This window comes from Solea solea, chromosome 12, assembly GCF_958295425.1.
Source record: "Solea solea chromosome 12, fSolSol10.1, whole genome shotgun sequence".
Lineage (NCBI taxonomy): Eukaryota > Metazoa > Chordata > Actinopteri > Pleuronectiformes > Soleidae > Solea > Solea solea.
Window position 1 is genome coordinate 28,941,229 of NC_081145.1, and position 67,340 is coordinate 29,008,568.

At 43.1% G+C, this 67,340-nt stretch overlaps 3 protein-coding genes across 5 annotated transcripts in view; 2 read left to right on the forward strand and 1 right to left on the reverse strand.

Annotated features, from left to right (window-relative positions):
* Positions 1-2,526, forward strand: part of lamb4 (laminin, beta 4) — a 30,614-nt gene extending 28,088 nt beyond the window's left edge. For all 3 annotated transcript variants that reach the window (XM_058646485.1, XM_058646484.1, XM_058646486.1), the window contains one exon: positions 1-2,526. This exon is cut by the window's left edge and continues 656 nt beyond it. The gene's annotated coding sequence lies outside the window, so the exon portion shown is untranslated.
* A 445-nt stretch (positions 2,527-2,971) lies between these two features.
* Positions 2,972-26,064, forward strand: lamb1a (laminin, beta 1a). The gene is made up of 33 exons (XM_058645389.1): positions 2,972-3,213; positions 4,058-4,272; positions 13,748-13,886; positions 14,134-14,207; positions 14,419-14,607; positions 14,841-14,904; positions 14,987-15,189; positions 15,278-15,398; positions 15,506-15,694; positions 15,780-15,956; positions 16,042-16,154; positions 16,677-16,756; positions 16,831-16,966; positions 17,191-17,349; positions 17,520-17,647; positions 17,866-17,986; positions 18,103-18,304; positions 18,439-18,582; positions 19,015-19,246; positions 19,340-19,503; positions 20,006-20,230; positions 20,309-20,526; positions 20,936-21,032; positions 21,745-22,114; positions 22,204-22,388; positions 22,557-22,798; positions 23,593-23,802; positions 23,889-24,033; positions 24,115-24,322; positions 24,463-24,604; positions 24,793-24,969; positions 25,060-25,219; positions 25,863-26,064. Exons 1-33 carry the CDS (start codon positions 3,186-3,188, stop codon positions 26,000-26,002), a joined length of 5,397 nt encoding a protein of 1,798 aa, XP_058501372.1. The 5' UTR covers positions 2,972-3,185; the 3' UTR covers positions 26,003-26,064.
* Positions 26,065-52,724: 26,660 nt separating this feature from the next.
* LOC131470029 (uncharacterized) lies at positions 52,725-57,707 on the reverse strand. Its single transcript, XM_058645518.1, has 5 exons — positions 57,328-57,707; positions 57,033-57,233; positions 56,127-56,458; positions 55,127-56,077; positions 52,725-55,022 (listed from the first exon to the last, which is right to left on the reverse strand). The coding sequence occupies exons 1-5, from the start codon at positions 57,705-57,707 to the stop codon at positions 52,819-52,821; spliced, it is 4,068 nt and encodes a 1,355-aa protein (XP_058501501.1). The 3' UTR covers positions 52,725-52,818.
* Positions 57,708-67,340: the final 9,633 nt, after the last annotated feature.

Genomic DNA, 67,340 nt, shown 5'->3' on the forward strand with positions numbered 1-67,340 from the left:
AGACTGTACTTCATAAATACTACAGACTACTTCATAAATACTACAGATTGTATTTCATAAATACTACAGTCTGTACTTCATAAATACTACAGACTGTACTTCATAAATACGACAGACTATACTTCATAAATACTACAGACTGTACTTCATGAATACTACAGGGTACTGCATAATGTAATACTGTACGTTATAAATAATACTGACTGTACTTCATAAATACTACAGACTGTACTTCATAAATACGACAGACTGTACTTCATGAATACTACAGGGTACTGCATAATGTAATACTGTACTTCATAAATACTACAGACTGTACTTCATAAATACTACAGACTGTACTTCATAAATACTACAGACTGTACTTCATGAATACTACAGACTGTACTTCATAAATACTACACACTGTACTTCATGAATACTACAGGGTACTGCATAATGTAATACTGTACGTTATAAATAATACAGACTGTACTTCATAAATACGACAGACTGTACTTCATAAATACTACACACTGTACTTCATGAATACTACAGGGTACTGCATAATGTAATACTGTACGTTATAAATAATACAGACTGTACTTCATAAATACTACAGACTGTACTTCATAAATACGACAGACTGTACTTCATGAATACTAAAGGGTACTGCATAATGTAATACTGTACGTTATAAATAATACAGACTGTACTTCATAAATACTACAGACTGTACTTCATAAATACGACAGACTATACTTCATAAATACTACAGACTGTACTTCATGAATACTACAGGGTACTGCATAATGTAATACTGTACGTTATAAATAATACAGACTGTACTTCATAAATACAACAGACTGTACTTCATGAATACTACAGGGTACTGCATAATGTAATACTGTACTTTATAAATAATACAGACTGTACTTCATAAATACTACAGACTGTACTTCATAAATACGACAGACTATACTTCATAAATACTACAGACTGTACTTCATGAATACTACAGGGTACTGCATAATGTAATACTGTACTTTATAAATAATACAGACTGTACTTTATAAATAATACAGACTGTACTTTATAAATAATACAGACTGTACTTCATAAATACTACAGACTACTTCATAAATACTACAGATTGTATTTCATAAATACTACAGTCTGTACTTCATAAATACTACAGACTGTACTTCATAAATACGACAGACTATACTTCATAAATACTACAGACTGTACTTCATGAATACTACAGGGTACTGCATAATGTAATACTGTACGTTATAAATAATACTGACTGTACTTCATAAATACTACAGACTGTACTTCATAAATATGACAGACTGTACTTCATGAATACTACAGGGTACTGCATAATGTAATACTGTACTTTATAAACAATACAGACTGTACTTCATAAATACTACAGACTGTACTTCATAAATACTACAGATTGTATTTCATAAATACTAGTCTGTACTTCATAAATACTACAGTGTACTGCATAATGTTATACTGTACTTTATAAATATTACAGTCTGTACTTCATAGATACTACATTGTACTAGAAAATGTAATGCTGTACTTTATAAATACTACAGACGGTACTTCATAAATACTACAGACTATACTTCATAAATACTACAGGGTACTGCATAATGTAATACTGTACTTTATAAATAATACAGACTGTACTTCATAAATACTACAGGCTGTACTTTATAAATACTACATTGTACTGGAAAATGTAATGCTGTACTTCATAAATACTACAGTCTGTACTTTATAAATACTACATTGTACTGGAAAATGTAATGCTGTACTTTATAAATACTACAGACTGTACTTTATGAATACTACATTGTACTGCAAAATGTAATACTGTACTTTATAAATACTACAGACTGTACTTCATAAATACGACAGGCTGTACTTCATAAATACTACAGACTATACTTCATAAATACTACAGACTGTACTTCATGAATACTACAGGGTACTGCATAATGTAATGCTGTACTTTATAAATAATACAGACTGTACTTCATAAATACGACAGACTGTACTTCATAAATACGACAGACTATACTTCATAAATACTACAGACTGTACTTCATGAATACTACAGGGTACTGCATAATGTAATACTGTACTTCATAAATACTACAGACTTTTTCATAAATACTACAGACTGTACTTCATAGATACTACAGGCTGTACTTTATAAATACTACAGACTGAACTTTATAAATACTACGTTGTACTGCAAAATGTAATGCTGTACTTTATAAATACTACGGACTGTACTTTATAAATACTACATTGTACTGCAAAATGTAATACTGTACTTTATAAATACTACAGACTGTACTTCATAAATACTACAGGCTGTACTTTATAAATACTACTACTACGTGTCTGTGAATGTGTGATGACCTGCAGAGACAAGCAGTCAACCAATCAGAGAGCAGATGCTCTGTTTGAGAAGACATAAACAGCGCACACACGCACACACACACACACACTCAGCGCCCCCCCCCCCACACACACACACCTCCCCCACATTTAAACCTCACCTGCAACAACAAAGGACAAGTATTTGTGGGGGGGAGGGGGGCGCGTGAGGAATGTCTATTGTCTGTAGAATCTTGAGGAGAAGAATGTGTGTGTGTGTGTGTGTGTGTGTGTTAAACAAAAAGATGAGTGAATGAATAAAGACAGAACAACAGATAAACACTCGTCTGTATGTGATGGACGTCTTCACCTCAGACAGACAGACAGAGTGAGAGACACAGACAGAGCGAGAGACAGAGATACTGGAATTCTGGTCATTTGTTGTTTTTCAAAATAAAAGCAGAGCTTTTGTTTGAGAACGAGTTCTGTTTGTTATTTTATTTTCTATCATTTCTATCTTTATCTTTATATAATTATAGATTTATATTTCATCAGTGACGCAGTCACACACTTTCTCTAAAACTCTCTTTCATGTATTTTACTGAAATCTCCGCCTTTTATTTTGAAAGTTCTCTGTGGTGGTCGTCCTGTGGTGAATTTACCGGTGATTCTGAAAAGTCCGGGTCTCAGTCTGCGGGTCGACACGACTCAAAGCTTCTCCGTGAACATCTGCACACGGTCTGAGGATTCTGGACTCTTGTGGACTCTTCATGGTTGTTTGCGTCTCCAGGTGAAGAATCATGTTTCAGATCGTTCTACTGCTGCTCGGTGAGTTTTCGTTCGCAATTCTTCAGTGACGTCACAGTTTACCTCATGAATTTAATGTTTGAATTCAGTTCAATCAGATGAAGAGTTAGAGCTCGATGATCGACGATCGATCTGTGAACAAAGACAAACTTTTGTATTTGATTAAAAAAAGCACACGTGTAAAAACTGAAGAACAAAGAAAGAGTCGATCAGAGACATAATCGGAGATCAGATGATTTGAGTGAATTCGAGGATTAAATCACGTTTAAGTTCACTTTTACTTCATGTCGCTAAAAACTTTGAAGTTGATTATTTACCTCACGTGATTAAATTTAAACTTAATGAAATACAAAAGCTTTGAAACCCTCAATCAGGAATATAATCGGATTAAATGTCACCTGATATTTATCAGAAAAAGTAAACTTTTAAAACTCGATCGCTCTATTGTCCACACACGCTATGTGTGTGTGTGTGTGTGTGTGCGCGCGCGCGCCTCCGCGTGCGTTTACACCGGGAATCCACATCAATCACGTCAGCTGTGATTCATCATGAATGTCTCAGAGTTCCTTCTGCAATCAAAGTAAGGGGCGGGGTTAGGGGCCGCTGTGGGTGGAGCTGCACCTCAGCACTCTAATCCTCAGAGTTAGTTATCTGGATAGATCATTAGATTAGAATTCATCAGATGATGTTGATAGAGATATATAATCAGATTTCATCATCAGACAAAGTGTATGTTAACATTTAATCAGATAACATCATCAGACAAAGTGTATGTTAACATTTAATCAGATAACATCACCAGATAAAGTGGATGTTTAATCAGTATGTTGACATATTGAACAGCTCATGTCATCAATGCTTTCAGTTGCACAGGTGTGTACCTGTGCTCAGGAGGGCGGGGCCTCTGTGGGCTGGGACACGAATGATGTCATTGTCCCAGAGTTCAGTGACGTGTGCACCGAGGGCAGCTGTTACCCGGCAACAGGAGACCTTCTGATTGGCCGAGCTCCCCAACTGTCGTCCACCTCCACCTGTGGTTTGACCCGGCCTGGACCATTCTGCATCGTCAGCCACCTGCAGGTAGAGTCAACACACACACACACACACACACACACACACACACACACACATGGGCGATTCTAGAGTCTGTTGGGACCCCAAGCAAAAATTCCCAGGGGGCCTTTCCCACCAGTATTCATCACCATTCTGTTATAAATAATCTGACACCAACGATGAAAACAAAAGGTTTTTATTCCAAATGAAAAAAAAAAAACACTGAAAAACCTTTTTAATGAAATATTTTTGAAAATAAATAATGTGAAAATATAAATATATAGAAGATTAAAATACTGTAAATAACATTAAAAAAACAACCTTGGGGGGCGCTGTTGAGCTTTAATGGAGTAGGACATGAGTTAGGAGGCTGCTGCCGATTCCGATTAAAATTGTAATTCATCCGTGCTTTTTGGTCACATATGTGTCTTACTCCGCAGTACTTTTTGTTGGGAAGTTTAGCTTTGGACTTGCATAAAATGTCTGGAAGAAAGGCTAAAACTTGCAATACTATTCAGACACAGCTGAGACCTGGTCCGCAATCCACGACCACATCCTCGAGTGAGCCTTCGGCTCCTGTAGAGGCATCGCTGAGGAAAGATATTGCTGATATTTTTAAAAAATAAAAAAGGAGCTCCAGGATGCTCTCGGGGATGTTTTGTCTACTATCCAGCTCGACTTGCAGGCGGTGAAGACACAGCTGGCGAATGATAAAGCTTCTACCGATGCTACCGTGTCCAAGCTAAAAGGTACCGTTGGAGAGATAGAGAACACACTCACCGAGTGCTCCGATGACATTGCCAAGTTGAAGACTGCTATCAAGTCCCTCACAGCTAATGTAGCCAAGATGGAAAATAAATGTGATGACTTGGAGTCCAGATCACGGTGTAACAACATTAGGATAGTGGGAGTACCAGAGGGTCCCGACACCTGTACCACTGCTGCTGTAGCCGCCTTACTGAAGGAAGCTTTCAATCTGGTAAAGGAGCCGCTTTTGGACCGGTCCCACTGGACCCTCCAACCCAAACCCAAGCCCGGTTATCGTCCACGAGCCATTGTGTGCAGATTTCATTATCACGGTGACTGTGTTGACATTTTATGCCACACTAGAGAGCCTCAGCAGATTAAAGTCAGAGACCTGACCATCTTAGTCTTCCCCGACCAAACCGCCAAGATAGCTCGGGCTCGGGCTGCATTCAATGAGGTCAGGTTCCAACTACGTGGCATTGATGGTGCTCGGTATGGTCTGTTTCATCCTGCGCGACTTTGCATCACATACAACAGGGTTGAGTTTGTGGACACACTGGCCTTAATTCTCCACCTGTGCAGTATTCGGTGGTTTTCTGGTTTGTTGTGCTAACTGGGTTCGTATCATATGCCGTGATAGGGCTGTGTCATATTTTGTATTTTTTGTATTATTTTTTTTTTGTCCTTCAGGTCAGATCAGCACTTCCTCGTTTTATGGTCTCTGCATTGGTTTGTACAGGACTTATGGTGCTTACTGTTATTTGTTATTTGTATTTTCACGTGCTTTACTGTATCCGTCTGATCTATGTGGAAACGTGGTTTGTGTTATTAAGGCGGTCATCTTTATTGTTTTCTTTGAGTGTTAACCTTTTAGTTGAAACAATATTTGGTAATGTGAGTTTATTTTCCTCAATATTTTGTGTTTATTAATACGCGCATACTAAAGTGTTGAGTTGGCGGGAGTTTTTTTTCTCTCTCTCTTTTTCTCTCTTACTTTTGTTTGTTCTGCGTCGTCTCTGGGTTGTTCAAACACTATCATGAACAACTTTTGGTTATTGTGGGGAACACTGCTGTCTCCTTTGTTCTGTCGTTATATGGGGACTTTGGGTGTATTTATGTTTTGGGGTATGTTGGGGGGAGGGTGTCCTGCCTCAGCTCTCTAAACATTTGCATTTTTTTTATTTAAATGGTTAATGGCAATATAGGTCCCAGTATTGCTGGATCAGGCACACCTCTCAGATTTATTAGTTGGAATATCAGAGGTATGGGTAATCCTGTTAAGAGATCTAAGGTTTTTACACACTTGAAAGATTTTGAACTCTGATATAGTATTTTTACAGGAGACTTACCTTCGTAATAAAGATCACCATAAGTTACATTGTCCTTGGGTAAGTCAAGTCTCCCACTCAAACTTTAATTTCGAAAGCTAGAGGGGTGTCATTCTAATTAACAAAAAAGTTCACTTCTTATCCACTGATAGGAATGGCAGATACCTTATAGTTGCTGGTACCCTAATGCAAAAAAAAGTTTGGTTGTTAAATGTATATGCCCCAAACTTCGATGATGTTGAATTCGCTAACAGATTGCTGAGTAACATCCCCTTCTTGAATACTCACCTGCTGATCCTCGGAGGGGATCTAAATTGTGTTTTTGACCCAGTATTGGATCGTCTAATCCTCGTAATCTGACTCAATCTGCTATGTCTAATACATTCTCTGATTTTATGAACCAGACTGGTCTTGTTGATCCGTGGAGATTTCGTAACCCCTCTATTAAAATGTTTTTCTTGTTTCTCCCAAGTACACCATTCGTATTCTAGAATTGATTATTTTTTTTATTGACAGTACTCTTAATTCTTGTGTAAATTCTTTTGACTGTTTAGGTATTGTAATATCTGACCATTCACCTTTATTATTAAATATTCAAATTTCTAACTACAAACGTAGCCCACCAATTTGGAGATTCAACTCTCTTCTTTTGGCAGACAAAGAATTTTGCGAACTCATTTCTAATTCAATTGTTGAGTTCTTGTCTTTCAATCAAAATGACTCCTCTTCATATTCATTGCTATGGGAGACACTTAAATGTTACCTGAAAGGTCATATTATTTCTTACTCTTGCTCTTTCTAACAAAAATATTAATGCTAGGCTTAAGGAACTTACTTCTGCGATCAGTACCCTTGATCAAGGATATGCATTGAACCCTTCTCCAGAACTACAAAGCAGTGTCTTGATTTGCAAGCATAATTTGATCTTATTTCAACTAAAGAGGCAGAGCACTTGTTTTACCCAGTCGAGGCTCATATTATGAACATGGCGACAAGGCAGGTCGTTTACTGGCTCAACAGTTATGACGACAGGCCACTTACCGCTTGATGCCTAGTATAAAAAAATAAAGGAATGGCTCAGTGGTCAAGACTGGTACCCTGTGTGCGAAAGACATCATGGTCGCAAGTTCGACTCCACCCCTGGCTGATTGTACTCAATCCCATTGTAAGTTGCTTTGGATAAAAGCATGTCTGCTAAATGATATGTCATGTAATACTACAGACCCCTTGGTAATTAATGCTATTTTAAATAATTTTATTCTTCATTATAAATCTGAATTTCCTACAGACAACACTAAAATGAATGACTTTCTTCAGAACCTTTCGAATCGTGTCATTGATACTAATACTGCCGGACAACTGGACTCCCCACTCCCTTGAAGAAGTTGCAAATGCAATTAAATGAAGAAAAATGATTGTGTATTCTTTTTCCACACTTTGGGGAGTGTTAAGGCCTCCAGAGTCCCAAATATAAGTATTAAAATGATTAAAAAGTTGATTTCGCAATACATAATACATAGGTATGGAAAGCATACTAGGACAAACTAAAACGAAACTCAAAGGTGTAAATGGGCTAGATAAATAATACAACAGAAAAACAGTAAACTTTCCTACAAAGCTGCCCCAAAATTTAAACATTAAATTTGTTCAACAAAAAGGGAAGTCTACTCATTACTTGGGTTAGCATCTTCATCATCTTCCCAAGCTTGCAATCTCACCAATTGTGCAACAGGGCAAAGGTAAGTTTGCCCTTTGATCTTCACCTCCGCTGCTCTGACACGGCCATCCATGCCTTGACAGACTTTGACTAAGTGCATTTAGCATTCCCTCCACTTCAATCAGCACAGTTTGAAGTACTTATTCTGGAACTGTTTGATTAGTCAACAGAACTTGAAGAGCTGTCTTCACTGATCTTACTTCAAACTCCCAGGTGCCTCCGAAATGTGGCAACCCGGAGGGTTACACCGAAACTCAGTTTCTTGTCCTACCAGCTTCTCTTTGATGGAGGTTTCCATAGCTTCAAAGTTTGCCTGGAGTTCAGCTGCTCCTCCATGAAGTTTGTTCCTCTGTCGGATAGTATCTCGAGTGGCTTGCCACGGCGTGCTATGAACCGTTGTAGGGCCATCAGCAAGGCATCAGTATCCATACTCTCCAGCAGGTCGAGATGCACACAACTAGTAGTCATGCATTTGAAGATGATACCCCACCGCTTTTTGATGCGTCTGCCCACCTTGATGTTGTAGGGACCGAAGCAGTCTACTCCAGTCGACCAAAATGGTGGGCTTGAACAGTCGAAGCCGTGAAGGGGGTAGATCTGCCATCTTTGGTATCTCTGGGCCACCTCTGGCACTCCGACCAGCTATACTGGTGTTTCCTGACTGATTCCCTTCCTCGCAGAATCCAATACTTCCTACGTAGCTCACCAATCACTCGTTCGGGACCAGTGTGGAGTTTGGAGTCGTAGTCTTTGATGAGAAGACGAGTCACTTGTGTTTTGGATCTAGGATTATGGGATGACTGGCGTCTGGATCTAGACCCTCGGCTCTCCGGAGTCGTCCTCCAACTCTTATCAGTCCGGTGGCCGTGTCATATTCAGGAGCAAGCATGAACAAGTACCAGCAGCTAGAGTCTGTACCTCTTCCGGGAAGCTATCCTCTTGAGCTTATTTCAGGACATGTAGCGGTAGGGTAGAGTGGGAGTACTTGTTTGCAGTTTTAAAGAAATTCGGATTAGGTGATAAATTTATTTCTTGGATTCACCTTCTTTATTTGTCCCCTAAAGCCAGTGTCCATACTAACGATGTTAATTCTGATTATTTTGCCCTTGAACGTGGAAGTCGCCAAGGTAGTCCCTTGTCACCTTTGCTCTTTGCCATCGCTATAGAGCCTCTGTCTTATTACATTAAGATCTTCCTAAGATTTGTTATTGTGTATAACTGATCCTACACTTTCTATCCCTGCTGTTTTAGCTATTCTGGAGAACTTCAGCACCTTTTCAGGTTATAAATTAAATTTGGGGAAAATGAGTGTTTTCCCATTAATACTGCAGCTTGTCATCTTCACCAGTCAGATTTACCTTTTCAGTTTAGTCCATCAGGGTTTAAATACTCATTAACGTGACTCGTTCTTTATCTAGCCTTGCATCTGCTAATTTCACTCCCCTTATCTCAAAGATTACGTCCGATATTCAAAGATGGAGTAACCTCCCCCTTTCATTAACTGGCAAGATTAATGTTGTTAGAATGAATATTTTACCAAAATTTCTATTTTTATTCCAGTCAATTCCTCTTTTTCTGCCAAAATATTTTTTTGACTCACTGGACACGATAATTTTTTCTTTTCTTTGGGGGTGGGAAATCTAGGGTTCGTAAAACTTTACTGCAGAGATGCAGACTTAGTGGTGGACTTGCATTACCTAATTTTCTAACTTACTATTGGGCTGCTAACATCCATAAACTTTGCTATGAATCCTCTTGGTGTAATTTGGAACTATCATCCTGTAGAGCAGTGGTCCCCAACCACTGGGCCGCGGCCCGGTACCGGTCCGTGGATCAATTGGTACCGGGCCGCACAAGAAATAATAAATAATTTCCGTTTTTTTTTTAAATTTATTATCCAAGTATGAGCAATCTTTTATTTTGAAAAACCTTTTATTTTGAAAATAAAAGGTTTTGTCAAGGTAAAATTGTCAAGCGTTGACCGGTCCTTGGTGATAAAAAGATTGGGGACCACTAGTGTAGAGGATCTTCTATTCCTGCTCTACTTTATTCCTCTTAACCTACAAAACCTTCTCTATATACTGATAATCAGGTGGTTCTTAACACACTCAAGATCTGGAATCAATTTAGACGGCATTTTAAATTTGTAGCTGCATCTTCCTTGGGTCCTTTAAATAACAACCATTTATTTCCTCCATCACTTTCGTACTCGACATGTTCTGTGTGACAAGGGTATTACACAATTCAACCATTTGTATGTAGATGGTGTCTTTGATAGTTTTGCCAATTTGTCATCTCGCTATGCCCTCCCTGTAACTCACCTGTTTCGCTATTTTCAGACGCAATTTTGTCACTGTTTCCCTAATTTCCCCTCTTTACCTCCAGAACAGCGATGGGAAACCATGCTATCATTTGTCCCTCATCAAAGAGGAATAATTTCCAAGTTGTACAATATTATATTGGGTTTTGGCAACCACTCAAATGCTAAACTTAAGTGTACATGGGAAGAGGAACTGGGAATACAAATACGGGAGGGGTCCTGGGAACAGGCCATAGTGAGGATACGATCTACCACCTCTTGTGCTCGTCTTGGACTTATCCAATTTAAGGTCTTATACAGGGTGCATTTCTCTAAGTCTAGACTATCTAAACTGTATCCAGAAGTGGAAGATTAATGTGATAAATGCCACATTTCTCCTTGTCATCTTAGCCACATGGTTTTTCTTTGTCCTGATCTGAAAGGTCTCTGGGTGGATTATTAGGGTTCGAGCAACTCTGTTGCAAGAACCCTATTGTAATCGTAAGGATTCTTCTTCTTCTTCCGATTCTTCAAAGTAAATCGCGTTTTTGAGGCCCTGAACATGCCCCAAAACTCACCAATTTTTGCAACCGCATCAGACCTGGTGTAAAATTTATGTTTATTAGTGTTTCGGGGAATGTGCGTTAAAAAATGAAAGTGGGCGGGGAAAATAACTGCTCCACCCCCTAAAACTTGTGGGCCTGAGGATCACGTTTAATGTACATGCACGAAACTTGGTACATACGTTCCTTAGGTCGGGATGGTCTAAAAAGTCAGAGAAGCCTATGCTCTAAAACGAACAGGAAAGCCGCCATCTTGGATTGATTGTTTGCATTTTTTGCAGATTTTGGCCATTTCACACCAATGGTATTTGAACGAACTTGTCCTAGAGCTTTCATGGGATCACCTTTAAACTTGGTGAGGTCACTGTGGACAAGTTGGTGAAAATTAAAATGTTCCGCCACAGGCAACAAAACTCTTATAACTTTGCGATAGAAGGTCCCATCTCAACCAAATTTACTAGGGCTCATGATGGACCATGGCTGAAGAAGTCTATGCAAAAACTGGCCATTTTGAGAACAGCGCCTCCTGGTGGTAACAGAAAATACAAAAAATACACAATTTTGGTAATAACTTTTACAGAGTTCATCGTATCAAACTCAAAATTGGTGAAAACATTCAAAACATACGGTAGATGATGCGTGCTGAATATGGTAACAAATCGTTCAATGGTGTTGCCATGGCACACTGCAAAGGATTCACTCAACTGAGTGGTTTGTTCATTCATTTTCATGCAGTACCTGTCTTCACCACATGATGGAGGCAGCTGCATACAAATCTAAATGAAAATATTCCATGTCAAAATCAGCGCACCCTGGTGACGGCAGACGAAATTACATTTGCAGTTTTTCATGCTGCTCTAACAGGGATTGTTGTATCCACTTGAAACTTGATATGTGAGACCTCAGACCCGTCTGGAACATGTCTGTAAAGGAAGACCTCCCTACAGGAAGTAGAACTCCCGATAACAGGAAGTAAAGTCTAAAATTGTCCGATCTTCACGAAACTTGATATGTAAGTCAAGGGACCGTCCCTGAACACGTTTACGGATACACCTTTCACCCAACAGAAAGTCGGCCATTTTAAACAGGAAGTGCCCTCTAACTTAGCACAGGGACGCTGAAACTAGTCCGAGCTGAAAATACTATGACTGTAAATAACTAGTACCGCAAGCGTTGAATGAACGGGAGATGAGCTAGAGGACGAAGTCTGCTAAATATCCTGCTATCTCTCGGTGGCTTGAATTTCCTTCGGGATCAATAAACTATCTATCTATCATGTTTTTTTTTTAAACTTGAGAAAATTAAATTTATGATGACAGGATGTACAGTCACATTGGTTTTTATGTTACGGTTTTTACACAATAGCAGTTTATGTTTTGTACTTTTTTTTGGGTTTTCTGATTTTGTAATGATTGTGTGTGGGGTGTGTGGGCGGATCGCTAGAGTGACACACTCTAGTGAGATTCAGCAAAATAATCACCCAAAATTTCTAAACAAACTCTTCTCCTGCCCAAAATTTCCAACCTACACAGACATCAAAACGTTGCCATGGTTGTCCTCTAACACTGTGTGTTTTCATGTTCATATGACTTGTAGTTTTTCTTAAAATCACCTCAAAGCGCAGAGAATTCTGGTCACAGCCTCCATTCACTTACATGTTAAAATGTCTGCTTTGGAGTTTTGGAAAAACCAACCCAAGGGTGATTTCAAAACTGTGATTTCTCTGTCAATTTACACCCGTTTGTCACAAATGAAAAGCCTCCTGATGCTCACAAACCAAAAATTGTATCTCTATCATCAACCGTTCTTGAAATATGACAACTTTAAAACATGCTGTTTTCTCTGCACACCCAAACTTTGGCGTGTAACTCCTCCCACAGTTTTGAGAAAACCCCCACACATGTTATATCAAACGTGCAAAAATCGCAGAAAACTGTGAAGAATTTCCACATACACATGAATAGGAAACGGAGGGGCTTGTGAATCTCTCTCTCTCCCTCTCTCCTTTAAAACTTGGTGTTTTCATCTTGATGTACTTCATCTTTTAAAGGTTCAATCCTTTAATCCTTTACCAGCAAAAGTCCTGCACCCGACGATACATGCCGCAAGAACTGCAGGCACGCTCGAAATTTCGGCACGGAATTGACTATCTAGTTGTTCTCCTTGGGCAAAGCTTTAAATATTGATTGCTTTCATAGCTTAACACTACCTATTAACTCTTACACAACTTTAGTTACAGAAAAAGTTGTTTTTCCATCCAAATCACTCAATACATTTTGTACCTTTACAATAAATACTGCATAAGTTAATTAAAAGTGTCGCATATACAGTAAATAGCTGTTAAGGGGGCTTCAATGCAGATATTACGATAATACTCCATCTCATCCATGCTTCATTATTGATACCAATGAAATGACAGGATGCCACATTCGCGTAAGTTAGCGTTCTGATGCTAATGTTAGCCTGTGCCCCATGTTATGTTATGATGATATCATTATCTGTGTCAGCAGCGCCACTTACCACTGTCTTTTTTCTTCTTTCTCTTCTTACTACCTGACTGATAGTTCCTCTTCATTTGACTTCAGCTTCATTCAAACTTGCAGAACGATAACTTCACACAGGTTAACGTGCGGTGGGATGATGGGATTGACGTGGTGCCCCTTTAGGGAGGTTTCCTACTGAGATGTCATTGCAAATCACCTGTTGTTGTTTAAGGGGGACGGGGATACGTCTCATTATAATATTTTTTGTTGCCTGCCTTGCCTGTTTACAATTTCCCTAGTTTAAATGTTGCTAACAGCTAATGCTCCTCCTGTGACCCCGCCTTCATCTGTGTCTCATTAACCAGGAGGAGAAGAAATGTTTTGTGTGCGACTCAGCGATGCCATACGACGAGCGGACCAATCAGACGAGCAGCCACGGCATCGAGAACGTCGTCACAACGTTCGCTCCAAACAGATTAAAGACGTGGTGGCAGTCTGAGAATGGTGAGCTCAATCTGATCATGTCATCTCAATCCAGATTAGAGTTTTCTTAAATCTTTTTTACATCACCATGGAAACGTATGCTGGTCTGGATCACCTTCTGTTTAGAGGTTCAGTTTTCACTTGAATTCATCCATTCATTCATTCATCATCAACATGAATCAACCAGCTGATCTGATCTGAGCTGATCTGATTCCACTCACATGTTCAGACTGTAAACAGGTGTCATGTGACCTGTGATCATATGCAGGTGTGGAGAATGTCACCATGCAGCTGGACCTGGAGGCGGAGTTTCACTTCACTCACCTCATCATGACCTTTAAGGTAAGTGTTCCATCCTGATGCATGAGGCAGGTTTAATGTTAACCATTCATTGGTTTGAATGAATGAATGAATGTATGAATGACTTGGTATTGATGTCATCATCTAGGTGCTAGCCATTTGTTCACCTGCTCATCTGGGGTTATGGTGAGAGGATGAATGAATGAACAGTAATGAGAACATGAGATTAACAGTCAAAAACGTTTCCTTGCAGACGTTCCGTCCAGCTGCCATGGCGATTGAGCGGTCAGCTGACTTTGGTAAGACGTGGCAGGTTTATCGTTACTTTGCGTACGACTGTGAGACGTCGTTCCCCGACATTTCCCATGGTCCAATGCAGAAGGTCGATGATGTCATCTGTGACTCACGTTACTCTGACATCGAGCCGTCCACTGAAGGCGAGGTAATTCAATCAAATGTAATGTTAATAACTGTTAATAACCGAGTGAGTGAGGGGAAAAATAAAAATAAAAGAGTTGACTCAACTGTCCTGTATCCTAGTCCACGTTCTCATTGAATTCAAAAACCCTTGTGTACGCATTCAAAGTCATCCATAGCTCTGCCCCACCATAGCTGTTCTCAGAACCACGTGTTGTGATCCTGTGAGTCAGAGGTCATATGTTTGGTTTTGTTCAGGTTATTTTCAGAGTACTGGACCCGGCGTTCAGGATCAACGACCCGTACAGTCCCAGGATTCAGAGTACGTTGGATCACTTATTGACCTGTTTGTGACCCTCTATTGAACATTTATCAAATATTTATTGATTGTTTTTTTTTTTCAGACATGTTAAAGATAACCAATCTGCGTGTTAAGTTCACTAAACTTCACACGCTTGGAGACAACCTGCTAGACTCTCGTATGGAGATCAAAGAGAAGTATTACTATGCCGTCTACGACATGGTGGTGCGAGGAAACTGCTTCTGCTATGGCCACGCCTCTGAGTGCGCCCCTGTCCACGGAACAGGTTCAGTCCTGGAAGGCATGGTGAGTCCTGGTGATGCAGACACAGGGTCAGAGGTCAAACTTGTTCACTTGTTGATGATGATGTCACTGTGTGTGTGTGTGTGTGTAGGTTCATGGTCACTGCATGTGTAACCACAACACCAAAGGTCTGAACTGTGAACGCTGTCAGGACTTTTATCATGATCTTCCCTGGAGACCGGCAGAGGGACGCAACACCAATGCCTGCAATAGTCAGTCTCTAGTTTCTGTTGGTTTCTAGTGGTCTTTATTGATTGGTTAAATCCATCACGTCATGGACAAACAGTGGACATGTCTGAGTCCGTCTTCTTCTGTGCAGAATGTAACTGTAACCAGCACTCGGACTCGTGTCACTTTGACGCGGCCGTGTTCATGGCTTCAGGAAACGTCAGCGGTGGCGTCTGTGACAACTGTGGACACAACACAGCGGGACACAACTGTGAGCAGTGTCAACCATTTTACTACCAACACCCAGAGAGAGACGTGAGAGACCCAAACATCTGCCAGCGTGAGTCTGACCTATGACCTAATGCTTAACCCCGCCCTCCAGGAATTCACTGACTATTAAATCTGAAATGTCCTCTACTGTGTAGCATGTAACTGTGACCCTGTTGGATCTCTGAATGGAGGGTCATGTGACCCGATGACTGATGTTGTCAGCGGGCTGATCGCGGGTCAGTGTCGCTGTAAAGTCAACGTAGAGGGAGAACGCTGTGAGCGCTGCAAACACGCCCACTATGGTCTGAGTGACGAGCCGGAAGGTTGTAAAGGTACAACATTAAAAAATCACAAAAACATGTGTTTCAGTGCGAGTTACTCTGCATGTAACAGTGAATTGTGTGTCACATGATGCAGCATGTACCTGTAGTCCACTGGGAACACTTCCTGGAGGAAATCCATGTGACCGGGAATCAGGAAGTTGTTTCTGTAAACGTCTGGTGACGGGACGGGACTGTGACCAGTGTGTGGTAAGAAAATACACAACAACACAACCTGTAACCAGATTACGGAGAGGACTGTAACCAGATTATTGAGAGGACTGTGACCAGTGTGTGTGTGGTGAGAAAATACACAACAACACAACCTTTGACCAGATTACTGAGGTAGACTGTAACCAGATTATTGAGGATTGTGACCAGATTACTGAGGTAGACTGTAACCAGATTATTGAGAGGACTGTGACCAGATTACTGAGGTAGACTGTAACCAGATTATTGAGAGGACTGTGACCAGATTACTGAGGTAGACTTTAACCAGATTGAGAGGACTGTGACCAGATTATTGAGAGGATTGTAACCAGATTACTGAGGTAGACTGTAACCAATGTGTGGTAAGAGGAGAGAGAGCGAGCACCAGTGAATGTGGTCTGTGGTTCAGATGTGAAAAGAAACTGTGGTTGGATCAGGTTTCAGGTCTGAAATCATGATCAGATTACATGAGTCTGTGGGAGGTGATGTGTATTTATGTGTGTGTGTGTGTGTGTGTGTCAGTCTGAACACTGGGGCCTCAGTAATGACATGGACGGCTGCAGATCATGTGACTGTGACCTTGGAGGAGCCGTCAACAACCAGTAAGTTTATGACTAAATCAAACACGCTAACAATTTGCTAATCTGTTCTGACATGCTCCATTTCCTGTGTGCAGGTGTGATCATGTGACGGGTCAGTGTGTGTGCAAAGATCACATGTTTGGCCGACGTTGTGATCAGGTGGAGTCTGGATTCTTTTTTGTTGCCTTGGATCATTATACATATGAAGCGGAGGATGCCACATTTGGACCCGTGAGTCACTCTGAGTCACTTTTATCCTTTGACCTCTGACCTTCTGTTCACCTGTTTTTCTAGGGAAAACAAAAGTGATTAAAAAGTGAAATATATATATTTAAAAGTAAAAAATAAATATTTAAAAACATGTTCGAGTGAAATGAGTGAAAGTGATTTGATGCCATTTTAAGCTGTAACCATAGATATAAATATATTTAATGTATGTTTTCTCATCTCTTTAGGATGTGACTGTTGTGACAAGGCCACACCCACAGGATCGCAGTACCACCTGGACAGGTGTGGGCCTGGTCAACGTACCAGAGGGCGCTTTCCTGGAGTTCACTGTGGACAACATCCCTCACTCCATGGAGTATGACATCATCATCCGCTATGAGCCTCAGGTACAAAGCTGTCAGCTGACAGGTGTCAGGGTGTAAGGTGACAGGTGTCAGGTATAACCCCACCCACCAGCAGAAGTCAAACCACATGAACAATGAACAGAAGCCACTGCAGATTCCAGTGTTTGTCTTTTCATGATTATTAAAAAGAATATGTTTAAAATGTGATGCAGCTTCCTGACCAATGGGAGGAGGTTCTGATGACAGTGATGAGGCCTGAGCCAATCAGAGCACACAACCGCTGTGTTAACACAGTTCCTGATGATGACAACCAGATGACTTCACTTCACCCTGGCTCACGGTAACATTCACGACTGTTTGTAACCAATGACATTATTAAATATTGTGACTGTGACCACGTTTACAACTGTGACCCAGAAACAACCGAACAAATATAACCATTACAATTAAGGACTGACTGAGTGGACATTACAGGACTGACTGAATCACTGCTGCGTTCAAGACCCTGTTAAAAGCTAGTGTTTAGTGAAACAGTCTTGTGTAACTGTCCCTCTTCAGGTACGTGGTTCTTCCCAGACCAGTGTGTTTTGAAACTGGTCTGAACTACACGGTCCGTCTCAGTCTGCCTCTCTACTCTGCCCTCAGTGATGTCCAGTCTCCATACACACTCATCGACTCGGTGAGAAAAACAGGAAGTTTCAGCTGCAGATTTTTCAATTGTAATTGATTGATCAGAGATTGTCAGTCAAATGTTTTCTCTTCACAGTCTTGAATGAAGTCTTTTTTAATTGTCAGATTGTGTTGATGCCACACTGTAAGAACCTCGATGTCTTCACCACCTTAGAAGGTGGAGACTCTCACAGAAACAGTGGCTGGGACACTTTCCAACGTTATCGTTGTCAAGAGAACAGTCAGGGTGTCATCAAGACGCCGATGACGGACATCTGCAGAAACTTCATCTTCAGCATCTCTGCCATGTTACACCAAGGAGCTAAAGGTTTCTTCTTCTTCTTTATTTCCTGTTGTTTTTGTTCTAATGTTTACGACCGTTTCCTCACAGTCATTGTGTCTCTGTCCCACAGGGAATGTTTACTTTGTTTGAAGTGTTTTTATCTGTGTTGAAATCCACAGAGTGTCAGTGTGACCCACAAGGTTCCCTCAGCACAGTGTGTGACCCCAGTGGGGGTCAGTGTCACTGTCGTCCTAACGTGGTCGGTAGAAACTGTGACCGATGTTCTCCGGCCACGTTCCAGTTCGGACCCAATGGCTGCAGAGGTGAGGACACGATCATCCAATCATTGTCCAGTCCAAGGGTGTAGGTTTGTTTACAAGCCTGGTGTGGACACTGGTGTAGACATTGTTCAGTTTGAGAGGTTAAAACCCCCCTAAACCCTCTAATGTTGCTGCTGATTTGCCTTGTTTTTGTTGACATGATGCCTCTCTGTCTGTGATTGGTTCACTGAAATCCGCTCACTCACTCTCGTTCTCCCCTCACAGCATTCACACACACATAAACACTTGTCCTGTCTATATTGGTGGGGACAAAATGTCTCCAGTGTCCAGACACAAAACTACGCCTTTGGTCCAGTCAGTCAATACTGATGTAACAAATAATGATCAACATAAAACAAAGATGAATGAAAACCCTCTAAACCTATTCCTTTTCTGTGTTTGATATGTCTGTTTCTTTTGTGTGTGTCTGTGCAGAATGTGAGTGTGACCCTCAGGGTTCACACAATCAGTTTTGTGATCAGCTCAGCGGACAGTGTGCTTGTGTGTCGGGCACATATGGTCGGCAATGTGATGACTGTCTGCCGGGTCACTGGGGTTTTCCCGCCTGCCGACCCTGCTCGTGTAACGGTCACGCTGATTCCTGTGACCCGTTCACCGGCTCCTGCATCGACTGCAGGGACCACAGCTCTGGATACAGCTGTGACAGGTGACACTTCACACACAATCATGACTGATTCTCTTCATCACATGTTAAATATTTCTTTGTTTGCCTTCTGACTTCCTGTCACATGCCTTTTAGATGTCTGGATGGTTACTATGGTGACCCAGTCTTGGGGTCTGGGGACCACTGTCGTCCATGCATGTGTCCTGATGGCCCTGGCACCCACAGACAGTTTGCAGGAAGTTGTTACCAAAGCAACGAGTCCCAGCAGGCGATCTGTGTCTGCAACACTGGATACAAAGGTTAAAACTTCTCACCCTGAGCCCCTGAACCTTAACCGATGCTAAACCCTCTAAACCTGAACAGATGCTGAAAACTAAACCCTCTAAACCTGAACAGATGCTGAAAACTAAACCCTCTAAACCTGAACAGATGCTGAAAACTAAACCCTCTAAACCTGAACAGATGCTGAAAACTAAACCCTCTAAACCTGAACAGATGCTGAAAACTAAACCCTCTAAACCTGAACAGATGCTGAAAACTAAACCCTCTAAACCTGAACAGATACTGAAAACTAAACCCTCTAAACCTGTTCATGCACAGTGTTTGACATGTCAGTGTAACGTTAATGTTAATATAAAACAACAAGAACACATCCACTCATATACAACAACTGATCCCCTGAATCTCATTTTGAGTCGTTAACTTTTATCAATAGTGTAAAAAAAGTGTGTTTAATTTACAATCATTTAAAAGTAAAAATACAAAAAAGTCATAATAATTGGTGCCTGTAACTGTCCTCAGGTACTCGTTGTGATGAGTGCACCTCTGGTTACTATGGAAACCCGGGCGAGCCAGGTGGCCAGTGTCAACCCTGTCAGTGCAACAACAACATTGACGTGTTGGAGCTAGAATCCTGCGACGCTCGTAGTGGCGAGTGTCTGCGCTGCCTGTACCACACTGAGGGTGTCGCCTGTCACCGCTGCAAACAGGGTTACTATGGAAATGCTCTGCTGCAGGACTGCACAAGTGAGTACACAACTCCGTTTCCATGACAACCCTCTCCATTGTCATGATCTCAGCGTGACATGAAAACCTTTTGTTCAGAGTGTGTGTGTAACCAGCTCGGCAGCGATCCCTCCAGCCGCCAATCATCTGGAGAATTTGAGTGTGAGCGCAGCAGTGGTCAGTGTCAGTGTCTGTCAAATGTGAGGGGTCAACACTGTGACCGCTGTGCTCCAGACACCTGGAACATGGGCAGCAGCAGTGGCTGCCAGGCCTGCGACTGTGACCCCAATCATTCATACGGGACATCCTGTGATGAGGTAAGGAAGAAAATGAAAGGTACGAAGTCACTACGATGTGATGTTGGAGGGTGGAGTGGCTCAGTGGTTAAGACCGGTACCCTGTGTGCGAAAGACGTCATGGTCGCAAGTTCGACTCCACCCCTGGCTGATTGTACTCATTTCCATTGTAAGTCGCTGTGGATAAAAGCTTCTGCTAAATGACATGTAATGTGATGTTGATGAATATTATTTGTCATCATAAAGGACAATTTCACCCTTTCGTGTTGTATGAAATGGTTTGATGTTATTTACTCATTAATGGATTATTTGATGATTTTAAGATGAGATAATCCTTTAATGTTTCCATCCTGATTTTCAAATAGTGTTCTTTGACAGTAATATGTTGTTGTTTATAAACTTTGTTCTACTGATGTTGTTTCATGGACAGATCAGTGGTCAGTGTTCCTGTCATCCAGGCTTTGGAGGAACAACGTGCACCGAGTGTAGAGAGCTGTTCTGGGGAGACCCAGAGGTTAAATGTCATGGTAGGTGAAATATTCACCAAACATATGAATTGAAGTGTTGCACATTATCTTCACTTTTTAAGCTTTTTGGTTTTTTTACAAACCATTTGACTTATTATGTAATTGAAGAAGTATGGAGCCCAGGCTCTGTCTGCTGCCGTCATGTGATTTAACAAACCAGATGTTCCCAGAGCCCCAAAGACATGCTGAGTGGAGACAGAGAAGACAGAGACATGAAAAAGAATAACAATGAAATGAGGGAAGATGAAAGAAATGGAGTGAAACACACAGACTCCAGCTGTGTCTGAAACAGTCTGTTGTTTATGGAGCTGAAGAAACTTCAACACAAACCAGATGTTGAACACACACAGATGTTTTTATTAAACAGGAAGTTTGTCTCAGACTCTTCCTGTGTGTGTGTGTGTGTGTGTGTGTGTTTGGTCACATCCTGACCTGCAGACATTTGATCACATGGTTTTTACTTCATGGCTCCTTGTTCCTCTCCTCCACGTGCAACATATTTATACTGTAATATCAAGTCCATACTGTGTATATTCTTCTAACTGTCTATAAAGTTCATTCTATTTTAACCTTTTTTTATATTCTAAGTGTTAATATCTTTTATATTCTTATTTCTTTCTTTCTTTGGTAATGCATGTTTATTATTTCTTCTCTTTGCTGCTGTAACACTGCGGGTCAAATAAAGGACTATCTTCTCTTGTCTTCTTCCCAGCATGTGATTGTGATCCTCGTGGAATCTCTGAACTTCAGTGTAACAGAGTCAGTGGTCAGTGTGTGTGTGTGGACGGAGTGTCAGGACCGCGCTGTGACCTCTGCGCCCGCGGATTCTCAGGAAACTTCCCCGACTGCCATCGCTGCCATCAGTGTTTTGCAGAGTGGGACGACGTCATTGGTCAGCTGACCAATCAAACACATCGCCTAGTCAATAGGGTCAATGCCTTGAAAGCCAGTGGTGTGAGTGGACCCTATAAGAAGTCCATGGAAGTCATGGAGAAGAGTGTCACTGACCTCCAGATCCTCCTGAACCAGAACCCAGCTTCACAGCCACTCACTGAGATCCAGCTCCTGCTGCAACAGGCCGGGTGAGATTATTTTTAATTACTTTTTGTTTCCATCCTCCTCTGGTCCTCAGTCCAGGCTGTGACCCTGTGTCTTCTGTTGTGTTCCTCAGTGACCTGATGACGTCTCTGACCCAGATGTTAAACCACACAGAACAGACTCTGATCCAGGTGAAAGACCAGGACTCAGCTGCTCAAACTAAACTAGACTCTGTGACGTCAGATGCTCAGAAACTGGAGCAGACGGTTCAGGAGCTGCTGGATCAGGTGGAGTTCATCAAAAACTCTGACATCAGAGGTAAAGAGGTGGAGTCAGAAGTCAGGGGGCGGGGCAAATGAATGGATGATGAGGGCAATGGAAAGTGAAAATCATATGTAATTCATCCAGTCATGTTATTATATGGATTTTACTTGTATTTGTTGTCAATCATCTGCTAATCTGTATAAATTTACCATCTGTTGCCAGGGGCGACGGACAGCATCACTAAATACTTCCTGCAGTCTCAGACAGCTGAAGCTCAAGCCAACGCCTCCACTATCAGTGATGGCAGCAGCGTGAAAATGTCTGCCACTGTAAGGAAACTGGCAGAGAAGAAAGTGAATGAAAGCAGAGAAGAGTTCCTCAGGAGACACAGTGAGCATGCTCAGAACCTGGACCAGCTGGCAGGACAGCTGCAGACTCTGGACCTGTCAGAGATCAGCCACAAGGTAAGAGAGACAAGAAAGAATTGATATATGATCCTAACCATCGTCAGTAACACAAATAAACTGCTGTATTTGTTTTTGTTTTGGCCGTCTAATCTAATCATCTACGAGACATTCATCTATCCACGCTTTTAAAACTAGCCGGAGCTATGAAATCAGCCAATCAGAAGCAAAGTCTTGTCAACAGGGGACTCGCTTCTCGGCATCTCTGTGCCACTTGAACAGCTGTCGACTTGTAATCTTTGTTTATTTTCTCTGCTTTGGTAAAACAGCTGAGACGCTTATGTTTCCTCCACCAGTAGTTGAGAACCTGTGGTACAACGACTGGTGTGAACAGAGACGCAGAACAGCAGAGCAAACCTTAATAATCACACCACTGCACTCATGAAAGACAGCATAACTTCAACAATTCAACAACAACAACAACAACGTGTCTTTCTTCATGACATTAGTTGACTGTTCTGTTCTGGAATATTCAAGTTTTAAAACAAATGAATCAATTGAACTTATTCTTCATTTTCATGGTCTCAAGTATCTGTATTATAGTCTTTATTATATGTTATGTTATAAATATGTTATTTTCGTGTCACACTTCTGGATTAGTTATAAGATTCATGTTTTATGGCAATGTAAATCAAAATTTAAAATCATATTGTTTTAAATTCCACTTCATTCTTGTTTTGCCTGTGTGGTCACAAACGCACACACACACGAACACACACACACAGACTTTTGCTTTCATCAATGCATGATGTGTTGAATTGAATGAACTTGATGAATTACACTGGTCCTTACAGACATGTGGAAGTCCATCACTGGGTCAGGATCTGTGTGTGTCCTCTCCCTGTGGAGGTTTGGGCTGTGTGGGCTCTGACGGTCAGAGCAGTTGTGGAGGTGAAGGATGCGATGGCGTCGTGGCGATGGCCAACAGTGTATGGAGGAATGTTCAAAAGTCAGAACAGGAAATCATCGATGCCATGGGGGAGGTTGAAAAACTGTCAAAGATGGTGAGTGTGACTGGTGTCTTCTGTGGTTCAGTTCTGTGGTTCAGTTCAGAGCTCTGGTGATTTGTTGATGTGGGATTTTTCTCCAGGTGTCAGAAGTGAAGCTTAAAGCAGATGAAGCTAAACTGAATGCTCAGGATGTTCTGATGAAGACAAACAGGACCAAGCATAAAGTGGACCAGAGTAATGAGGAGCTGAGACATCTCATCAGACAGATCAGAAACTTTCTAACACGTATGTTGTCAGTCTTCATTCTGCTGTGTTAACACCTGTAACCCTAACTTCACTAACCACAGCACCAACACATGTTTTCAGATGAAGCCGCCGACCTAGAGAGCATCGAGCTCGTAGCCAACGAGGTTCTGCAGATGCAGATGCCGACAACTCCGGCTCAGCTACAGAACTTGACGGACGAGATTCGGGAGAAAGTGGGAGAACTCGGTCACGTGGAGACTATTTTGCAACAGAGCACTGACAACATAGAGAGAGCTGAGAACCTGCTGAACCAGGCCAGGCGAGCGAGGTAAGGTCTTCATGTCCATCCACAAGTTATTTGTAATTTATTATTTATAATGATCTTTAATCATTATCAGTCAAATAAAGCCCTATAATAATGATCGATGAACTATTGTTGTCCCATTTCTAACTTGCTGTGATGTCCAGTGAGGACGCAGCTGATGTGAAAGACTCTGCAGAGAAGGTGAAGCGAGCACTGGAAGAAGCTCAGAGAGCTCAGAGTTCTGCCACCAGTGCCATCCAGCAGGCATCCGCCAACGTGCAGCACACCAACAACCTGCTGTCCACGGTCGGTACTGACCCAGCACTTCACTCACATGGAGTGAAACATGTGTAACATGTAATCAAAATATGATCTGTCTCATATTAACATTTATGTGATTGTGTTCATGTTACACTGAAGCAGTGATGTTTTGTCTCTGCTGCTTCCTGTGTGACATGAACCACAACATAACCGTCGATCTTTGATGTTTTTAGGTGAACTCTGAGACGGCAGAAGCTGAGCTGAAGCTAACCAACGCCACCCGGAGGCTGCAGAAACTCGAGCACGATGTTACGTTGCTAAGAGGCAAGGTTGTGAATGCGACTCAGAGCAGTGAACAAACCAATAAGGACGCAGCAAGCATTAAAGTTGTAGCTGAAGAGGTGAAGAAAGTGAGTGTCATTCTTTCATAGAATCAAACATTCACATTTTCAGTTTGGCTTTGTCATGATTTTCTCATGAAAACATCCCTTTTTGTTCAGGATCTGGACTCGGACCTGAAGGAAAAGTATGCCACAGTAGGACAGCTGATTGGTCAGAAGGCGGGGGGCGTGGCTGATGCCAAGAAAAGGGCAGAGTCCCTTCAACAGGAAGCCAAAGAGCTGTTATTGCAGGCCAGCCACAAACTGCAGCTGCTGAAAGGTGACATCACAGTGACATCAACTACATCACAGTGACACCACAGCGACATCACAGTGACACCACAGCTACATCTCAGCGACATCACAGCAACGTCTCAGCGACATCACAGCAAGTCTCAGCGACACCACAGCGACATCACAGTGACATCAACTACACCACAGCTACACCACAGCGACATCACAGTGACAACACAGCTACATCTCAGCGACACCACAGCTACATCTCAGCGACACCACAGCTACATCTCAGCGACATCACAGCAACGTCTCAGCGACATCACAGCAACGTCTCAGCGACATCTCAGGGACATCAATTACATCACAGCGACATCAACTACATCACAGCGACATCAGCTACACCACAGCGACACCACAGCGACATCACAGTGACAACACAGCTACATCAGCGACACCACAGCGACACCACAGCGACATCACAGTGACAACACAGCTACATCTCAGCGACACCACAGCCACACCACAGCGACACCACAGCGACATCACAGTGACAACACAGCTACATCTCAGCGACAACACAGCAACATCACAGCGGCATCACAATGACTATTGAAATAACAGCAGTTATTGATTGTTGAAATAGCACCCCCTGCAGGAATGTTCACACATGTGTTCTGTGTTTGCAGATCTGGAGAAGTCGTACAAAGACAACCAACAATCTCTGGAGGTGAAGGCGGAGCAGCTGGTGGAACTGGAGGCTGCAGTCAAACAGCTGCTGCAGGACATTAGCCACAAAGTCACTGTGTACAGCACTTGTCTTTTCTAGACTGTTTCAGGAATAAAGTGACTGTTTATATTTTCATTCAATTAAAAAAAAGGTTCCCACCATCTGACTGTTTCTTTTATTTAAATATGTAATGAATCAGTAAAAGCTAAAGACTGACCAAGACTTATACATTTTCCCCAAACATTTCATACAAGTGAAATGGTTTCAGGTCCACCTGGATTTAGCAGGTGTTGACAGAAAGTTTCCCAGTCAAAGAACCGTTAATATTAATGATAATTAGTGGACTCGATCCCTGGACTGACTTTTAAAGGACTTGAATCACAGAATCGGACCAATTTATACTCACAGATTAAACACGGAGCAACATTTACAATCGCATTCATCATCACACAAAACCTTAGGATCAAGTATTTACATACACACTTATTTAAAACATTACATTATTATTATTATTATTGTTGTTGTCTGGAGTTTTCTCTCACTTGTTTTACGACCATTCTGACGTGTCAACATATGTTGAACTAAAAACACTGATGTAAAATGTCTTCATTCATCAGTAAAGTTCATTTCTTTCATGCTGCTGAATAACATTAACACTATTTTATTTACTTTGATAATATTACAAAAGTACGGAGCCCCTAAAGGGACATCGGAAAAAAAAAACTAAACGTTTCTGGTGCACACGAGATACTTTCTCGTGCGCACCAGAAAGTATCTCATGCTCACGAGAAAGTATTGTTTGCGTGCGTGATGTCCGCGAACGCAGTTTTTAGATCATTTGAGTCGTGAAATTAGTCATTTAGAATTCAAAAATGTGGTTTGTGTATTAAGATACGATGTATTTATAGTTTGGCAGCGACGGTATCGGAGGTGATCAGCGGACACTCGCTGCGTACAGTGCGTGGGGCAGAGCAGCGTTACCTCGGCCTGTCCTGATGAAATGATCCGCTGACATCGCTGTCATTAGATTAAGCCTCATCACAGTGTTGATAAATGAACAATAAATAAATAATAATAAATACTCTTAATAAATGCGTATATATTATTTTCTCATTTTAAATATTTAACTTAATTTATTAATATATTTTATAGAAATATGTGTTCTCATGTATTATATTCTGTGCTTTTATTTTGAAGTTGTATGTTCAGTGAAGGTCACCTGAGCCTCTTGGGCCAATGAGGTGTTGTGAGTTTTTTTTTTTCTTCAGCCATGTGAGTTACGGACATGGATGTATTGTTATGACTGTGGCTAAGACATGGTGTTGACTTTTCCCTCCTAAACTGGCAGAAGAGATAGAAAACGTAACAAGTACCATGTGGAAAATACATATATTACAGCAGTGAGTAATTTGGTGCCCTAGGCAAGATTTTAGCTGGCGCCCCCTTCCATCGCAGCAGTCAATTTCACAATCAACTTTCATACAATCATATTATTTCTACGGCTAAAAGTCTACAATATACACGTGTTGAATTATGGGATGGAAAGTGCCTGGAAATCAATGTTATTGTTCTGAAACATTTTATAGACATTAAATCTTTGTTTTTAATCTTTAACTTTAACGTTCGTAGTTTGTCAATAACACACTGAAAAAAGTCTGGTCCTTCTCCCCACAGGTTGCTTTTAACAAAAAACCTAAAGATTCAAGTTGCTGCAGAGGGTTTTACTTCCTAAAAAGTACTTTAACCTAAATTTGTGACATTGAATTAAAATGGTATTTTCGTGAACTGCATCCGCAAACTGGCTCTTATTTATTTTGCTCCTGTGAATTGACACATAAACTTTATAGTTTTAACAATATTTTCTCTCACTTTATCCTTCACTGTTTTGAACTGACAGTTTGTTACCCTATATAACATTAACATGATTTTATTTACTTTGATAATATTACATTCATAATTCTCTCAGGGGTTTAATGTAAGTGGATAATTATAAATGAGATGGAAAATGCCTTGAAATCTGTTTTTTTTAGACATGAAATCTTTGTTTTTAAATCTTTAATCTTTAACTTAAGCTCGGCTTTGGGTCCGTGGCTGATGTTGCGCTCGGCGCTGTGTTTTTGGCGGATGCTGCGCTTGGCACTGGGTCAGTGACTGATGTTGTGCTTGGCACTGGGTTAGTTGGTGACGTTGCATCCGCTGCTGACAGTTCAGCCGATGCCATCTCTCTGGAATAATGGAGAATAAGCTCTAATCAAATCAAAGTACAGCTTTTGAACATAATCTCTGCAAAGTTTGACTTTGATCAAGTGAATCAGAACAAAATTAGAGTGATTTTAGTGCAAAAATTACAGGCGAAGACTCATTTGTCACATTTTGAAACATCTGTGCAATTTGGATTTAAACCATGCATTTAACTACTTTCTTCACTTTAATATGTCTCTTAATGTTCAATAAAACAATTTCTGGCATTACTTCAAAGTTCCTGCAGACTTTAATATGTTTTCCAAACAAAAAAAACAAACACCAGCTGACTTGTCTCTCTTCTCTTTGTACCTCAGCGAGAGAATGGCCTACATGAATGAATGACATCTCATTTGCTTCCTTAAAGCCAATAGAAGGACGCTCTCTTCCCCGAATTTTGATTGACAGCTGATTTGATTCGCCAATGAGGGGCAACCGAGCGCGTGGATGTGACGCGGCTGGCTGCTGCCTTAGGATAGGGTAATGCTTCTAAAAACGTGATTACGTCACCTAGAGACGTCAGGGAGCGCTTTTAACTCAGGGGAGTCAGTCTAACTGGGGAGTGCTTTGTTTGCGGTGAAAGAATAATATTTCACAGAGAAACATCAAAGGTTAGAGCGATTTTACAGTTGTCGTTTGGCGAACGACTCTCTGTTGTCTGTATTCTCTGGCGTGTATCTCTGTAATACTTTGTCCTATACTGCTTTGGCATACATCACTGGAAAGGGCAGAGTCTTAGCTTTTATTTGAGCCATAGGTGTGTGTGTGTTGTGACAACCCCGAGTGGGCGGGGTTGTGTAGGTGTGCCTCTCTCCCTTTCTCTCTGTTTTACACAGGAATGCAATCAAGCCTATGCATCGCAGGTGTGTGCAGTTTACAAGGAGGTGGGGCTGTGCCTTTAAAGCCCAGCAGTCCAGCTGTGCTCTCTCTCACCATTTCGGGCCTGGTGTCCTGCAGCTCACATTGTTTTGTTCTTAGTTTCACATCCAACATTGACACACATCCATGCACCTGCATTTACAACTGATTCACCTGATTACAGATGTAGGTTATATTTGGTTTAGATTATTATTTTGATTATAAATAAATGTTAAATTGCCGGCATCTCTCTTGTACCTGTTATTTTTGTCAAGTTATCTGAGCCAGTCTTGACAGTGTGGTACAAGATGGCAGTGTGTCAGCTCCAGAAATGCGGCGATATGCACAATAACTTTGTGACGCATTGGTATTTACGAAGTTTCACATGTAGTTATTCATTTAAGTGTTATTTGAGCTGTGTTTGTCAAATTTTAAAGAGGTTTTTACACCTTTGTAGACCAGATTTTTCTGAAGATTTTGATAACAAGTTTAATTTTTTATTTAAATCACTTTTTCGTGATCCTTAACGAAAAATAAGTTGCGTAAACCCTGTGAAAGTAGATAGGACACAATGCAATGGAACTGGATTGGACCAATGCAATGGAACAATATCCAGAGGTGTCAAGTAACGAAGTACAAATACTTCGTTACCTTACTTAAGTAGAATTTTTGGGTATCTATACTTTTCTGGAGTAATTATTTTTCTGACGACTTTTTACTTCTACTCATTACATTTTCATGTGATTATCTGTACTTTCTACTCCTTACATTTTCCAAACAGCCTCGTTACTCATATTTCATTTCGGTTGTTTTCATCGTTTATAAAGTGAGTGAATTTGATTGTGAATGGATGAGAAGTATCAACATAAACCATTCCGACACACTATTGGTGTGCACGCGATCTCTCACCCCTGCACGTTACAAATCACGTCACATGCAAGCAAGCTTGCCAAGTGCCTTATTGAAGCTGCAGTGTCACACTCGCGCTGCTGTCACTACTTCCTCGTCCACCAGCCCTGCCGGACATGCTCCATTTAAAAAATGTCCGAACCAAGCACCAGTGAGGAGGTTGCTAGCCAGGAAGACCAGCCGACTCCTGTACATCGCCCAATGAACAGGGCAACACAAAACCTTTTTGAATCCAATGCCTCAAACACATTATTTAAAACTTTTAGGGCAGCAGTAGCAGTGCTGTGTTGCTTCCTAAAACCTGATTGAAGAGAGTTTAGAATGTTGTTAGATTCCAAAAAGTCCTTCAACTGATCGCAAACCAATTTTTCCAATACTTTCGCCAAAATGCATAATTTTAAAATAGGCCTGTAATTGTTCGCGTTTGAGGGTTCGCCTCCTTTAAGCAGTGGGAGGACAAACGCAGATTTCCAAATTTTAGGAAGTTGGTTTCTGCTAAGACTTAAGTTAAAAATACCAGTTAGAGGCTCAGCAATTAAATCAGCAGCCAGCTTTAGGAAAAATGGATCCAAACCATCAGGACCAGCTGATTTTTTGGGATCCAATTTTTCAGACCTCAAAAATAGACACGTGTTCAAAATTAAAAGCACAATCAACAGGGGGATGGCTTACAACAGTAGAGTCGTTATTTAAAACAGTGTTTTTAAAATCACGATTTAAAGATTCAAACAAGTGCCCTGCTGTGATAAAATGTTGATTAAAATAATTTAGCATGGCACATTTATCAGTCAGGTGTACAGAATCTTTGACTAAAAAAGGTGGCAGTTCACTGGAAGAAGTAGTACCAGAAACACCTCTCACAACATTCCAAAATTTCTTGGGATCATTCAGGTTTTTGGTAGTTTCTGATTAATAAAATTCGGATTTAGCCTTCTTTATGAGGGAGGTACATTTATTGCGGAGCTGACGAAACATTTGCCAGTGAGCCTCTTTTTTTGTTTTTCGTGCTCTGACCCAGGCATTATCTCTTTCTTTGAGGAGGTTTCCAATATGAGTGGAAAACCAGCAATTATTTCGCCCCTTAACTCTAAATTTTCGTAATGGAGCATGTTTGTTTATCATCTTCAAGAATTCAGAATGAAAAAAACTCCATGCCAACTCAACATCATCGAAGAGGGAGATTCGTTTCCACTGAAAAGTAGACAGATCGTGCAAAAAAGCCTGCTCATGAAAATTTTTAAAATATCTTTTGAGTAAAATTCGTGGTTTAGCTTTGGAGAGTTTGGCATTTCTGACCACTGCAATAGCACAATGGTCACTCAGATCGTTCCCAAAAACACCAACATCAGTATATTTGTGGGGGGCATTTGTTATTACTAGATCAAGGAGCGACGATCTAGAAGGACATTTAATGTTAGGCCGAGTTAGACTATCTATTAATTGACTTAGATTAATTGAGTCAGATATAGATTTCAGGCCGTCCGATGCTGAAGACAACCAATCAAGGTTTAGATCCAAAGAGGAGAGGAGAGTAGCATGAAACTTGTTTTTGATATAAATGGCTACACCTCCACCTTTCCTCGGACGATCACAGCGAAAGACATTGTAACCATTTATAGAAATATCCCGATCTGAGACTGATTTACCAACCAGGTTTCAGACAACACAAGAATATCAGTTTCAGTTGTCTGTACCCAAATCCTAACTGTATCAATTTTAGGAAGCAGGCTCAGGACATTCAGATGTAAGATGCCAAGGCCTGATCTGGCTCTAAATTCATTAGGGGTACTAATATTTTTCTGGAAAGGGCCAGGGTTAGGCTGAACATTGCCTGATAATAACACATTTTCGTTTTACATTAGAAGTTGACACCTTTTCATCAATATTGGAATTTACCAGGTCAAAAAGTGAAATTTCTGTGTGTACGAAATTGCCCTGTAAGACAAATAAACACATCAAACGAAGAAAATGTACATGAATTTGTCCTGGCGGACAGTAGGACAGCAGCGGATGCAGGGCCAGTTTATCAACGGCTAATGGCCAGGTGCATGTTGCTGACCTGGAAAGACCCCAAGGTGGACAGGGGGCGTGTCTGCGCACCCCACCACCACAGCTCGACAACACAGACCCACGGGAAGCAAACGAAAATACAACAAACAGTGAGGAAATGAGCTTCATTGTTACTGTCTCCGGATATATTGATAAAAGAAGAAGAAAATAAAAGCAACAATAAGAAGAAGTCTTGGAGTGCGACAAATGGCTTTGTTTCGGCAGCTAACAGGCTCCGGAGGTTAGCTGCCTGCGGCTAACAGGCTCAGGTGGCTAGCTACCTGCGGCTAACAGGCTTCGGTGGCTAGCTGCCTGCGGCTAACAGGCTCCGGTGGTTAGCTGCTACAGCCAACAAGCTCCAGCGGCGAGTGGCGCACAGCCAGCAGAACCCAGCGACCAAGCAAATTCCAGCTGCAAGCAGCAGCAGTCTCCCGTCGCAGCGGCCAAAGCCGTCAGTGGCAAAAACAGACTCCGATGCCCGGCAGATCTCCTCATCGGCAGTGGCACGAGACCCACCTTCCTGCAGCCATCAGACACCAACAGCCCAGCCTCCTCCAACCAGCCAGCGGATCACCTTTCTGCCGGCGAAACAGCAGCTTCCGATCCCGGGAGGACACTGATGAATGTGCTGCAAGCTCTGCGCTCCCAAGTACCATGAGCTAATGGCTTTTCAAAAACTCGCTGTCTAATTTGAAAAAGCATATTGAGGTAAGCTGAAAGTTTGTTATTATCAGTAGATTATTGATAAAATATTATAGTAACTTAGTTACGTCTTAATGGTTAATTTCAATTTTTGCTATGGCTAGTAGGTAGGTACATGCCAAGACGTGGTTTGCTTGCTAACAGCAATAGACTATGATTCAACGTTGCAAGTTCGTTTGGTGGGCTCTGTGTGAGATTTGAAATTCGACGTTAACCAAATGTTGTCTGAGCTTATATTACTACTATACGCAATATATGTAAGTTAATGGTGCAAAGCTCAAATCTACAGTCTACAACTAGTTGATAAAGCGTGTTCTTACTAAGGATTGGCATTATCCTGTTTGTGTATGAGAGTGCATGCACTATGGCTCCTTGTTAGGCGGTAACAAACACCTATCAGCCAAATGGGTTAGGGTTAGGGTTAAAGTTTAAAATGAATTTTATTGGATTATTTCATAAATAATGTTACTGTTCAGTCATGCCAGTTGCTTGTGCTCCTAAACCAGCTTTAAGTGGCAATATTATGGTCTACTCAATATAATAGAGTAGACCAGTGAAACTGTTTCCCAACTTGTAGTCTGACCTTCATTCATGAACTTCCAGCATGACATTTAATACAGGAAGTCCTTGATAGTCTGAGTTTGTGGTTTGAGAGAAATAATATAAATCTCAATCAGTGCCTGTGCATTTATTTTCTCCACAGAAGAAACACCCCACTTGTCTAGAGAGGTACATGCAACTTACTTCAGCAGTCCTCAAAAGGAAGTCATCCATTGAAGGTTCATTGGCCCCACCTTCCAAACAAACCAAGCTGTGGGAGACTCGAAAAGTGTCCCAGGCCAGTGTGGATAACGCAGTCCTCAATTTTGTCATCCAAGGCTTGCACCCACCACACATTGTTCAGCAACAGGGCTTCATTGAACTTGTGAAACAGCCTCAGCCAAATACAAATGTAATGACACGCAATACTGTTGTAAACAAAATCACAAAGGCTTCAGTCGAAATGAAAATAAAACTGAAAGCAGCCCTTAGTGATGTTCAGTTCATAGCAACAACAACAGACTGCTGGACGACACACCGTCGCAGTTTCATTGGTGTCACTGTGCACTGGTTTAACCCCCAGTCATTGCAGAGATCCTGTGCCGCCTTGGCATGCAAGCAACTTAGAGGGTCACACACTTTTTCTGCCCTGGCTGGGGCCCTATATGATATTCACACAGAATTCAATATCAGAGAGAAGATCGTTCGCACTACAACTGACAACAGATCAAACTTCTTGAAAGCCTTCAGAGTTTATGGGCAGACTGACAAGAACAACAATCCTGAACCTGCAGGAGAGACGATTAAAACCTCAAAGTTGCAGCCACAGAAACAAAACGTTAGACAAAACGACAACACCATTCAAACCTCTAAGTTGCTGCCACAGCAACAGAATGTGTGCACAAAATAAACATTCCTTTCACCACAACCGGTCGAGGGAGATGGCCGCACATCTTTGAGTCTGGTTCTGTCAGAGATTTCTTCCTGTTAAAAGGGCGTTTTTTTTCTCTCCACTGATGCCTAGTGTTTGCTCATTTTGTGAACTGTTGGGTTTCTCTGCTCTCCATGATGTTGTCTGGGTACAGTGCTTTGAGATAATGATTTGGTGCTATACAAATAAAATTGAATTGTAAATAAACCTTGTCAGTGTTTGTGTGTGAACCAAAGGAAACGATGTGGCAAAAAATGAGTTCATTTGTGAAATGGACACATTGTTTAAAAGAATACTTTTGCGTGTTAGGATCTACATGCAATTTCTCTCCTACGGTTTCCTTTCACTTTTCCTCTCCTGTTAAATGGCTGTCTGTTTCTCCCTGTCTGCATGAATGGGTGTGTCTGCTTGTCTTTCTCCCTGTAGTGTTGCCAGGGAAACCCCTTTACTTGGTTTCTCTCCCTCACCTGCTGCAGATTACTCTGATTGCCACCCCTCACTCACTCAGTGTTTGCCACATTGTTTTGTCTTCCTACCGGTAACACTCAACCTTAATCCTGTCCTCCTCAGCTTTTGATCCTAGCCATGGTAAGTTAAGTTATTTTGCGGTTCATTTTTTTCCAGGATCATGTCCAGCCTGTGTCTTTTGGTTTTGTTGTTTTTGGACTGACTTCTTTTAACTTGCATTTTTGAAATGAGATTTTATTTTACTGTCGACTAAGTTTTGTGTCTGCATTGTATCTGCTAACACCTAGCGGCACCTTAACAGCTTACAGCTAACCCTAACCCAACAGCTGAAGATACCAACACAATGCATGCAATGTTGAGCTCACTGTTTATCCCTTGATTTTCACACCTGCTAACATTAGCAGCTTGGAGGGGCACATGGTTGGTGAAATGTCTCTCTGTACTCTGTCTTACCCTAGAAACGTGCTAATATCTTGTGGATTTGTAACACTGAATTATTTAACACTCCAGTAATTGCTGTTTTGCACTTTCATGGTGTAAGTGTACTTTTAAAAAATGTTTGCTTTCTTAGGGTTTGCATAGGGTTAGTAGAATTACTGATTTTCTAATTCCAAATTTCTGGCTCTACATGCATAGTTTGGAAAAAAAAAAAAGGAAGTTCGAGCTACTGCCAAGACTGCGCTTGGGTAAGTTGTTTTTTGTTTACCCTAACCCACCCCCACAGACTCAGGGTTCATGTTTTGACTTGGGTGTTAAATTTTATTACATTTGGTTTGGTAGTGTGCCTTTTGAGGTTGTTTTCCAATGTAATGTGAAACAAAATGGGTAAAAGTGGTCACTCTGGTCCAGAATCAAAACCAAACATGGTTTTTACCTCCACCCACCATTGGAGGGTCCTGCTGGCCAAGCCTCCCCACACGGCGACCTGGTGTTCAGGCAGACAGTTCCTCAAGCCTGTGGGTTCACCTCCGTATCCCCTGACAAAAGGCCCTTGCCCAGATGGCAGGGGAGCTCAAGGCAGGTTTGTTCTAAGGAAGTCCTAGTCTGGATGGCAGAGGTAACCTATGTGTTTATGTATAGATTTAGCTTATTTTGTCTTTCCTTTTTGTAAGTGATGGTGTTCCTTTTGTCAACACTTGTAGAATGTTTTAAATCAAGTTATGTGTGCTGTGACTGATCTCTCTTTTTTACCTGTGTTTCATAAGGTATCAATGAGCCTTTCCCCCTCCAACAATTCCCACTCTCACACAAACTTGCTGATTGGCTGACCATTGGCACCAATATTCGACTTCCTTACGGAGGCCACATCCATGTTCAGATCAGAGCAGCAGGTCAGAGAGGCACAGGAGACGAGATGTCTAATGTAAGTTCTACTTTCTCTGTTTCACCACTGACAACAGTTGTTTTCCCTTCACTATTCTCGTAAATGCGTAAATGTCACATTGGCTGGTTTATGTCTCACGCTTGCTTCTCATCTGTTTCCAGCAACTGGTCTCTCTGTCCACAAACCTGAGACAAAATGGATTGGATTTAGTTTGCTGTGAGTACAACAGAAACTCAACACAACCAAACATTAAAGAAAACACCAAATGCACTGAACACTTAATGATGTGTACAATCAAACTTTACCAGTTTGAGTTTGGACATTGTTTATTTTTTTAATCTCACACAAATCATTGTAATGGTGTATTTCCACTGGCTCTACTTGCCTCGCCCTGACACGGTTTAAGTAGCGTTTCCACTACCACAGTACCTGGTAGCAGGTGCAATTTTTAGAAGAGAAGGAGAAGAGATCGGAACAAAACTTGACAGAAGCGGGCATGCGCGATTCATTAGCAGCCTGGACGCGGAGTGGTGAGGTTCTAAATCTCTCAGATTTAGGGACAAAGTGGCCAAGTTGGCAACACTGTTTCACGTAGCCGTGTAGCGATCACTCAGCCCACGTTGAGTGGGTACTTTTTTGTAGTGGGGATGTGACCTGTATGGAGGACAAAACCTCATGTATGTATAAATAAATACAGATATAAATAATAGAGTAAATGAAAGAACAAATAAATGCCTTCCATGTATTTCTACATTTCTGTTCACTTACATTTATTTATTTCTGTGTACATATGTAAATGAGGTAGAAGGTCCTAACCTCAGTCAACAGCATAAATGGTCAAATTGGAGACCAGACAAACCCGATTCCCGATCCCAAGCCTTCATCCCTGTAACGTAACATTGCAAAGTAGCTCCAGTTAGTGTAATGTCCTTGACCGGGAGGTCACTGGCAGACCTTCCCAGTGTTGCCAGCTTTGTTGTGCAACTAGTGACAAATCTAGCGACTTTTTCTGGTGTTATTGGAGACTATTGTGGTTTTTGGAGACTCTCACGTGAAAGCACGTATCACTCTGCAGTTACTGCTGGAATCCCCTCCCAAGCCACTCCTGGGCGGTCAGTCTCACAGTAGCCAGTAGTTATGCATTTTTTTAAATTTATTTCTGTATTTATTTTTTTATTTATATGCGAGTCAGGTTTCATCCTCCATAACCTGAACCGTGCTGTGTCGAGGCAAATAGATTTGGTGGAAATACGCCATAAATAAATGCTGACTTTTGCTGGTTTATGGGTTTTTTTCTGCTCTCATTCTTATCATCTCTTCACCGGAACAGGCTTTAATCTCAACTGCTGCACACAGCCCTGGAGTCCAGGGAGGAAGTGAGTCGTTTTTCTAACCCTGGTACAACAGAAACCCAGTCTCATAAAGATTTGTTTAAAGATTTATGTAGGACAAAAAATGGCTGAAACCGCATCACAGGTCCTATGATGTGGTTTCAGCAACAGGGTTAAAATTTATGCTTTAAAGCCCACATAGACCGGAAGCCCTAATTAACGCTGTGTCTGTGTGTGTATCTGCGTCATTACCTCGTTTATGAAACCCTAAAGTTTCAGAACAAACAGTTAAGCCACTGCTGAGAAAATAGTGTTGTATTGTTTTCCTGGGCTTTGCGAAGCGGATCGGCACTTCCTTAATCTGATGTCGTCATCAGAAATCCTCACCACTGTAGCGCCTCCTGGTGCGGGCACTAGTCTGGGCACATCCGGTTGCCTACATTCAACCGCAGAAGAACTACTCTCGTTGTAGCTGCTGAGATGCAGAGCATCCACTGTGCCAGAGGGGGAGCTATGTATCTGAGAGCTGGCCCATCTATTACGTCACTTCCAGGTACCTGGCCAATCACAGGACAGTGGGAAAGCTCTCGTTGGCTGGCCAATCACAACACAGTCCACATTCTGGGGGTGTGGTTTTGGTCTGAAACAGCGCGGCTGACGAGAGCGTCAGTGAGGAGATATTTTGATCGGCTCGTTTGCAGCGATTAAGAGGTTTTTAACCATGAAAACTATTTAATATATGTAAGTAGACCTCCATAACTAACATATGTGTGATACAAGCATTCTATGTCACCTTTAAAGGTTTAAAAAACATTTCATGGGTTTTCAAGGTTTCTCAAATGTGCTGCAGCACAAAATAAATGGTGACTTTCAACATGACGTGTGTGTGAAACCCACCTGTGGCTTAAGTGACGGCTGTTTGTTGCTACTTTCTGACCGATGCAATGGAACTGGATTGGACTATACTTAGTGTAGCATAATCTCTTTTCTCAAAATATATATGTTGTCTCGGTCCTCCCATTATGTGGCGAGTATACCAGACTCCTGTAACTTAAAGGACTGGAATGTTTGCTGCTGCTGTTTTTCTTTTTTCTAACCCTATTCCAGAATAGAGACCTACTTGTGTCAAAGCCCCCCCTCCAGTCAATGGCCACCATGATACGAAAAGAACCTATGATGGTGAGTATCCCAATCTCCTCCTGTCAGTTAATTGACTGGGATGCTTTCTGCTGCTGTTTTTTTATTTTTCTAATCTATTCCAGAATAGAGACCTACTTGTGTCAAAGCTCCCCAGTCAGTGGCCACCATGATACATAAAGAACCTCTGGTGGTGAGTATTCCAATCTCCTCCTGTGACTTAAATGACTGCGATGTTTGCTGTTGTGATTTTTTTCTAATCTATTCCAGAATAGAGACCTACTTGCTTCAAAGCCCCCCCCTCCGGTCAGTAGCCACCATGACAAAAAAACCCTATGGTGGCGAGTATCCCAATCTCCTGTGGCACAAGTGACTGATGTTTGTTGCTGCTTTGTCTGTGTTCTTTCTTATACTCTATTCCAGAATGGAGACACAACATGGTTTTGAGTTTCAGGCAACGCTTAGCAGATCTCCAAGACATCTATAGGATATGTTACATTGTTACATCTGTATTAATGTCTGCTCGTACTGAAAATGTTACACAAAGCGACGACACCATTAAAACCTTGAGGTTGCTGCCACAGCAACATAAAGTGTACACAAAAGTTGATGCAATGCATTGGGTACAATGTATTGTTTTGGAGTTGGTGCAATGCATTGGGTGAAATGCATTGGTTGCAATGTATTGTATTGGGTGCTGTCCAATTGATCTGCGACACCTGAATGGAAAAAGGGTGGCTAATATCCCCAAACCCACCTGTGGCTTAAGTGACGGATATTTGTTGCTGCTTTATGACCAATGCAATGGAACTGGATCGGACACAATGAAATGGAATTGGATCAGACCCAATACAATGGAACTGGATGGGACCCAATGCAATGGAACTGGATGGGACCCAATGCAATGGAACTGGATGGGACCCAATGCAATGGAACTGGAATGGACCCAATGCAATGGAACTGGATCGGACTATGTTTATGCTAAAGAGACTAAGCATAATCTCTTTTCTCAAAAAAATATCACGTACATGTTGTCTCTGTCCTCTTAAGTGTTGAGTATACCAGACTCCTCATGTGACTTAAATGACTGGGATGTTTGCTGCTGCTTTTCTTTTTTCTAATCTATTCTAGATTAGAGACCTACCAGTGTCAAAGTCCGCCCCCCCGGTCAGTGGCCACCATGATACATGAAGAACCTATGGTGGTGAGTATCCCGATCTCCTCCTGTGATTTAAATGACTGGGATGTTTGCTGCTGTTTTTTTTTTCTACTCTTTTCCAGAATAGAGACCTACTTGTGTCAAGCCTCCCCCAGTCAGTGGCCACCATGATACATAAATAACCTATGGTGGTGAGTATCCCAATCTCCTCCTGTGATTTAAATGACTGGGATGTTTGCTGCTGTAATTTTTTTCTACTCTTTTCCAGAATAGAGACCTACTTGTGTCAAAGCCCCCCCCAGTCAGTGGCCAACATGATATGCGAAGAACCTATGGTGGTGAGTATCCCAATCTCCTCCTGTGACTTAAATGACTGGGATGTTTGCTGCTGTTCTTTTTTCTTTTTTCTAATCTATTCCAGATTAGAGAACTACCTGTGTCAAAGCCCGCCCCCGGTCAGTGGCCAGCATGATACATAAAGAACTTATGGTGGTGAGTATCCCAATCTCCTTCTGTGATTTAAATGACTGGGATGTTTGTTGCTGCTTTTCTTTTTTCTAATCGATTCCAGATTAGAGACCTACCAGTGTCAAAGCCCGCCCCCCCGGTCAGTGGCCACCATGATACATAAAGAACCTATGGTGGTGAGTATCCCAATCTCCTCCTGTGACTTAAATGACTGCAATGTTTGCTGCTGCTTTGCTTTTTTTCTAATCTATTCCAGAATAGAGACCTACTTGCTTCAAAGCCCCCCCCTCCGGTCAGTAGCCACCATTACAAAAAACCCTATGGTGGCGAGTATCCCAATCTCCTGTGGCACAAGTGACTGATGTTTGTTGCTGCTTTGTCGGTGTTCTTTCTTCTACTCTATTCCAGAATGGAGACACAACCTGGTTTCGAGTTTGAGGCAACTCTTAGCAGATCTCCAAGACCTATAGGATATGTTACATTGTTACATCTGTATTAATGTCTGCTCGTACTGAAAATGTTACACAAAGCGACAACACCATTAAAACATTGAGGTTGCTGCCACAGCAACATAAAGTGTACACAAAAGTTGGTGCAATGCATTGGGTACAATGTATTGTTTTGGAGTTGGTGCAATGCATTGGGTACAATGTATTGTTTTGGAGTTGGTGCAATGCATTAGGTGAAATGTATTTTTTTGGAGTTGGTGCAATGCATTGGTTGCAATGTATTGTATTGGGTGCTGTTCAATTGATCTGCGACACCTGAATGGAAAAAGGGTGGCTAATATCCCCAAACCCACCTGTGGCTTAAGTGACGGATGTTTGTTGCTGCTTTATGACCAATGCAGTGGAACTGGATCGGACACAATGCAATGGAACTGGATCGGACACAATGCAATGGAACTGTATCGGACCCAATGCAATGGAACTGTATCGGACCCAATGCAATGGAACTGGATGGGACCCAATGCAATGGAACTGGATGGGACCCAATGCAATGGAACTGGATTGGACCCAAAGCAATGGAACTGGATCCGACTATATTTATGCTAAAGAGACTAAGCATAATCAATTTTCTCAAAAAAATATCACGTACATGTCGTCTGTTGTCTCTGTCCTCCTATTATGTGTCGAGTATACCAGACTCCTGGTATAACTAATCCTACTTGTGTCAAAGCCCCCCCCAGTCAGTGGCCACCATGATACGTGAAGAACCTATGGTGGTGAGTATCCCAATCTCCTCCTGTGATTTAAATGACTGGGATGTTTGCTGCTGCTTTTCTTTTTTCCAATCTATTCCAGATTAGAGACCTACCAGTGTCAAAGCCCGCCCCCCGGTCAGTGGCCACCATGATACATGAAGAACCTATGTTGGTGAGTATCCCAATCTCCTCCTGTGATTTAAATGACTGGGATGTTTGCTGCTGTTATTTTTTTCTACTCTTTTCCAGAATAGAGACCTACTTGTGTCAAGGCCCCCCCAGTCAGTGGCCACCATGATACATAAATAACCTATGGTGGTGAGTATCCCAATCTCCTCCTGTGATTTAAATGACTGGGATGTTTGCTGCTGTAATTTTTTTTCTACTCTTTTTCCAGAATAGAGACCTACTTGTGTCAAAGCCCCCCCAAGTCAGTGGCCAAATTGATATGCGAAGAACCTATGGTGGTGAATATACCAATCTCCTCCTGTGACTTAATTGACTGGGATGTTTGCTGCTGTTCTTTTTTTCTAATCTATTCCAGATTAGAGACCTACCAATGTCAAAGCCCGCCCCCCGGTCAGTGGCCAGCATGATATGTAAAGAACCTATGGTGGTGAGTATCCCAATCTCCTACTGTGATTTAAATGACTGGGATGTTTGCTGCTGTTCTTTTTTTCTAATCTATTCCAGATTAGAGACCTACCAATGTCAAAACCCGCCCCCCGGTCAGTGGCCAGCATGATATGTAAAGAACCTATGGTGGTGAGTATCCCAATCTCCTACTGTGATTTAAATGACTGCAATGTTTGCTGCTGTTTTTTTTTCTACTCTTTTTCCAGCATAAAGACCTACTTGTGTCAAAGCCCCCCCCCAGTCAGTGGCCAACATGATATGCGAAGAACCTATGGTGGTGAATATACCAATCTCCTCCTGTGACTTAATTGACTGGGATGTTTGCTGCTTTTCTTTTTTCTAATCTATTCCAGATTAGAGACCTACCAATGTCAAAGCCCGCCCCCCGGTCAGTGGCCAGCATGATATGTAAAGAACCTATGGTGGTGAGAATCCCAATCTCTTACTGTGATTTAAATGACTGCGATGTTTGCTGCTGTTTGTTCTTTTTTTTCTAATCTATTCTGAATAGAGACCTACTTGTGTCCAAGGCCCCCCAGTCAGTGGCCACCATGATACGTGAAGAACCTATGGTGGTGAGTATCCCAATCTCCTGTGGCACAAGTGACTGATGTTTCTTGCTGCTTTGTCGGTGTTCTTTCTTCTACTCTATTCCAGAATGGAGACACAACATGGTTTTGAGCTTCAGGCAATGCTTGGCAGATCTCCAAGACTTCTACAGGATATGTTACATCTGTATTAATGTCTGCTCGTACTGAAAATGTTACACAAAGCGACGACACCATTAAAACCTTGAGGTTGCTGCCACAGCAACATAAAGTGTACACAAAAGTTGGTGCAATGCATTGGGTACAATCTATTGTTTTGGAGTTGGTACAATGCATTGGGTGAAATGTATTGTTTTGGCAGAAAATGGAACTGGATCGTACACAATGAAATGGAACTGGATCGTACACAATGAAATGGAACTGGATCAGACACAATGCAATGGAACTGGATCCAATGCAATGGAACTGGATCGGACACAATGCAATGGAACTGGATCGGACACAATGCAATGGAAATGGATCAGAAACAATGCAATGGAACTGGATCAGACACAATGCAATGTAACTGGATCAGACACAATGCAATGCAACTGGATCGGACACAATGCAACTGGATCGGACACAATGCAATGGAACTGGATCGGACACAATGCAATGGAACTTGATTGGACTATACTTATGCTAAAGAGACTAAGCATAATCTCTTTTCTCAAAAAAATATGATGTACATGTCGTCCGTTGTCTCTGTCCTCCTATTATGTGTCGAGTATACCAGACTCCTCATGTGACTTAAATGACTGCGATGTATGCTGCTGCTGTTTCTTTTTTGTAATCTATTCCAGATTAGAGACCTACCAATGTCAAAGCCTGCCCCCCGGTCAGTGGCCAGCATGATATGTAAAGAACCTATGGTGGTGAGTATCCCAATCTCCTCCTGTGACTTAAATGACTGCGATGTATGCTGCTGCTGTTTCTTTTTTCTAATCTATTCCAGAATAGAGACCCACTTGTGTCAAAGTCCCCCCCCCCCCCCCCCCCGGGTCAGTGGCCACCATGATACATGAAGAACTTATGGTGGTGAGTATCCCAATCTCCTACAGTGACTTAATTGACTGGGATGTTTGCTGTTGTTTTTTTCTACTCTTTTCCAGAATAGAGACCTACTTGTGTCAAAGCCCCCCCCAGTCAGTGGCCAACATGATATGCGAAGAACCTATGGTGGTGAATATACCAATCTCCTCCCGTGACTTAAATGACTGGGATGTTTGCTGCTGTTTTTTTTTCTTTTTTCTAATCTATTCCAGATTAGAGACCTACCAATGTCAAAGCCCGCCCCCCGGTCAGTGGCCACCATGATACATAAATAACCTATGGTGGTGAGTATCCCAATCTCCTCCTGTGACTTAAATGACTGCGATGTTTGCTGCTGCTTTGCTTTTTTCTAATCTATTCCAGAATAGAGACCTACTTGTGTCCAAGCCCCCCCAGTCAGTGGCCACCATGATACGTGAAGAATTTATGGTGGTGAGTATCCCAATCTCCTCCTATGACTGGGATATTTTCTGCTGCTGTTTTTCTTTTTCTAATCTATTCCAGATTAGAGACCTACCCGTGTCAAAGCCCGCCCCCGGTCAGTGGCCAGCATGATACATAAAGAATTTATGGTGGTGAGTATCCCAATCTCCTTCTGTGATTTAAATGACTGGGATGTTTGCTGCTGCTTTTCTTTTTTCTAATCTATTTCAGATTCGAGACCTACCAGTGTCAAAGCCCGCCCCCCCGGTCAGTGGCCACCATGATACATAAAGAACCTATGGTGGTGAGTATCCCAATCTCCTCCTGTGACTTAAATGACTGCGATGTTTGCTGCTGCTTTGCTTTTTTCTAATCTATTCCAGAATAGAGACCTACTTGCTTCAAAGCCCCCCCCTCCGGTGAGTAGCCACCATGACAAAAAACCCTATGGTGGCGAGTATCCCAATCTCTTGTGGCACAAGTGACTGATGTTTGTTGCTGCTTTGTCGGTGTTATTTCTTCTACTCTATTCCAGAATGGAGAGATAACATGGTTTTGAGTTTGAGGCAACGCTTCGCTGATCTCCAAGACATCTATAGGATATGTTACATTGTTACATCTGTATTAATGTCTGCTCGTACTGAAAATGTTACACAAAGCGACGACACCATTAAAACCTTGAGGTTGCTGCCACAGCAACATAAAGTGTACACAAAGGTTGGTGCAATGCATTGGGTACAATGTATTGTTTTGGAGTTGGTGCAATGCATTAGGTGAAATGTATTTTTTTGGAGTTGGTGCAATGCATTGGTTGCAATGTATTGTATTGGGTGCTGTCCAATTGATCTGCGACACCTGAATGGAAAAAGGGTGGCAAATATCCCCAAACCCACCTGTGGCTTAAGTGGCGGATGTTTGTTGCTGCTTTAAGACCAATGCAATGGAACTGGATCAGAACCAATGAAATGGAACTGGATCGGACCCAATACAATGGAACTGGATTGGATGCAATGGAACTGGATCGGACCCAATGCAATGGAACTGTATCGGACCCAATGCAATGGAACTGGATCGGACTATATTTATGCTAAAGAGACTAAGCATAATCTCTTTTCTCAAAAAATATCACGTACATGTCGTCCGTTGTCTCTGTCCTCCTATTATGTGTCGAGTATACCAGGCTCCTCATGTGACTTAAATGACTGCGATGTATGCTGCTGCTGTTTCTTTTTTCTAATCTATTCCAGAATAGAGACCTACTTGTGTCAAGGCCCCCCCAGTCAGTGGCCAGCATGATACATAAATAACCTATGGTGGTGAGTAGCCCAATCTCTTCCTGTGACTTAAATGACTGGGATGTTTGCTGCTGTTCTTTTTTTCTACTCTTTTCCAGATTAGAGACCTACCTGTGTCAAAGCCCGCCCCCCCGGTCAGTGGCCACCATGATACATAAAGAATTTATGGTGGTGAGTATCCCAATCTCCTTCGGTGACTTAAATGACTGCGATGTTTGCTGCTGTTTTTTTCTACTCTTTTCCAGAATAGAGACCTACTTGCTTCAAAGCCCCCCCCTCTGGTCAGTAGCCACCATGACAAAAAACCTATGGTGGTGAGTATCCCAATCTCCTACTGTGACTTAATTGACTGGTATGTTTTCTGCTGATGTTTTTTCTTTTTCTAATCTATTCCACATTAGAGACCTACCTGTGTCAAAGCCCTCCCCCCGGTCAGTGGCCACCATGATACATGAAGAACCTATGGTGGTGAGTATCCCAATCTCCTCCTTTGGCACAAGTGACTGATGTTTGTTGCTGCTTTGTTTTTTTTTTTTCTTGTACTCTATTCCAGAAAGGGTACCCAACATAGTTTTGAGCTTGACGCTTGGGCGATCACCAAGACATCTCCAGGATATGTTACATTGTTACATCTGTATTATTGTCTGCTCGTACTCAAAATGTTACACAAAGCAACAGCGCTATTAAAACCTCGAGTTTGCTGCGACGCCATTTAAACCTCATAGTTGCTTCCACAGCAACACAAAGCGACAACGCCATTTAAACCTCAAAGTTGCTTCCACAGCAACACAAAACGTTACACAAAGCGACAACGCCGTTTAAACCTCAAAGTTGCTGCCACAGCAACACAAAACGTTACACAAAGCGACAACGCCATTTAAACCTCAAAGTTGCTGCCACAGCAACACAAAGCGTATACAAAAATCATTAATCGACACTTCCACAGCACAAAATGGGGGCCCCTTCAGTGTTTCACATTTCTGTAACATGTTTTGGTTGATGTATTTCTGCTCCTGTTCTCTCTCCTGTCTCTACCTCCCTCCCTAACCCTTGTCCTTTGTCTCCCTCCATTTTTCTTTTCACCCCAACCGGTCGAGGCAGATGGCCGCACATCTTTGAGTCTGGTTCTGTCAGATTTCTTCCTGTTAAAAGGGAGTTTTTTTTTTTTTTCTCGACTGATGGTTGGTGTTTGCTCATTTTGTGAACTGTTGGGTTTCTCTGCTCTCCATGATGTTGTGCCTTGAGTTAATGATTTGGTGTTATACAAATAAAATGTAATTGAAAATAAATCTTTGTCAGTGTTTGTGTGTGAACCAAAGTAAACGATGTGGCAAAAAGTGAGTTTATTTGTGAAAAGGACACATTGTTTATAAGAATACTTTTGCTTCTTAGCATCTACATGCAATGTCTGTCCTCCTGTTTACTTTACCTTTTCCTCTCCTGTTAAATGGCTGTCTGTTTCTCTCCGTCTGCATGAGTGGGTGCATTTGTGTGTGTCTGCTTGTCTTTCTCCCTGTAGGCTTGCCAGGGTTAGGGTAGGGGTAGGTTTGGTAAAGAAAGACATCCCCCCCCAGAGGGAGGAGTCAGTGCACTCTCAACGACACTGTCCCTTCCCGGAGTCCGCCACGTCTGGGCGCGCCCCTTGGCACTGCCCAGCACTCCGAAACAAGGTCATTACCCCATGAGAAAATTACGTAGCCTAGAATTGGCCTTATACGTAATAATGTTATTTTAATTTCTCTTTCAGGTTCCAAATTGTCCCAGGTAGGTATTTCCAGGATTTCCCAGGTAAGTATGTTAAGTATACAGGTGAGTATTACGTATTTTTTTTGTGACAATAACACTGATTTGTGTTTATTGTATATTTTAAATTCCCCAGTGTCAAATTGTGTTAATTCCCCCAAAATAACAAACGAGCTCATATGTGGGCCTCTGTCGCGACGTTTCGGGCTGAATTGCCCTTCCTCAGACGAGGACCCACAAGCTGGAGACTGAGATGCAGCTCCTTAAATACTCTCACCTCTCCCTCTAGACACGCCCCTTTGGATGCAGGGCGGGCACAATGCTTATGAATGAGATTAATTAAGGCTTTCTCCCTTTCTTCCTTCCCCTGGCATAATTGCCCTCTGACCCCTGACCTCTGCTTTCGTCCTTTCCAATATTGCCTTCATTAGTCCTTCTTTTTGTCTTTCACCTATTACTTTCCCCTAAATTGGCCTCTCTCCTCTTTGGGGGGGGGGGGGGGGGGGGGGGGGGCGATGGGGTTCAGGTGTGACTGAAGGAGGCTTCATGGGGCTCAGGACGGTTTTCAGGCAGGATCTCGATTATTGGGAAGACGGCAAGATTAAAGGCACAGTCCATCATACTTCAACAGGACCAAGAACCCCACACTCACATAAACACACGCATATCAGGCCAGGATCAAGGCCAGAGGTCACGCAGACCAATTTCCAGGACCAGTAAGGTTGATCATACTAAGACGGATCAGGGCTATCCTATATTAAGGTTCAAAATTAGGGGCCGGAAAACACTCAGATTAAATTTAGAGTCAAATTTTCTTCAAGATAAGGTCAAGACTTCTTCAGGTTAAGGTTAGGGTCAGAAATCACTCAGGTTAAGGTTAGGTAGAGGAAGCAGAGCCTGTCTCCCACCTGAGTGGGAGAAAAAGGAGAGAAAGAGAAAAAAGGAAAACAAATTAAGTGAAAAAATGTGTGTACGAATGTATGTATGCGTGTGCCGTTTAAGTCTCAACGTTTCGACCCAAAGAGGTCTTCTTCAGGCGGTCGCTTAGGCACAGTTTTCTGAAAATAAGGTCACTGCTATCGAGAGACAGTTTTTTCCTTCTCTCAAGCCGTGACAGGAGTGAGCTCCAGAAGGCAGAGCTCTCCTCTTATACCCCTAGGAGCCTAGGACACGCCCCCGAGTGGGACTGCCCCAGACATCCAGGAGCCAGGAGATGCAGGCCAGCTGTCCTGCTTTTTCAGGTTTGTTTACCTCTTTTTTGTTGCAAAATTGAATGTAGTGCTTTAAAATCCTCCTTTTTTCTTTTATTCAATTATTGTAGTTGTAATAAAATTATCCTCTTTTTATTAGAGACAGGGTCAGAGACAGATAGGAGATTTTAGGGACAGGAGACAGGTAGGCTAGGTTTAGGTAAAAGAAACAATTTCAGAGAGGGTAAGGGTTAGGGTAAGGTCTAGACAAATTTGAATCTTGCTGTCGAAGACGGCAGGGTAAGGGTAAGGGGAAGGGGAAAAGAATTTCGTCACTGCGAAGCAGTGACGAAATTCGTGCACACTCCATCCAGTCCTATGTAGCATCACAACCAAGCCTCATTAAGACCATGTGGAACTAAAGTGCCTAATTTGTATATCCAGACCCTCTCGGCTCTCCGTCTCTGGGTCGTGTTCCAATTTGGGTTAGATTCAAGGACGGAGGCCTGAACTGCATCCCAGCCGTGCTGCAGAAAGTGTTTAACCAGGTGAGTATGGATGTCTTTTTTTCTTAAAATATTATGTCTATGTCGTGAGAATCTGGTACGAATTGTGTTCCCAGTCTCACCGACATATTTAAGGCCACATTGTTTGCAAATGATTATATAAACACAGTTTTTGGAATTAATATTTCCCTTATTATCAATTTGGTATATTAGTTTGGTTCTATTATTAGACACCCATACTTGTTGTTTAAAGAATTTATCCAGTGGCTTTGGTTTGGGATCAGTTAATTTAGGAATTTTGGCTTTTACCAGGTAATCCTTCAGATTTTTGTTTTTTCTGAATGCAGCAATGATCCTGTGATTATATAAGATTCCCCTTTCTTTAAAGGAATCTTCAAAGTTTTTTTCTCTGACCAGCTTCACCGTGGAGTCCGAATAAGTGGTTATGAAAGGCACCACAGAGGACACAATTTGGGGTTTAATTTGGAGGAACCTCTTGTAACAATTTCTAAGAAAGGACCTAGAGTACCCCCTGCTGGCCAAAGCAGTGAAGAGCACTTTAGTCGCTTTCTGAAAATCTTCTTTTTGTGTGCAGATCCTATGGAAACGTAACAATTGCGATTTAATTAGACCTGCAAAAGTGTGTTTCGGGTGAAAGCTGGTCTTATGCAATAGTGCATGTGTATCCGTCTCTTTGAAAAAAACTTTAACGTCCAATCGATTAGTTTGATTAAAGGTGGGCCCCTTAAATGTGGTTGTGTCCAAAAAATCTACTGAATTCCGATCCATGGTGGATTTAACCTTAATAGACGGATTGTAATTATTAAGAGTGTTTAAGAAAATCTTAAAGTCATCCTCTGAATGTGTCCATACGCCCCAAATATCGTCTAAATAGCGATAATAATAAATGGGTCTCTTTTCACACTGTCGGAGGGCTCCTGCCTCCCAATCTGCCATAAAAATATTGGCATATGCGGGCGCAAATTTCTTGCCCATTGCTGTGCCCTTAATTTGTAAAAAATATTCATTATTGAATTCAAAATCATTTCTCATTAAATTAATCTCTAATAACTGCAATAATTCTTTCTCCGGTCTTTTTTTATCATAGTTTTTGGAAAAAATGTTCTTCACTGATTGAATTCCCTCCTTTATGTCAATATTAGTGTAGAGACTATCAATATCGATAGTAAAGAGGATCGAATCTGCCGGAATGTCTACATTTTTAATTTTATCAATAAAATCATACGTGTCTTTAATGTAACTAGGGTGCGTAGTGGACAGTGGATTCAGGAAAAAGTCCAGGTACTCTGCGGTTCTGTAGGTCTCACTGCTGCAATCAGAAACAATGGGGCGACCTGGAGGCATAATGTGCGGCTTGCTCCACTTAACAGGGTCCTTGTGTATCTTTGGCAACATGTAAAAACGTCTAGGTCTGGGTTCTGGATCACCAAGTAAATATTGTTTTTGTTTCGAATTAATAAACTTCTTCTCATGAAGTTTATTGATGATTTTAGCCACTAATGGGATGGTGTCCAGATATATTGGTTTTTGTAATTTAACATAATAGTTTTTATCGTTTAATTGTCTATATCCCTCCCACAAATATTGCACTCGGTCCATAACTACCACTACACTGCCTTTATCTGCAGGTTTAATAATTATATTTTTATTATCCATTAACTCTTTTAGTGCTAATTGTTCTTCCCCTGTCAAATTTGGAGTCACATGCTGGATCCTGAAATGACGGTCCAGATATTTTGAGTCCTTTTTAATTAACTTAACAACCTGGGGGGGTAGTTGTGCATCGGGAGGGGCCCAATCAGATGTGGGAGTGAAAGAGGGGGCCCTGGAATCACCCTCATCACCATAGAAAGCTGCCAACTTTAATCTTCTATGGTATTTTTGTAAGTCGAATCTAGACTGTTGCCTGATATTACTGTTAATATTAATAGTGGGGATGAAAGTAAGGCCTCTGTTAAGAAGAGCAAGCTGTGGGGTGGACAAGTGAACAGAATCACACAACAACAATACATTCTTATACCCCACCTGAGAGGAGAGGCTTGTGGGGGTTCTTAGTTTAAATGACCACACCAGTGGTCAAACATGGCAGCCGCCGTCTCCCTGGACCAGTGGATCTGGTCAGACTCAGTGCCAAACTTCTCCCTCGGCAGAGGCGGAATAGAGTCACAGTGCTCCTGGATGTGGCGATTGAGAGCCAGGAGACTGAACTTCTCGTGCTGTGGCAAAGCAGGGGAGAAGTTGATGGCTGGGACCAGAACTCTGGCGAGGGGAAAGCGCAGCTTCGTGGCCCTTAAAGCTGCCTGCAGCTGCTTCACAGAGGTCGAGTGTGCTCTCTGTGACCTGTGATTTACGCCAAAAGCCAGGACAATCAGCTCCGGTGGTGTGATGGCGATGGCCTTAGACATCAGAGCTGCAGCGTGGCGAAAGTTAGCCCCCGGGTAGCTGTCCACCTGCAGGTGCTGATCCACGAAGGGCGGGAACCTGCAAACATTCGAGTCTCCCACAATTAGGACCTTCTTCTTAATTGTGATGTTCCAGTCCTTCATTTTCCGCAGAGTGCTGATGTGGCGAGTAGCTCTGCGTCTGCCCGAGGAGGAGGGCTCCATGAGCCCGGCCAGGGTCCTCTGCCTGGTGGTCGGTGTCAGCCGTGGAAAGCTGGTAGGAAGACTGGCTGGGCGTGGGAGAGGTGGGGGGGCCCGGAGGGGCTGCATTGGTGTAGTGGTGGGACTGTTGGAGTCTTCACCCTCCGTGGCCAGAGAAAAGATGCTGTCCACATCATACAAAACACATCTGTTGCTGGAATGAGCAGCAGGTGGGCGTGGCCGTTGTTCGGGCTCTGGTGTAAAAACCGTTGTTTGTGTTCCAGCAGCTGGTCTCCGGCTGGAAGCCTCCCTCATCCGCCTCTGGGTCCTCGGTGCTGGTGTAGGGGCCACAGATGCAGCAGGAGGAGGAGCAGACGAGGATGTCGTCGCTGTGGAAACAGGAGGCACTACAACAGGTGAGTGGAAGGGAGCTGGGGCGGGGGTGGGGGTGTGGGTTTCGTTCTCCCTTTCAGACTGCTGTGGACTCCAATCGTGGCTGGGGTCTGTCATTGTGGCTGTGGACATCATGGTGGTCACATGGGGAGCTGCAGCAGCACGTGGAAGGACTGAGGATGAAGGGGCGAGATTGTCCACTGCTTGGTGAACCTGCGCCCTGATGGTTAGGGCTGAGGCTCCTGTAACTACAGGGGCTGAGTCTGCAGTCACAGGAGTTGCTTGAGCCGCTACAGCTGCAGGGGCTGAGGCTGCAACTGTAGAGCTGGAGATTGGGGCCTGAGTTGCAGCCGTGGGGGTAGGGTTAGGGTTAGGGTTAGGGTAAGGGTTAGGGTAAGGGTTGGGGTTCGGGTTGGGGTTAGAGGTTATGGAGGGTCCATTTTCTGTGCACAGGCCTACTGATCCGGTATGTGGCGATGGTGATCCAGTCCAGGTCTGCCAGCCGGGAGACCAGGGTTCGATCCCCAGGCAGAGCCCCGGGCAGGAAGAGGGCGCCCACTGTATTCATTTTATTTTATAATTTTTTGGAATAAACCTAATCATTAATTTGAGGAGTACTGGAGTCGAATCTAGGTCGCCGTCAGGTGGGTGGAAGGTAAGTGCTGTGGGGAAGGTAAGTATAAACAGTATAAAATTTATATTTAAAATTAAAAGAGGGGAAAAGGATCTGTGGAGTGGTGGTGACGTGGCAATAACGCCGGCCTTCATGTGGGCGACCCGGGTTCAACTCCAGTCTCGGCCGCATGGGGCCCCGGGGAGGACGGCATCTCAAGTACAGGGGTGAGTAAACATTGAATAATAAAAGGTATGAGTAAAATAAAAAGCTTAAAATCAATCTAAGTTAAAATAAAAAATGATTAAGAATGTTTAATATAAAATAAATGAGTGGATAAAATGAGTAAGAATTTTAAATACGCTGTAAAATAATTCTTAGGGTTAGGGTTAGGGTAAGGGTTAGGGTTAGGGTTAGGTTAGGGTAAGGGTTAGGGTTAGGGTTAGGGTTAGGGTAAGGGTTAGGGTTAGGAAAGGAAAAAAGAGAATTTCATCACTGCGAAGCAGTGATGAAATTCGTGCACACTCCATCCAGTCCTATGTAGCACCACAACTAGACCTCATTAAGACCATGTGGAATTAAAGTGCCTAATTTCATTATCCAGGCCCTCTCGGCTCTCCGTCTCTGGGCCACGTTCCAATTCGGGTTTGATTCAAGAACGGAGGCCTGAACTGAATCCCAGCCGTGCTGAAGAAAGTGTTTAACCAAGTGAGTATGGATGTCTTTCTTTCTTAAAATGTTATGCCTATGTCGTGAGAATCTGGTGCGAATCGTGTTTCCAGTCTCACCGACATATTTAAGTCCACATTGTTTGCAAATTATTATATAAACACAGTTTCTGGAATTAATATTTCCCTTATTATCAATTTGGTATGTAAATTTGGTCCTATTATTAGACACCCATACTTGCTGTTTAAAGAATTTATCCAGTGGCCTTGGTTTGGGATCAGTAAATTTAGGAATTTTTGCTTTTACCAGGTAATCCTTCAGATTTTTGTTTTTTCTGAATGCAGCAATGATCCTATGATTATATAAAATTCCCCTTTCTTTAAAGGAATCTTCAAAGTTTTTCTTAACTTCTCTGACCAGCTTCACCGTGGAGTCCGAATAAGTGGTGATAAAGGGCACCATAGAGGACACTATTTGGGGTTTAATTTGAAGGAACCTCTTGTAACAATTTCTAAGGAAGGTCCTAGAGTACCCCCTGCTGGCCAAGGCAGTGAAGAGAACTCTAGACGCCTTCTGAAAATCTTCCTTCTGTGTGCAGATCCTGTGGAAGCGTAACAATTGCGATTTAATTAGACCTGCAAAAGTATGTCTCGGGTGAAAGCTGGTATTGTGCAATAATGCATGTGTATCCGTCTCTTTAAAAAAAACTTTAATGTCCAATCGATTAGTTTGATTAAAAGTGGGCCCCTTGAATGTGGTTGTGTCCAAAAAATCTACAGAATTTCGATCCATGGTGGATTTAACCTTAATAGACGGATTGTAATTATTAAGAGTGTTAAGGAAAACCTTAAAATCATCTTCTGAATGTGTCCATACGCCCCAAATATCGTCTAAATAGCGATAATATTGTATGGGTCTCTTGTCACACTGTCGGAGGGCTCCTGCCTCCCAATCTGCCATAAAAATGTTGGCATATGCGGGCGCAAATTTCTTGCCCATTGCTGTGCCCTTAATTTGTAAAAAATATTCATCATTGAATTCAAAATCATTTTTAGTCAAATTAATCTCTAATAATTGTAATAGTTCTTTATCCGGTCTTTTTTTATCATAATTTTTGGAAAAAATGTTCTTCACAGATTGAATTCCCTCCTTTATGTCTATATTAGTGTAGAGGCTATCAATGTCGATAGTAAACAAGATCGAATCTGCCGGAATATGTATATTTTTTACTTTATCTATAAAATCATATGTATCTTTAATGTAACTAGGGTGCGTAGTGGACAGTGGATTCAGAAAAAAGTCCAGGTACTCTGCTGTTCTGTAGGTTTCACTGCTGCAGTCAGAAACAATAGGGCGACCTGGGGGAATCACATGTGGCTTGCTCCACTTAACAGGGTCCTTGTGTATCTTTGGCAACATGTAAAAGCGTCTAGGTCTGGGCTCTGGATCACCAAGTAAATACTTTTTTTGTTTCCAATTAATAAACTTCTTTTCATGAAGTTTATTGATGATTTTTGTCACTAATGGGATGGTGTCCAGATAAATTGGTTTTTGTAATTTAATGTAATAGTTTTTATCGTTTAATTGTCTGTATCCCTCCCACAAATATTGCCCTCGGTCCATAACTACAACTACACTGCCTTTATCGGCAGGTTTAATAATAATATTTTTGTTATTCATCAACTCTTTTAGTGCTAATTGTTCTTCCCCTGTCAAATTTGGAGTCACATGCTGGATCCTGAAATGACGGTCCAGATATTTTGAGTCCTTTTTGATTAACTTAACAACTTGGGGGGGTAGTTGTGCATCGAGGGGGGCCCAATCAGATGTGGGAGTGAAAGGGGGGGGCCTGGAATCACCCTCATCACCATAGAAAGCTGCCAACTTTAATCTTCTATGGTAATTTTGAAGGTCGAATCTAGACTGTTGCCTGATATTACTATTAATATTAATGGTGGGGACAAAGGTCAGGCCTCTGTTAAGAAGAGCAAGCTGCGGGGTGGACAAATGAACAGAATTAGACAAAACCAAAACATTCTTAAACCCCTCATATAAACAAGAGCTTGAGGGGCTCCCTAGTTTAATGCCTCACACCAGTGAGACAATATGGCACTTGCCGTTTCCTTGGACCAGTGCACGTTGTCTGGTCCCGTGCTGAACTTATCCCTCTGAATCGTTTCGATTGACTCGCAGTTCTCGAAAATGTAGCGATTCAGAGCCTGTAATGCAAACCTCTCCTGTTGAGGGAGAGAAGGGGAGAAGTTAATGATGGGTACCATGACCCTGGCATCTGGAAAGCGCAGCTTCGTGGCCCGTAGAGCTGCCTGGAGTTGCTTCACCGAGGTGGGAGGTAGCCTCTGTGAGCGGTGGTTAAGACCGAACGCCAGGATGATCTTCTCCGGTTGTGTGGTGCAGGTGGCCTTGGAGATGATTGCCCCAGCATGCCGGAAGTTGGCCCCAGGATAGCAATCTATCTGAAGGTGCTGCTCCCGGAAAGCTGGAAACCTGCAAAGGTTAGAGTCTCCAATAATGAGGTTCTTCCTCCTCACATTCAATCCCCATTCCTTCATCTTGCGCATGGTGCTCACGTGTCTCGTCACCCTACGCATGCCCGTTGTCGGTGACCGAGCCGCCAGAAATCTGGTCATAGTGTTGCTGGGGCTGCTTGTGGGCTGAAATAGTCTCGCAGGGAGACTGGATGGTCGTTGAGGGGGAGGGGGGTGTGGTGGTGTAGCCTGAAGGCTGAAAGTGTCGTCCTCCTCCTCCTCTGAAATAAGGACCGAGATAGTGTCCACATCAAACACGGCCTCTGCCCGAGAAGCAGAGAGAACCCTACGTGGCTGTGGGGTGGAGGGGTTTGCAGGTGTTGCTGTCACTGCCGCCCTGCCCGTGTTCGCTCTCCGGAGCCTCTGTGCCAGAGGCGGAGAGATGAGAGGTGCAGAAGTCGGTGGAGGAGAAAAAACGTGGGCAGGAGCAGGAAGAGACCCTACACAGGTTGCTGCTGGGGCAGAAGAAGTCCGTAGGGACGCTCCTGTCATCGTCTGTGGAGGAGGTGAAACAGGTAAGCGGAAGGGGGTAAGAATGGGAGGAGGCGTGTCATTGCCCATGTCCAACCGCTGTGGGCTCCAGTCGTGACCAAAGTCTGTCATTGTGGCAGAAGACACCATACTTGTGCCCACACTCTGGTGTACCTGCGCTCTGACGATGGTGCTGAAGGTGGTGAGAGAAGGTGCTGCAGCTGGAGCTGTCCCTAGTCCTGAAAACAAAGTTGCTACTGTAGAGGGAGCTGGAGCTGTGACTGGAGCTGTCCAGGGTCCTGAAACAGGAGCGGCAACTGAAACTGGAGCTGGAGTTGTTATGGGAGCTATCCCTGGTGCTGAAAGAGCCGGAGCTGCGGCTGGTAGCAGAACTGGAGCTGCTAAAATTGGAGCAGGAGCTGTCGGAGCCAAAGCTGCCTGAACTGGAGCTGGAGTTGCCGGAGCTGGAGCCGGAGCTGCCTGAATTGGAGCTGGAGCTGCCTGAACTGGAGCTGGAGCAGCCTGAACTGGAGCTGGAGCAGCCTGAACTGGAGCTGGAGCAGCCTGAACTGGAGCTGGAGCAGCCTGAACTGGAGCTGGAGCTGGAGCCACCAATGAGGCTGGAACTGGCGGTGAGGCTGCTGGAATTAAAGCAGCTGGAGCTGTGGTGTGTTCCGCGAGCCGCACCATAATCTCTGCCTCCACCTGCTGTAAAGTCTCAGGCAGTAACCTTCTCCCAATATTTCTTCTTGCCCAAGAAGAAGCCACCTGGAATGGATCCTGCCAGTTCTGATCATTAAAAACAGCCAAACTGTTCACATCCTCCCGGATAATCCCCTTATAATGCTGCTGTAGCACCAGGATGGAGGTGTGCTCCCAGTTCTTAGCATTTCCCTCCAATAGTAATGCTGTCGCTTCACTGGGAGAAGCTGGCTTAATAAAAAGCGCCAGCGTCTCAGTCATACGGCATATATTGGGGGGCGGAGCCTCTCCGGAAACATTGTTAAGGTGGTGTGCAGCTTTAATAATCGTGTGCAAAATGTGCACCTTCTCAATGAAATCCGGGTCATTACTCTCTACCTGATGTGCCCGCTGGGGGCGCTGCTGCGGCCGTTGCTGTGGACGCTGTTGAGGTCGCTGTGGGCGTTGCCATGCAACCCGCTGCTGTCGTCGCTGTTGTGGCCACCGCTGAAATTGGCGCTGTGGCTGACGTAACTGCTGTGGCAACCGTTGGTTTTGGCGCCGCGGTGGCTGCTGCTGTGACCGCGGCGGCGGTTGCCGCTGAAATTCGCGCAGCTGTGGTCCCTGCTGAAAATAGCGCTGCTGCTGCCGCTGCTGCTGCTGCCGCTGCTGCTGCTGCTGCTGTCGCTGTCGCCCTTGTGGTGGACCCTGCTGTGGTCGGCGATCCTCCCAGTATGTCTCCTCCGCACGCTGTGGGGGTGTGCGGTAAAACTGGCGATCCCGCCGCTGCTCTCCGTTATTCCACTGTTGCCGCGTGCGGGAAGGAACGCGGGACGCTCTGTTTGCCATGGGCTGCTGAGCGTAACGAGGTCCGGTGTTGAAGCGGCCATCAATAAAAGAATCATCTCTGGTGACCGAAGCATAACTCCGCCGCTGTGTGGGAAAGCGGCGTGGATAAGAGCCGTCGTAACGCGGCTGTGAACGGCCGCCCGTGCCGCGCCGTCTGCCGCGTCCGCTACGAACGAGAATCCACTCACCGTCACCGTCATCATCGTCTCTCTCGTATGCGTCCATGTGTACGGTCAAAGTTGTACTTGTCCCGGCCGGGACAGTACTAATTGTGCAAAAAACACTTAAAGACCGTGAAGAAAGAAACGGTGAACGTCTTCTTCCAAACACGAAAACTTTTATTTTTTCACAGAAAAAAACTATGTACAAAAAACACTAATAAATGCACAAAATAATAAAAGTGAGACTCGCACACACAGTGTCGCTACGTTTCGATCTCAAATCGATCTTCCTCAGGCGAATAATCCGCAGATGGAACAACTGTCAACTTGTCGTCGATGAGCGCTCTCTCCTTCGGAGTGAAACTCTGCTGAACTTTACGCGGGGCGGAAGTGACGTCACATGACGCCCATTCTCCCCCTCAGAACAACAAAGTCCTAGAGTGAATAGAGCGCCCTCTGGCAGACAGGTGCCCAACGAGAGAGACTATGAAAATCACAATAAAATTAAATCTCACTGGAAATAAATAAATAAAGAGATAAAATATATAACTGTGAACTGTGACCCAATAAAGAATTGAAATAAAATAATACAGTGCAAAAAATAGATAAATAATTATAATAATAAATAATTAAGTAAATAAATAAACCACATCCCCCTGTGAACCAAAATGGAAATATAAAGACAAAGACATATTCTGTCATGTAAGGATGGGTTACTGAATCCAGAAAAAAATGCACTGAAATTGTTTACCGTCTGGTACACAGTCAACCACAAACAAAATAATATTTGTGTACATACACAAATATGTAAATCTCAGAATGAGTTATGTGTTAACACAAAAAATAAAGATAACAATAAATATAACTATTTTAAATGTCCACCCCTGGACCTATCATTTATTTTTAATTAAGGATTGTATACATTAAATTTATTAAAAGTTGAATATTTATATATTCCTAAAGAAATCCCCTAACAAGGGTTAAAGAGACTTAAAAAGGTAAGTATAAATTGTGAATAAGTTTATATATATATGTATATTTTTATATATATCAGGTAAGTATTTCTGAAATCGAATAAGGTAAGTATTTTAATAATGAAATGAAATTGTTTTTAATAATTAATTTTAGATTAATAAAATTATGAATTTACTAATTAAATTATGAATTTATTAATTGTTGTCTGTATTTCCCTGTCTCTCCCCAGCCTGAACTGTTCCAGACAAGAAGAGAAAGACAAACAACACCTCAAGGATTCCCCCAGGATTTTCAGGTCTGTGAAACAACATAAAATATTATAATAATAGAAGCTTGTAGCTTTATTGTGGTGTGTATAGTACACAATGCTTTTATTATAAAAATAACTTAATTAGGGTTAGGGTATATTTATGAAATTATTATATTAGAGGAAAGAATTCCAAATGTTATTAAATATTTGTATAAAACATATATAGAAAATATTTGGGTATATCTTAGAAATATGATCACCCTCCTCTCTAATATTGATTATTTAGCTCTATCAATAAGGTTTATTTGAATAAACATAAAAAAATAAACAGACTCTTACACCAAATAAAAGTAAGGCAGAGCCAGCGAATGAGAAAGGGTGATCAAAAAGGTTATCTACACCATCCCAGCTATATTAGAGGCCTCAGGCCTCCATACTAACATCTAAATCATTAGCATCCAAATGTGAGTAAGGGCAATAGTCCCGAAAAATTGGAATAACCCCAAAGAGGTTAGGGTTAGGGCCCAAACCTCAAAGAGGTTAGGGTTAGTGCCAAAATGTGGGCAAGGGCATCAGCCCTGAAAATTTAGAAAAAATGAATAAAGGTTAGGGTTAGGGCCAAAACTTAAAGGGGTAAGTTTAGGGCCCTGTCCCTAGGGGGTTAGGATTAGGCCATAAACCCTAAGGGTAGGGTTAGGGCAATGCCCCCTTGGGGTTAGGGTTAGGATAAAGAGACTGGGATAGATGTAGCTGAAGGGTTAGGGTAAGGGTTAGGGTAAGGGTAAGGGTTAGGGTAAGGGTTAGGGTTAGGGTTAGGGTAAGGGTTAGGGTAAGGGTTAGGGTTAGGGTAAGGGTAAGGGTTAGGGTAAGGGTAAGGGTTAGGGTAAGGGTAAGGGTAAGGGTTAGGGTTAGGGTTAGGGTAAGGGTAGGGTAAGGGTTAGGGGTAAGGGTAAGGGTTAGGGTTAGGGTTAGGTATAGGGATGAAAACCACCATTTTGCGGTCATTCCGCGAATAACTTTTGAACGAAGGGTGGGATCGACTCTAAACCAACATCCGCCCCCCCATTTAGGCACCCTCCGGAGCCCCTGGTGAAACCCCCGTGATTGTGGGACAAAAGGAAGCCGAGATATGGAAAAATGACCGAAAATTCTTCGGTCATTCTGAACTTATCTCGAGTTAGGAAGGTGCTAGAAAGCCGAGCTAGGTGTCTAACGATGCGTCTCGAGGAGCCGCACTTAGCCAGCCTAAAACACCCCATGACCAAACGTGTAGTTTTTGAGTTATTGCCCAAAAACCATCAAAATCTGACTTATTCGGATTGACTTGAATTTTTGTCCCCCCCCCTAATGTGGCCACGGGCTTTCCAATGGACTAGTTTTCGAGTCTCCCAAACGTTCCTGGGCGGAGTTATGGCCGATTGAAAATCGCCATTCAATGCGAAAATTTCACCAAGTGCCAGGTCCAACATGTGCCTTACAAAAACCACTCAGGAGCATGTTTCAGGCCATTTGGAGCCTATCTGAAGCCAAACCGACATTGCTAGATTTAGTGACCCAGGAACGTGCTAGAGAGGTGAGTAACGTCGGGTTTTGTTCGTCTCTTCAAGGGTTAGGGTTAGGGTTAGGGTAAGGGTTAGGGTTAGGGGTTAGGGTAAGGGTTAGGGGAAGGAAAGGAGAATTTCATCACTGCGAAGCAGTGATGAAATTCGTGCACACTCCATCCAATCCTATGTGACATCACATCCAAGCCTCATTCAGACCATTCGGAATTAAAGTGCCCAATTTAAATATCCAGGCCCTCTCGGCTCTCCGTCTCTGGGCCACATTCCAATTAGGGTTAGATTCAAGGACGGAGGCCTGAACTGAATCCCAGCCATGCTGTATAAAGTGTTTAACCAGGTGAGTATGGATGTCTTTCTTTCTTAAGACATTATGTCTATGTCGTGAGAATCTGGTGCGAATGGTGTTTCCAGTCTCACCGACATATTTACGACCACATTGTTTGCAAATTATTATATAAACACAATTTTGGGTTGAAATATTACCCTGATTATTAATTTTGTATGTTAATTTGGTTCTATTATTAGACACCCACACTTGCTGTTTAAAGAATCTGTCCAGCGGCCTTGGTTTGGGATCAGTGAAGTTTGGAATTTTGGCTTTTACCAGGTAATCCTTCAGATTTTTGTTTTTTCTGAATGCAGCAATGATCCTATGGTTATAGAACAGCTCCCTTCCTTTAAAGGAATCCTCAAAGTTTTTCTTTATTTCTCTGACCAGCTTCACCGTGGAGTCCGAATAGGTGGTGATGAAAGGCACCAAGGAGGACACAATTTGAGGTTTGATTTGGAGGAACCTCTTATAACAATTTCGAAGAAAGGTCCTAGAGTACCCTCTGCTGGCCAAGGCAGTGAAGAGCACTTTAGTGGCCTTATGGAAATCTTCTTTTTGTGTGCAGATCCTGTGGAAACGTAACAATTGCGATTTAATTAGACCTGCAAAAGTATGTTTCGGGTGAAAGCTGGTCTTATGCAATAGTGCATGTGTATCCGTCTCTTTGAAAAAAACTTTAATGTCCAATCGATTAGTTTGATTAAAGGTGGGTCCCTTAAATGTGGTTGTGTCCAAAAAATCTACCGAATTTCGATCCATGGTGGATTTAACCTTAATAGACGGATTGAAATTATTAAGAGTATTTAAGAAAATCTTAAAATCATCTTCTGAATGTGTCCATACGCCCCAGATATCGTCTAAGTAGCGATAATAATAAATGGGTCTCTTGTCACACCGTCGGAGGGCTCCTGCCTCCCAATCTGCCATAAAAATGTTGGCATATGCGGGCGCAAATTTCTTGCCCATTGCCGTGCCCTTAATTTGTAAAAAATATTCATTATTGAATTCAAAATCATTTCTAGTTAAATTAATCTCTAATAATTGTAATAGTTCTTTATCCGGTCTTTTCTTATCATAATGTTTGGAAAAAATGTTCTTCACTGATTGAATACCCTCCTTAATGTCTATATTTGTGTAGAGGCTATCAATATCGATAGTAAATAGGATCGAATCTGCCGGAATATCTACATTTTTAATTTTATCTATGAAATCGTATGTGTCTTTAATATAACTCGGGTGCGTAGTGGACAGTGGATTCAGAAAAAAGTCCAGGTATTCTGCTGATCTGTAGGTTTCACTGCTGCAGTCAGAAACGATGGGACGACCTGGGGGAATAACATGCGGCTTGCTCCACTTAACAGGGTCCTTGTGAATCTTAGGCAACATGTAAAAGCGTCTAGGTCTAGGAGCTGGATCACCAAGTAAATACTTTTTTTGTTTCGAATTAATGAACTTTTTTTCATGCAATTTAGCTATGATTTTGTGCACTAATGGAATGGTGTCCAGGTATATTGGGTTTGTGAGTTTGACATAATAGTTTTTATCATTTAGCTGTCTATATCCCTCCCACAAATATTGCTCCCGATCCATAACTACAACAACACTGCCTTTGTCTGCAGGTTTAATAATTATGTCCTTATTATTCATTAACTCTTTTAGCGCTAATTGCTCTTCCCCTGATAGATTTGGAGTCACATGCTGGATCCTGAAATGACGGTCCAGATATTTTGAGTCCTTTTTAATTAAATCAATGACTACTGGGGGTAGTTGTGCGTCGGGAGGGGCCCAATCAGATGTGGGAGTGAAAGGGGGGGGCATGGAATCACCCTTATCACCATAGAAAGCTGCCAACTTTAATCTTCTATGGTATTGTTGGAGGTCGAATCTAGACTGTTGCTTAATATTCCTGTTAATATCACAACTAGGAATGAAAGACAGGCCTCTGTTAAGGAGAGCAAGCTGAGGGGTGGACAAATGAACTGAACCTGATAAACACATCACATTAACAAACCCCTTCTGAGACGGCAGGCTTAAGGGGCCTCTCAGTTTAAAAATTCACACCAATGCTGCAACATGGCCGACGCCGTCTCTCTCGACCAATGAACGTTGTCAGCCTCGGTGCTGAATTTGTACCTGTTGAGCTGTGGGATGCTGTCACACTGCTCCACGATGAAGCGGTTCAAGCCCTGCAGCCTGAGCCTCTCCAGCTGGGGAAGAGCTGGGGAGTAGCTGATGGTGGGAATCATCACCCTGGCGTTCGGAAAACGCAGCTTTGCAGCACGCAAGGCCGCCTGTAGCTGCTTCACTGAAGTGCTGTGGGTTTTCTGGGACCTGTGATTGATGCCAAAAGCCAGAATAATCCTCTCTGGTGGTGTGATGCAGGTAGCTGTGGAGAGAATTGCCCCAGCGTGGCGGAAGTTGCCTCCTGGGAAACTGTCAACCTGCAGGTTCTGCTCATTAAAAGGAGGAAACCTGCTGAGGTTAGAATCGCCCAGGATGAGAAACTTCTTCCTCACCGACAAGGACCAGTCCTTCATCTTCCTGGTAGTGGTGATGTGTCGAGTGACCCTGCGCCGGCCCAAGGGGGAGGCGGGTCTCATGAGACGGGCGAGGGCGTCGCCCATATCCAGCCTCGTACGAGGCAGTCTGCTAGGAAGGCTGGTTGGGCGGCTGAGTGAGGCGCCCTGCTGTGTGAAGTGTGAGCTGGAGGGAGGAGGGCGATGTGTTGTTTCCTCCTCATCATCAGAAGTGAGGGAGAAAATAGGATCTTCCTCCTGAACAATACACGAATTACCACCAATAAAAGCAGGTGGGGATTCGTGTTGTTCTGAGCTCCGGAAAACTGCAGCTGAAGATGTAGCTGCAGGTCGTGTGGTGCTGGATCTCACCACTCTCTGATCCCTCGGTGCAGATGGCAACAGAGGGAAGGAAGACACAGCCCCAGCAGAAGAAGAGGGGGCCACCGTCATAGCTGGAGTCAAGTTGCCAGGTGTGAGAAAGGGACAGGGAGGGGGACAGGGGTCTGGACTCCAGTTAAACGCCTGGTCTGTCATGGTGCCAGTGGAAGCCCTGGTGGCACTGTGAGGTGGAGTGCAGGTGTTGGTGGCTACAAGACCAGCAGAAGGAGGTGGGGGCGAAGCTGGGGTGCAGAGTGCCTCTGTGGGAGAAGTAGTGAAGTGCACCTGTGCCCTTTCTGTAGTGGTCCTGGAGAATATGGTAGATATGCCCTCAGCAGCAGGTGGTGAAGGTGGTGCTGCAGCTGTAAGGATAGCTGAGATTACAGCAGAAGCAGATGGTGGTGGTGCTGTAGTAGTCGCCGCAGGAGGAGGTGGTGGTGGTGGTGGTGCTGCTACCACAGCAGGTGTAATCAGTGCTGCAGTAGTAGCCTCCAGTGGTGGCGGTGGTGGTGGTGCAGCAGGTGGTTGTGGTACTGTAATAGCAGGTAGTGGTGGTGGCACAGCAGCAGCAGGTGGAGTTGCAGCAACAGGTGGTGGTGGTGGTGGTGTTGCAGCAGCAGGAGGTGGTGTCCCCAGGTCCCTGACACGAGCCACGACCAAAGCCTCGACCTGTTCCAGTGTCTCTGGTGAGAGTCTACGGCCCAAATTTCTGCGCGCCCATTTGGAAGCAATAATATAGGGGCCACGCCATTCTTTATTATTAAAGGACGCCAGCTTTCGGGTTTCAGCCTCCATAACCTCCTCATAATGTTGTTTTAAAATTAAGAGGGAGGTGTGTTCCCAATTGCGGGCATTGCCCTCTAAAAGCTGGCTAGTTTTCTCTGTGGGGGCAGCAGGTTTGATGAAGCCAGACAACTCCTCCGTCATCTGTGCAATGGTGGGTGGTGGCTCAGGTGAGGTCACATTTTTATAATGGTGTGCTGCTTTAATGACTGTGTGCAGCATACGCACTTTAACATTGAAGTCTGTGTCCGCAGACTGTACCTCATGTATGGGGCGTGTTTGTTCACGCTGCTGGCGTTGTGGGCGTTGCTGGCGTTGTTGACGCTGCTGGCGTTGTTGGGGTGGGCGCTGAGGGGGCCCCCGACGAGCACTGCCGCTCCAATTCCTCCGAGCGTTAGAGCTCCGTTGGTTGCTGCGCTGTGCGTCCCCGTCGTATTGCGCGCGCCCGCGGTTCACCTGTCGGCTCTGTCGCGGCGCCCACTCTCTGTAAGGCTGTCGCTGGTCGTAGCGTGAACCGTTGCTATAGTCTCTCTCCCTCCGAGATTCGCCCCTGGTCACATCGGCGTAGGTCCGCTGCTGATTCTGACCACGGCGAGGATATGGACTGATGAAGCGCGGTGCGCGCGGCGCCGCGCGCTGATCTCTGGAGCGCTGCTGGCGGCGTCTCCTACCCTGGACAACGGTCCAAGGCTCGTCTCTCTCTCTCTCTCGTCCGTACATAATGTACACTCCCAAAAAGCCAAAAAGGCATAAAAAAGATTCCCGGACTAAAACCGGATGTAAAAAAGTTTTGGCTAGTTGACGCTAGTTAAAAACGAACCGTAGACGTCGTTAAAAATTATACCAAAACTTTTATTTACAAAAATACAAAACAAAGATAACGATCAAATAAAGGAGCGTACACCGTACGGCAACGTTTCGGTTGAAATAAACCTTCTTCAGGCAAAAAAAGGAGCACAAAGTATATTCACCGTAAAGGGTTAGGGTTAGGGTTAGGGTTAGGGTTAGGGTTAGGGGTAAGGGTTAGGGTTAGGGTTAGGGGTAAGGGTTAGGGTTAGGGTTAGGGTTAGGGTAAGGGTAAGGGTTAGGGTAAGGGTTAGGGTAAGGGTTAGGGTAAGGGTTAGGGTTAGGGTAAGGGTTAGGGTTAGGTATAGGGATGAAAACCACCATTTTGCGGTCATTCCGCGAATAACTTTTGAACGAAGGGTGGGATCGACTCTAAACCAACATCCGCCCCCCCATTTAGGCACCCTCCGGAGCCCCTGGTGAAACCCCCGTGATTGTGGGACAAAAGGAAGCCGAGATATGGAAAAATGACCGAAAATTCTTCGGTCATTCTGAACTTATCTCGAGTTAGGAAGGTGCTAGAAAGCCGAGCTAGGTGTCTAACGATGCGTCTCGAGGAGCCGCACTTAGCCAGCCTAAAACACCCCATGACCAAACGTGTAGTTTTTGAGTTATTGCCCAAAAACCATCAAAATCTGACTTATTCGGATTGACTTGAATTTTTGTCCCCCCCCCTAATGTGGCCACGGGCTTTCCAATGGACTAGTTTTCGAGTCTCCCAAACGTTCCTGGGCGGAGTTATGGCCGATTGAAAATCGCCATTCAATGCGAAAATTTCACCAAGTGCCAGGTCCAACATGTGCCTTACAAAAACCACTCAGGAGCATGTTTCAGGCCATTTGGAGCCTATCTGAAGCCAAACCGACATTGCTAGATTTAGTGACCCAGGAACGTGCTAGAGAGGTGAGTAACGTCGGGTTTTGTTCGTCTCTTCAAGGGTTAGGGTTAGGGTTAGGGTAAGGGTTAGGGTTAGGGGTTAGGGTAAGGGTTAGGGGAAGGAAAGGAGAATTTCATCACTAGGGTAAGGGTTAGGGTAAGGGTAAGGGTTAGGGTAAGGGTAAGGGTTAGGGGTAAGGGTAAGGGTTAGGGTAAGGGTTAGGGTAAGGGTTAGGGTAAGGGTAAGGGTTAGGGGTAGGGTTAGGGTTAGGGTTAGGGTTAGGGTTAGGGTTAGGGTTAGGGTAAGGGTAAGGGTAAGGGTTAGGGTAAGGGTAAGGGTTAGGGTTAGGGTTAGGGTTAGGGTTAGGGTAAGGGTTAGGGTAAGGGTTAGGGTAAGGTATAGGGATGAAAACCACCATTTTGCGGTCATTCCGCGAATAACTTTTGAACGAAGGGTGGGATCGACTCTAAACCAACATCCGCCCCCCCATTTAGGCACCCTCCGGAGCCCCTGGTGAAACCCCCGTGATTGTGGGACAAAAGGAAGCCGAGATATGGAAAAATGACCGAAAATTCTTCGGTCATTCTGAACTTATCTCGAGTTAGGAAGGTGCTAGAAAGCCGAGCTAGGTGTCTAACGATGCGTCTCGAGGAGCCGCACTTAGCCAGCCTAAAACACCCCATGACCAAACGTGTAGTTTTTGAGTTATTGCCCAAAAACCATCAAAATCTGACTTATTCGGATTGACTTGAATTTTTGTCCCCCCCCCTAATGTGGCCACGGGCTTTCCAATGGACTAGTTTTCGAGTCTCCCAAACGTTCCTGGGCGGAGTTATGGCCGATTGAAAATCGCCATTCAATGCGAAAATTTCACCAAGTGCCAGGTCCAACATGTGCCTTACAAAAACCACTCAGGAGCATGTTTCAGGCCATTTGGAGCCTATCTGAAGCCAAACCGACATTGCTAGATTTAGTGACCCAGGAACGTGCTAGAGAGGTGAGTAACGTCGGGTTTTGTTCGTCTCTTCAAGGGTTAGGGTTAGGGTTAGGGTAAGGGTTAGGGTTAGGGGTTAGGGTAAGGGTTAGGGGAAGGAAAGGAGAATTTCATCACTAGGGTAAGGGTTAGGGTAAGGGTAAGGGTTAGGGTAAGGGTAAGGGTTAGGGGTAAGGGTAAGG

Coding starts and splice junctions, on each gene's coding strand:
- LOC131470029 (XM_058645518.1), bottom strand. CDS start 57,707: ATGGACGCATACGAGAGAGACGATGATGACGGTGACGGTGAGTGGATT. Junction 57,234..57,327: donor CAGCAGGGTCCACCACAAGG/GCGACAGCGACA, acceptor CGCGAATTTCAG/CGGCAACCGCCGCCGCGGTC. Junction 56,078..56,126: donor GCACCATCGTCAGAGCGCAG/GTACACCAGAGT, acceptor CCACAATGACAG/ACTTTGGTCACGACTGGAGC.
- lamb1a (XM_058645389.1), top strand. CDS start 3,186: ATGTTTCAGATCGTTCTACTGCTGCTCG. Junction 16,757..16,830: donor GGAGGAGCCGTCAACAACCA/GTAAGTTTATGA, acceptor TCCTGTGTGCAG/GTGTGATCATGTGACGGGTC. Junction 18,583..19,014: donor CGGACCCAATGGCTGCAGAG/GTGAGGACACGA, acceptor GTGTCTGTGCAG/AATGTGAGTGTGACCCTCAG.